Here is a 72,089-nt window from a genome sequence, read left to right as displayed (position 1 = left end):
CCTTTCTGTTTTGTCTTCCTGTCTTTGGCTCTTTTGTGTGTACTCTCTTCTTTGTTATCTAGACTCTTATTCATGGAGTTCAATGGAGAAAACTCCTCTACCATTTTGTCTCTATCATCTAACCTTGATTTTATCTTGTGAACAAAAAAGAGATTTGAAGAGTTACAGCAAATAACTAGGGACACATAACAAAGATGAAAGAAAGACAGAATTCAAATTCACTTCTGCTAGCCTTCTTAGACTATGTTCCCTCTAGTGTCAGCACTGTACAAGCACAGCATAGGAAAGAGTGGGTTATAGTCAAGATAATGCTGGCTTTAGCACTCTCAGTTTTATCTTATTTGTAGCTGGAAAACCCTGTAATGTGGCAATTATATACCTTATGGATGCTTTTTACACTTTTAGCAAATGGCCTGGTACATAGTCAATTGCCTTGAAGAGGATAATTATTTCTCTATGCCTAGGATAGTTTCATAATTCTCTCCTCATTCTCTCTCTCTCTCTCATTCTCACTTTTTATTCCTTTTTTGATAGAATAATTTCATTCTTGGACAGGTCTATAAACCACTGTTAGTCAATCACAGCATTAGACTCTCTAGTAATTTTTGGTTATTGCAAATAGTTGATGGTTGTGTTTCTATAAGAGACTTGTCAAAGGACCACATTCTGTCTATAAATAGAATCCATTTAGAATTGGGGAGGTGAACAAATTCATTTGAGAAAAGAAAAAAGAAAAGAAGGTCAAATAAATAAATCTACACATTAGTGAGCTCATATTTCCGCTATAATTAGAGATGTGAAAAAATAAGCTTGGTTCTTCTAGGAAATCATTCAGCAGAGCATGTTTACTTGACTCTGAAGCCAGAAAATTAGAGCCAAGAAAAGGACTAAGAAAGTATGGACACCAATGACTTAATGTGATTTCTTGTATCGAACCATGGCAAAAACTAAGCTCTCTTATAATTTCAGGTTGGGTTGTCTACACTAACAACTTAAAAGCTCCTATCTAATATTTCTCTCTAATAAATGTTCTCCCTGCTCCACTGTACTTCACAACTGTTGATGACTTTCCAGACTTTTCTTGTCTGTGGTAGCAAAGGTTTATATCTTGTCTCCTTAGAGTTATCCTAGGAAAACAGGTCCTAAAGCATTGAAGAAGCTACTTTCATGACATGTTATATGAATCAACTAGATCTAAGTGATGTAATCATTGGACCATATCACTTGAGAGACTCTATCAGCAAACATAGTAAAGAGAGTAAATGAAAAATTAGAAAAAAATTTACTTCCCATATCACTTGTCAAATAATATTTTCTCTGCTGGTTATAAGAATGCCATTGAAATAAATATTTCTATATCTACAAATTGAAATTCAAAGTTACATTTGTTCTCCCATCAATGACATCATATCTGTTCATGTTGGGCTTAGAATGCTTACATGCTGTTATATGTATCTCCTTTGTAAATAAGGCTATCTCTGCCATATCTGCTTCTGCTGTATTCTTTGCCTCACTTATCCTTCCTTAGGATGCAAGAACACTTGTCTTATTGGTCAGATTCTGCAATGCAATATCTGTATTTTCTAGCAGGGCAATTTTCTTTGTGTTAATTAGTCACATACATGAATTTGGTCTTTCATTTGCTATTACTTCCAAATCCATTGCCAAGTCAAGATCCACTCAAAACTCAAACGATTTACTTTTTTTTTGTTTCTCTTCACAAATAAATAGTGTAATGATTAGAGGCTATATATAGTTATCCAATTAAAAGGGATATTGAAATATATCAGAAGCATTGTGCTAAAAGTTACCACCTGCTGCTGTGTACTGTGATCCACAGATGCTCTTCACAGAAACTTGCCAGTGGCCTGGAGTAACTGGAGGAGCTTTTCCTCATTTATACATGATGTCTGTCTGAGTACAGCAAAAAGACTCAGCCAGATGGTTTTTGGACAAATCATCCTACAGAATGATGCCCCATTCATCCAGGTTATCATCTCTGGCCCCAGAATTGTGACTTCATTGGCCATTCCATTATTTTATTAGGTCATTTGCTTGTATTGATTATAGTCATAAAACTAATATTAAATTTCCGTCATGAAAATGGGCCCTGGTCCAATGAAATATTGTGTTGGATCCTACTTCTATGAGTCAGCCATTCTGTAAAGCTTCTAACAGACACTGATAGTTTGATATCTGAGGTCCTACAGGCATGGAAGGAAACCTTATGACTAGAGTATTTATAAATTCCAATCAAGATCAATATCTGATACATGTAAGGTAGTAGGGATCCAATGTAGTGAACTTGCTACCAAGTGAATGAAGTAAATGTTTGGTATGTCTTCCTTCAAAACTGTGCCATATCATGAGCACAGTGTTAGTGTGTGTTTCTTCTAAGCTTGACTTTAAGCAGCAACAGTAGCTAGCCCAGATTTGAGCAGAGTCCATGCTGTTGTGGCCACACATAGCCTCCATCACTGTCATCATGAATATACTTCTATTAGACATTTGAGCCACAAATGATTTCCCATAAAGTCATAAATATGAACTGAAAAAGAATTATCAGTGCAATTGCTGGTACCGTATGGATCTGATTCACCTGTTCTCTAAGCTTAGTGTATCCTCTGACCTTGCCAATGCCTGCCTCAATGTGTGTATTCATCTCTTGATTACTCAGGGGACACAATGTCATTTCCATCCGGTGATGGAATATTGCACGACTAGGAGAATTAGACCACATCTTGTTCAATCTGGGTAAGTAGCATGGTAACTTGGTTAAACATTCATTCTGTATCAAGTCCCAATAACAACCCAAAATTAGGTTTTGAAAAGAAGGATAAGTATTCACAGAAGATGGCATGACTTTCTCAAAATGCTAAATCCCTGTACTGTGATTCACCTATAAGGAACTGAAAAAGTATACATACAGCATGCCTATTTGCCACTGCAACTCATGCAACATCAATTCTGCTGGATCATGAGGTTCACATGGCATAAATATGCTTGACATATTTATGAAGTTTGTACCTGAGGGAGACTCTCTTATTCAAGGCAGCACAAATAGGAGAGTCAAATTGTGGTATTCATGGCACCAGATAAAAAGGGGCCCAATGGGTGGTGTAGCACTTTCTTAGTAGTAGGAGGGACCATATATAGTAACTTGTACTTCAGTTTTCAAGTGATTTTAACATCTTGCAGAGCAAAATATCTGTAGAAATTTCACTGAAGTGACAAGTCCTTTAATTTTACTTATTCTCCACCCTTTGGTTAATATGTATCTTTACAAATGTGCTAAATTTCTTGCCACTTCCTGCTCACAAGGTCTTACTCAGTATACAATCATCAATCAAATGGAATAGGGTGATGTTCTGATGAAGAGAAAGGCAATCAGTTCTCCTAAGATTAGATTATGACATAATACTGGAGTTGATGTGCACCTGTGGTAGGGTGGGGCAATTCATTGCTGTGTTGACCTTTCCACCTGTATGCTAGCTGCTACTCATGGTATTTAAAAATAACAGATGCAGATTTAAAGACATTCATATAGAGCTTCCAGTAGGATGTATTGACTTTTTCCTGCCGCAAAGCCAAAATTTGAGCATGAGACTCAAGGGAAGCCAACACCTGATTAAGTTTATGACAATTTACTGTCACCCTGAAGGATTTACTGGTTTTCTGTGTAGGCCACTTTAGCAAGCTGAATGCAGAAATGAATGGAAGAATCACATCTATGTCTTTCATGTACTTGATAGTGATATTAACTCTCTGCAATTTCTCCCTGAGTGCGATATATTTGATGCACTATTTTTTATTACAAGTAGTTCTATTGGCTTACACTTGACTTTTCCTGTCATAATTGTTAGCACTTCAGAGTGCTAACAGAAACAACTTTGCAAAGAAGAGGTTTCAAGATATTGTCAAAATAAAACACATTTGAGAAAAATTCTAGAGCCATATAGAAATGTTAAAATTGATTCAAACATTCCCACAATGAAATATATTATTTATTTGATCTCATGAATAATAACATTATCTTTTATATACATATTGCTAATTTTTAAAGACTCAAAGACACAATATTCAAAGGCAAAATAATAGTTACCTGCAATCACCATTTTAATATTTTCTTAATTTGTAAGCTGAAATATAGCTTACATATAATTTTGAATAACATTTATTATTGTTTATAAATTAAAGATCTCTGGGTAAACAGGCTGATAGACTTCAATAGTAATCATCTTTTCTGCAATTTTTATTATCTACTAGTTTTCCTCCAGATAAAAGTGTAAGCTCAGTTAAATTTATTTTGGCTAATAAAGATTAATTATAAATATTAATCAGGCCCATTGTGATATTTCAATGCATTAATATAGCATGTACTAAATAGGTTACTCTGACTTGTCTTTCAAAATGTGTGTTTGTGTATACATGTAATTGTGTGTTTTAAAAGAATAATCTCTATTATTAAAATTCATAACTGTACTTAATACCTAAATCTGTGTTTTAAAACTGAGCAACCACACAGTGAGAGAATGTTTTAGTGGATATAATTAATATACTGATTATGGTATTTAAAACAATAAATAAATGTATGAATGAACTCATGACTCAATTACCCATCTGTCTACATCACAAAGTAACAAATCAACTAACATCAATTGTATGTTAGATATTTAGATGACATTGAAAAACTAAGGATAATTATACAGGAATTGACAAATAATACATTTTAAATCAATTTATTCTTCTACAGTTTACTGCAACACTCTATCAATGTCTCTACTATGTATTAAATTATCCATTATGACTCAATTGAAAAATAAAGAATTCAAAATACAAATTTAGCACTACCTACTGACTGTAATAAAAGTTTGGTAAATCTCTAACACTTATATTTCTTCATGTAAATGTTTAAAGGATTGGAATAGAAATATCAATTCTGAATTTACTCAAGTCTTTTCTTTAAAAATGATGTTTAAATAAAGAAAAATAACAATGAAGGATTAGAGGACACACACATGCACATCTGGATACACATATATACATATATCTATATACATACATACATACATATATGTACATATATATATAGAATTATTTCAAATTTTATCAATAATTTATTTTTGTATAACAGGATAAGGTAGGGAAATAATGGGGGAGAAATATTCTGCTACATCCCACACAAGAAATACAATACATCTGTATATGTTTAAGGAGAGTAAAATGAAAAATGTCTCAATGAAAAAGTACTTTTACTGTGCCAGTATACACATAAGAATGCTAATAATAAAATGTAGAAAATATATTAAAATTGCATATTACAACTTTGGTATTCTAAACATTTATTATAAAAATAATGAGCCTCAAAGAGTTTCACTTTTTAAAAAAAGTTGCCATTTTACTTACCATATCTTTGAAAGCTATTTTCACTTGCTTGTTCCTTAGAGTGTAGATGAAGGGGTTCAACACAGGGGCAATGGAGGTGTTTAAAACAGCCACCCTCTTACTAAAATTTTCTGCATCCTTGACAGAAGGATTTATATATATGAAGATACAGCTTCCATAAGAAAGTAAGACCACAATCATGTGAGAGGAACATGTAGAAAAGGGTTTTTTTCTCTGTTGAATGGAAGGGATTCTCAGAATGGTCCTGATAATGCAGGTGTAGGAAAGAATCACCAGAAACAAGGTGAGGATTAGGGTCACTGCAGCAAGGACAAAATGAATCCTTTCTACAAAATGTGTGTCTACACAGGACAAATGCAATAATATAGTCTAATCACAGCAATAATGATTGATGACATTGGATGCACAGAAAGGCAGCTGATATATATGTGACACAATAACAATTACAAAACCAGAGAGCCAGGAACTTAGGACAAGTTGAATGCAAAGTCTCTTGCTCATTACAGCTGTGTAATGCAGAGGTCTACAAATGGCAACATAGTGATCATAAGACATGGCAGCTAAAAGGTAAAATTTGGTTGCTCCCAGAAGGATTGCAAAAAAATACTGAGTGAAGCAACCAGCAAAAGAGACAGTCTTGTCTCCAGTTCCAATATTGACTAGAGTTTGGGGAACAAAGACAGAGGTAAAAGATATTTCCAAAATTGCAAAATTTTGGAGGAAGAAATACATAGGTGTCTGGAGGTGATGATCCAGTAGGGTCAAAATGATGATGGTCAGATTTCCCATGATACTCAAGAAATATGTTAGAAGCAGAAAAAGGAAAAGCACAGCTTGAAGCATGACATTATCTGTCAGTCCAAGAAGAATGAATTCTGTCACTGATGTTAGGTTTCCCATCATTAACTTCAGGAAAGTCAAGGTAGAGAACAGCAATAATAATAATAAAGATTGAAATAAATTTGAAGGTTCTAAATGTTTATTGAACTATAAATCCACCAAAAAATTAAAAGCAAACTTTTAAAGTCTAAATTTTTCAACATACTTTATTTTGAAAAACAAAAATGCCAACATTATTTTCCTTTAAGAGTAACAAAAGTTCTGCTTCTTAGGGACAAGTTTAATAATTTCTCCTAAACTATATTGGTACTTATTTTTCACCATTTTCACTTGTCTGTATTTTCTTTTCTTATTCTTTGTATTCTTACTTTTCTCTCTTAAGTTATTGGCTCCTGTCATATTTTACAGAAAAGTCTAAAATAAATTTAAATAAATTTTTGTAACTTACTGTAAAAATATCCTCTTCACACGCAATTTATTAGTCAACAACACAAACATAAACAAAAGTATGAACTATAAGAATAAGAATTAAATTGATTTCAATTGTTTTCTTCTTTTTATTGATTTGTATTTTTTGTTTTTTCCCATTTCACTAGTGAATACTAATAACTGTACCTACTGCAGTCCAAAGCCTGCATAGAGTTCTTTCTTAGTTTTTGACAATACTCAGTATTCATGGTAAGTACTGTTCTTCACTGATGACAAGGACTCAGTAAATGTCCTGACCACTTAATGAAGGCATATAGATCAATTAGCTCTCAGTGAATAGTTGAGTCAAAGGAATATCACTGATTGTGCTGTCATACTACATACATGATCTGCCCATCAACATACTACATTTTATTAAAACATCAATTCAAGTTCAGCTCTTGAACTTGTTTGTTCCTAACAAACCCAATCAATATTAGCTGTTTCTCCATCTTCTTGAGAAAAATTTACTACAACATAACACTGGATCATCAAGTCAAATTAGTTTCTAGTTATTTGAACTAGGAATAGTATTTAACTTTACCTATTCCTCTCTTTAACTTCAAATAAATGAGTTACCCACAAGAATAGGCTCCTGTTGTTTTCTAGAAATTTGTACAGATTTGGTCAAAATATACTCTAATTAAGTTATGAATATAATTCTTCAAGATTTTCATTTTAATATATCCCTTCAGCAGATATGAAGAGATATTAATCAGATAATGCTTTTTTGACTCAAAAATTATGATTCTTTTCATTTATCTACATATATTGTTATTTTCTCATCTTATAATATGCAACTAGTTAATCATAGTCACAAATATTTTGTCCTTATCAAGGTAAGATTTCCAAAATTATTTAACATGGACAAAGGAGAATTTTTGACAAGTTAAGAAAAGTGATTGTGTAGTAGAATATATTAGAGAGGTATCAAGTTGTCCTAATATTATAACATGAACAATTTATACTTTTGGAGTAAATAGTCCTTAGTTTAAAATTTCATAAGTTAATTGTAAGAATTAGTACATTGCTATTTTAATAGTTGTAATATGCTCCACAGTTATAGAGTTTTAAGTTAGCATGCCAGAGGAATTAATACAGAAACCTTAAAGTGACAGAGATCAACACTAGAAAGGGTTCAAGAACCAGTGTTAAGATCAGTTAGAGATGAATCAACCTTGGTTTTAACACATGTGTTCATGTAAGCAATGCTAGGAATCTCTCTGTATAGCTGTCCTTATCTCAACTAGCAAAAATGCTATCTATGTCTTTCTTATTATTGCTTATTTCTACTCTTCAACGGAAGAGAAAAGTGCAGAATAGGTTCTGCCTGGAAGGGAGGGCAGTGGGGAGAGGGTGGGGATGGGGGCAGGAGGGACAAATGACCCAAACAATGTATGCACATGTGAATAAATGAATAATTTTAAAAATTCTGTTATAGAATAATCTGAGTCACTATAAATAATATAAATTTAACTGTTAATTGAAATTGTGGTTGTTCATGTCTGAATAGATTATCTAGCACAAATGATAATAAGTATACAAGCTGAATGTGAATGTGAAAAATTAAAAATTATGTAGAGATAACAATTTTTGTTAACAGGTTTTATATTCAGAGAAATAATACTAAAGTACTTACAATCGTCCAACAGTGTGGTAAGACATACCAAAAGCATCTGAGGAAAATAACGAACTCACTATGAGCTGTTTGCTCAGACTCAGTAGCTACACTATTAGACACTTATTCTTTCTATCGTTGTTCCAAATTAGTAAACTTCAATTCTGTGATTTCTTATTGTTTCATGGAGACATAGTTGTTTCCATGGCTGGAGGAAAATGCAAAAGAATCCTAGAACTTCTTGTAGTGCGAGAAAGAAAGGAAGTGATTTTAAAACAGTTTGTCATTGCAGCAGTAACAGCAAAAACACAGAGAAGCTAATTTTAAGGAGCTCAGTGTCCAAAGTAGGACCTATTTGAGCAACAAAATACACAATGACATCAAATCAAACAAATAAGCCCGAATTGTTTATTAGTGACTGAATAAAGAAATGAGGAGAAACATAACCTCTTATAGTAAAATTACAAATTAATTATAGGTAAATAGAAAACAACCATGAGGCGAAAAACACACAAAATTCTTTGTAGATAAAATCTAAAATTTGTGAACAGAAATTTGAGGAGGAGCAGAATTTACATTGCTGCAAACTCTCGATTAAGTATTTAGCAACTGCAAAAGGAGATATAATGTCACAGTGTAGTAAACTGACTGACATTACCCTACCCAAGAGAGCAAAATTCAAATCACTAGTACAAAGACATCATGAACACTTCAGTGCAAGGCACTTAGAAAAGAACACATTTCTGTGGAAATTGTGACAATGTATAACATCATTCCAATCATGTAAAAAGATGAAGCAAACAGAACTGAAATATTTCTACAAAATAACTAATATTCTTCAAAAAGGAAAAGGGGACCAGGAACTAGAGAAAAGGTTAGCTCAAAAAGAATTAACCTAGAAGGTAACACACACGCACAGGAAATCAATGTGAGTCAACTCCCTATATAGCTATCCTTACCTCAACTAGCAAAAACCCTTGTTCCTTCATATTATTGCTTATGTTCTCTCTTCAACAAAATTAGAGATAAGGGCAAAATAGTTTCTGCTGGGTATTGAGGGGGTGGGGAGAGGGAGGGGGAAGAGTGGGTGGTAAGGGAGGTGGTGGGGGCAGGGAGGAGAAATGACCCAAGTGTTGTATGCACATATGAATAATAAAACAATAAAAAAAATTCTCAGTCATAAAATGCAACTAAAGGAAAGAATTGAGAAGAGACTAGAGAAGAGTAAGGAGAAAAAACAACTGATTATAAAATGCAATCCTGGAATACAAAATGGATTCTGGTTGTAAAACAAGTAAAATCTGAGTAAGATCTTTAATCTAGTTAATAGCAGTTTTCTAATGTCAGTTTCTTGATTTTGAATACATTATTATCATATTAATCATATTCTACCATTAGGGAAATAGAGTGAAATGTTTAGGAACTACCTGAACTAATTACAAATTAGTTCAAAAATCTCCTTTTAATTCTCATAAAATACAAATAAGAAAAGGCAAAAATCATAATCTGTCTGATCATCCAAGTTCGTCCCTAAATCAAAGCTTCAGCAGTTCCTGTTGTTAAACAGAGTTTGGCCTAAAGTTGCCTCTGTACATAATAAATATAATCTAATTTAATATGAAAAGAAACTGCAACCTAACATAACAGTTCCTATACGCTTGTAACAACTAGTCAGTCTTAAGCATCATGGCAACCAAAGCATTAGCTAATCAGGAGCAGGAAGCTGTCAAAGAAGGCAAGCTCTGGACTGCAGCCCATCAGGTATTTCTGAAGGTCATTTCTACTTCTTTGGCTACAAGTAGAGTTTGTTAAAATGTTGAATGAAACATTATGAACCACTTTACCATTCAGTGCCGTGCAATTCAGAAATTTTTCTCCTATTCAATTGAACTTGTTTTGGTGCTTTTCTGGCTCTCTGGGGTGTCTTTTCTTCAGTCATCACATGACTAGTTTCCTCATGCTACTCAGATCTCAAAGTGTGCAAGCCTCAATGAGGTTTTCCCAATTGTACCATGAAAATAGCTGCAGCTCACCTTAGCTTGCTAAATCTGTTGTGCTTACCAGCTTTTTTGTCTACATTTTCCAAAATTATATTATCTTAAATGATGTTATCTGTTTGTATGTCTTCTATCATCTTTACTAAACTGTAATCTTCACTAAATGAAGGACTGCATTTAACATTTTATCTCTAGGGCTTAAGGGTGAATAGCACATAAGCTACTTCAGCAAGTCATTTTGCCTTAAGTTTTTTGAAAGGATCAAAAGTCTTTGAATGATCGAATTTCTGAAAACAACCCAATATACTTGTGAAGCTTAAACTTTGAATAAATGTTTGGCTTATGTCAAATTTTTCAAATGTAAATCAGAAAAGACCTCATCAATGTTCAGTTAAGGAAATAGATTTCACTTTAACATTCTCCATTCAATAGTAAACATTAAAGGAGATTTGTAATCTCTGCTTCAAAAATGATTCTAATTACTATTTTTCATTAATCCATGTGGCTATCCATGCAAAAAACCCAAATAGCTATTTTTTAGAAAGAAAGTATTTCTACTTTAGGACTATTATAAATAAAGTTACTACGAATATTTTTTATGTCTTATGGTATAGAAATGCTTTCATTTCTCTTGGGCAAATACCTTAAACTGGAGTTGCTGTGCTGTATAGTAGAGTCTTTGAAATGTCACACAAAGACTCTTGTGTTAAAGGTTTCGCTGCCAGCTTTTGGGAAGTGGTTGAACCGTGAGGGCTCTAACCCAGCGGTGGATTAATTTGTTGATATATTCATAAATTCATGGCATTATTTCCAAGTGGTAGAAATTAAGAGGTGAGACACTTTGCTCCACCACAGCTCCCTGCCATGATGTTCATCTTTGCCACACAGGAACCCAGAAGCAATGGAGACAAGTGATGGTGGATTGTAATCTCTGACACCATGAGCCAATATAAATCTTTCCCCCCTTAAGTTGTTTATCTCAGGAATTTTGTCACAGTGATGAAAACCTAATACAAACTGTATGCTTAACTTTGTAAAGAAATTACCAAACTGTTTTCCAATGTGTTCACAACATTTTACATCTCTTATAAGTATGTGAGCAAGTTTCATTTTCCCTACAACCTCACTAACACTGGGTATAGACAGAAAATCTCTCTTTAGTTTCTCTCAGCATATTTTCCTTTAGCTTTCATTGAAAAAGTATTGCAAACATTTTGTCAAATATATCTTTAAGCAATTTACTTTTTTATTATTGGATATGGTATTTTTATAATTTTATTGTACATAAAGAGGAATGCAATTTACAGTAATGGTTATCTCATGTTCACTTTTTATCCTACAACTTTTCTAAGTTCACCTATTAGTTTTAAAAGCTGTTTGTAAATTTCTGGGGACTTTTGTGTACAAATGATCATAGTTTTTGTGGACAAAGAGTTTTCCTTCTTTCACCAAAAAGTGGATACCTACTTAAAAATTTTTATTACTTTTTCAAGCTAACTTATACCTTAAGCATAATGCCAACCTAAAGAAATGAAGAAACTCTTTCACCATTAAGTGTAATATTTGTAGGATTTGTTTGTTTTAGTTTTGTGCTTTTGTGTTGTTCTATTTACCAGCTTGCAGAAATTTTATTCTACTTCTATTCATCTGAGAATTTTGAATCAGTAATACTGGTTGATTTATTTAAATGCTTTGCTTCATCTTCTATGATGAGCAAAGTTTTCTTTGTTATTCTGTGCATATGATGACTTCCATTATTAAATTTCCAATAGAAAAGCAAAATATCTATTTTTAAGAGGGGACTGCTTTGGTCATAATACATTTTTCCTTTTATATATTGTTAGGTTTAATGTGGCAACAATTTCAAAATGCATCTATGCTCATGAAGAATGTTTTACTCTAGTTTTCTTTTCTACTCAAGTTTTCTGGTTTTAGTCTAAGAATTGCAGGCCTCAAGAATGACTTGGCAATTGTTAATTTGGTATTACTTCTTATTTAGATGGAAGTATTCATCAATGAAGCTGTGTAGGATGGGAGTTGGGAAAGTTTGAAAGGGGAGTAATACAATCTCATCTAAGTATGACGTTTAGGTTGCATATTTCATCTTCGGTGAGTCCTACTAATTTATGGGTTTTAAGAAACATAGCCATCTCAATGAAGTTCTCAATTTTTTTGGAACTGCTGTTCACAAATACTTCCTTACCATTCTTTAAATGTCTGTAAAGCTACATAATCTGTAGTCCTCTCTTATTGTTCAAACTCATGGGTGTGCCTTTTTCCTATTATTTTTCCTTATTACTTTGGGTAGCAGTTGATCAAATATTGATTTTGACTGAAACTACTTTTGGTTAAATTGACATTCTCTTTCTGTGCTGTTTTATTTTCTATGTCATATACTTCTGCTCTTGTCATTTTTCCCTTTGCATACTATATATTTTTTTCATTCTGATTTACTGTTTTCTAAAAGTCTAAGTTTAGGTTATTGATTGATATGTTTTGTTGTTTTTGTTTGTTTGTGGCACTGGGGTTTGAACTCAAGGCTTAACACTTGCAAACTTGCAAGGCAGGAGCTCTACCATTTGAGTCATGCTTCCAGCCATTTTTTTTCTGGTTATTTTGAAGATAGGGTCTTGATTTTTTCCCAGACTGGCCTGGAATGGTGATCCACCTATTTTACACTTCCTGCCATTCCTGTGAGGACAGGCACACACCACCCCACATAGCTTTTTTCCTTTGAAATAGGGTCTCCCCAACTTTTTTTGTCAGGGCTTGGCTTGAACTGTGCTCCTTCCAATCTCTGACTCTCAAGTGGCTTGGAATGACAGGTGTGTACTAATGACCCCCACATATTGGTTGAGATGGCATCTTGCAAACTTTTGCCTGGGCTAGCCTCAAACTGTCATCTTCTGATCTCAGCCTCCCAAGTAGCCAGGATTACAGGCATGAGTCACCAGTGCTTCCAGCCTTATTTATTTTTCAATGCAGGTGGTTAGTGCACTAAATTTCTTCCTAAGCCCTGGCTTAGTAGCTGTTTTTGCTACTCTTACTCTGTTAGTTTATAAAGTCAATGAATTGGCTGATAGTTCAGGATAAACTCAACATAAGACTCAGATCCAGAAAATAAGTGGAAATCTAAAGTGATGAGCCAGAAAAAAAGATTTCATTCAAGTATAACCTAGAAAAATTTTGGAAGCTTGAATGTGGAATTTAGATTTACAGAGACAAACAAGTGAAGATAGGAAGATTTCAGTAAGACAAGTACTCTAAATTTCACTTAGAGAGGAAGGAATAAGTTCAATATTGACATTGTTCAGTGCAATATATTTAATAGCAATGTGTTATATACTTAAAAATTGCCAGAAAAGTAGATTTTGAGTATTCTCACAAAAAAATCACAAGTAAGTGAGCTAATGCATATATTAATTAGCTCAGTTTGTCATTCTGCTTTGTAAACATATTGGCATAGCTGTAATTCCAGTGCTCAGGAGGCTGAGGCAGGAGGATTGAGTCCAAGATCAGCATGAGTTAAATAGAGCCTGTCTCTGAACAAACAAATATTGAATACATATTTTAAGACATGTACCCCATAAATATATATAAATTTTAGTTGCTTGTCAAAATAAAAATGATATTAATAATGATAATCTTTCCATACTCTGAAAGGTTGATGAAAAAAACTGTAGGCCTAGACACAAAACAGTAGAGATTTCATCACCACCATTCTCCAAGTTCTCCAGAGAGAACCATTTCTCAGAACTTAATGACTATGAAATAATTCTTCAAAAGCTCAACAAAATTATGCTCAAAATATTTATGGAAATGTTCTGTGGCATTGATTGAGAGTTGTGGCACCAGATTCCTTATTTAGTTCTCATGTAAAAGAAAATAAAAATATTTAACTTCAAGTGGAAATTATTTGAACTGGTAAGAAATTAATGAACCAATGCCTTATTTATTTCACAGAATAAAAAGGAAATACATATACCAGACCTGTGTAGCTTTTCTGCATCATGCAGAGAAGTGAGAAAAATTTCTGTTAAAGATTCAGGATGAATCTAACAAATGCAGTTGTTAACATCATTACTAAAGTAGACTAAGCATCACTTATCCTTAAACATTCTGTGTAACAAATCTCACTTCACCTCACTGCCTTAAAACAACAATTCTGATTCTCTCCATATCGTTAAGAGTCAGCTGGCTGTAAGATGGTTTAAAATGGACTCTATGGGATTAATCAGGTCAGCTTCTAAAGGATTTTCCTCTTCCAATGAGCTTACTCTTTCTTGTTCTCATGTAGGTGTCAGAGGGAGGAAGAGAAAGAGGGAGAGAGAAGGTGGAGAGAAGAGACGGGGGAGAAGAAGAAGGAGGGCAAGAAGATGAAGAAGAAGGAGGAGGAGGAGGTTGGGGAGGGGATGGGAAAGGCAGGGGAAGAAGGAGGGGAGGTAAGGGAAGGGAAGAGAAGGAGGAGAAAGAGGGGGAGAAAAAGAGGGAGGATGCATGACCACAGCAGGTGGTCCAGCACTCCTCTTTTTATCCTCACTTTGCAAAACCAAGCCACATTTCTAGACTAGATTCAAGGGATGGGAAAAAATACATCCTCCTGATGTGAAGACCTGGCTAGCCTTATTACAAAGGGCATACCATGTTTCTATCCATCTACCTCATGGCTCATGAAGAATCACCTAATCACTACAGGGAGACTTAAAACAATAGAAATGTATTCTTTCATAGTTCAGAAATCCAGAGATCTGGTATTAGATGTCAACAGAGTTTCTTCGCAAGACTCCACAAGAAAATATTCCATCCCTCTCTTCAATCATCTTGTTGTGGTCAATAATCCTTGGTGTTCTCAGAATACAGCTGCAACACTCTAACTTCTAAATCTCTTAAATTATATAAGGATACCAGTTACTGAGTTTATTACCTATCTTAGTCTAATTCAAACTCATCTTAAATTGACTTCTTGTCTTCCAGTAGTATGTTCCCATGTCAAACAGAAAGCATGCTTCTTTTTCAGCTAAACTCATTTTGCAAATTTGTCTGAATTTTTGTGATCCATTTCCTAACTATTTTGGTGTTATTAATCCAAGTTATTTGTTGTCAAAATTTAGATTTTTATATTTTTAGAGTTTTCTCCTTTATAGATGGTCAAAGTGATCCCCAAGTAGTTTCTATCCAGACCACTGTTAGAAACATAGTGAAAAATTGGGGAAAACATCTGAGTTTTTTCACAACAAAAAATAAATATTTTTCCTCTAACAAACAGTGACTTTTACAAAATGTGCTCATGGTTTCATATAAAGGAAACAAATCCAACTTATCTAAATTGAAAATACCATTATAATACTTATTGTTCTTTATTATATTGTTATAATTTTCAAATACCTCCTGAAAAATGTTTCTGTCCTCTTTCCAGATGTCCCTAAAACAAACACAGTGAAGAGTATTCAAGTCCAGTTTATGATGAAGATAGATGTGGTCTTATCTTTACATATCATGATAATGTGTGTTTGTGTGTGTGTGAACTCATATATTTAAATTATATTTGCCTTTATGCTCAGAATTAACCTTCTATAAGACTTCTGAATGAGACTTTTTTAATTGAACTTACAAATTACCTGTACATCTTGATATTTGGATTTGAGTCCATCAACATTCTTCACTGTCAAAAAACTGAAATTGACTCTTGCTGACTTACACAGGAAAAAATGGTTGATAGGATAGGGAGGAGTTCATAGAGCAGAAAATGGGAAGGGAAATATGGCAGAACTAGCAGCATCCAGGCCCACAGTGAAACATCCCAAACCATATTCCAGAATCTGTGGTGAGAAAAAGGGCTGTGACACCACTTAGGCTGACCCTCCCAGTCCTAGACTTTGAGAATCACCACCGCTGTCTCTGCTGCTCGAGGATGCTGGGAAACACTGGCATTATGTGAGTCTTAACTGACTCACTTTCTCGCATTCTTACATCACAATTCAAATATTAACAGATGAGCTTAGGTTATGTGCTCACAAATTGCCTGTAAGGATCTGGTAAAATGTATATGCATCCTTCACATCTTTTCCATGGGAAATGCCTCGGTCTTGCACTAATAAGACATTCAGAGGCTAAACAGTTCCCAGATGATCACCAAACTCTCTTTTCTGAATATATTCAACTATCACAGTACAATGAAAACTTACATGACTTTATAAAAAGTTACTGCAAAAATAGTTACTCATGGATGATAAAGAACCTATTGTCACATTGTTACCTTGTGTTTTATTCTGAATTCAAACACAAACTCTGTGGGTTACATTCCACTGTGAAAAGTTATTATAATTTAGTTTCTATAACTTGTATTCTTTCTATTATCTGAAAATGTACAACAGTCTCTGTCAGTATAAATTTATAATACAGGTTTATAAGTTTACATAACTTTGTAACATTGATTGTTGCAAGTGAAAAATTTGCCTTATTACTTCATTTATAATTATATTTTTTCTAATTGTACTTAAGTTTTCTTTCCTAACCAAATTTCAGACTCCTTTAGGAAAGTTTTATTTAGTGCATCTTAAAGTATAAGTATAAACCAAGGTTATGCTTATATGTATGTCAGATCATATTTACTAATTTTACCCTAGTAACATTAAAGCAAATTGAAGACAGAAATTTTAAGCTACATTGAAATAGCAACAGTATTGATTGCCATTTTTCCTGGCATTTCTATCAATTTTAATGAAACTATTTGAAGCAAAATTATCAATTCCCTTTCACAAGCATTCGAATGCAAAGCATATAGGAGATGTACTAGGTACAAAACCTGTAAACCTTTTTGGCTTGTACTTGGTAGGAAGAAATTAGTTTTACACTTCAATCAATACATGATATATACATAACTCAAATCATACCATTTTAATTAGGAGTATCTATTTTATATTTTCTAAATTATATTGAGAATAATAATAAATACCCAGACAGTGTTTGCTGTGTGCTAAGAGCACACAGAGTATTCACATATTGCTCATTATTCTATTCTGTGTTTTACTGTGCTAGGTATTAAACTTGCACATGCATAAACAAATTGAGATTGAGTTTACAATCCCACAATCTACTCATGAGTTATACACAACTAATAGAAAACCATTGTGATAGCATCTTCCCAGATGTTCACTGACTTAGTAACATTCCTTCAAGAATATTTGAATTAGTCTTTAAAAAATAAAAGTCAGTTAAAGGATAAAGATTTAAAGGAAGAAATATTCCATAAATTCTCATTACACTTCATAAATATGAGCCTCAGCAAATCACAACTAAACTAAAAACAATGATCACAAGTTTAAAATTTGTAGTGGCTTTTACAGGTTCTGAAAAACTGGCAAAGAATGATAGATTGTGGTTACTGGTTGAAGGAAAAGATGTGCAATTTACAGAAGCAATGCCTAACAAAACTGTAGAGAAAGACATTTATGCCCAAGTTGCAGATCTAAGCCAATATATGCTTGTACTGATTACCCAAAATTAAATTTTGCTCATATCATGTTATTTTCTCTGTTTTTTCTTAGCCAAATTCTCATGTAGATGGTGGCTTTATCAAGATAAAAATATGACTAGAGATTTTTAAGAGATCAATATATTGGATCTCAGATTTAGACAGACTGGATTCAAATTATTGTGGCCACCTCTCATTAACTCTAGTTTGTCAAATTACATACATTCTCTGATTCTCATGTGTCTTTTATGTAAATTACATATTTAATAGGATCTTTCCCTTGAGTTGTTACAGGAGTATGTGTTAGAACCAGTGTCTCAGTATACCATATTTGCCATTATTATCACTTTTTTGATTTACTATGCTGTTAGGCAAGTGTTTGTTGTTTGAATTATAAGAACAGCTGCTTATACCACTCTTGGGGATATACCCAAAAGACTGTGACACAAGTTACTCCAGAGGCACCTGCACACTCATGTTTATTGCGGCACTATTCACAATAGCCAAGTTATGGAAAAAGCCAAGATGCCCCACCACTGACGAATGGATTAAGAAAATGTGGAATCTATACACAATGGAATTATGTGCAGCCAGGAAGAATGAAATGTTATCATTCGCTGGTAAATGGATGGAATTGGAGAACATCATTCTGTGTGAGGTTAGCCTGGCCCAAAAGACCAAAAATCGTATGTTCTCCCACATATATGGACATTAGATCAAGAGCAAACACAGCAATTGGATTGGACTTTGAGCACATGATAAAAGTGAGAGAACACAAGGGAGGGGTGAGGATAGGTAAGACACCTAAAAAACTAGCTAGGATTTGTTGCCCTTAACGCAGAGAAACTAAAGCAGATACCTTAAAGCAACTGAGGCCAATAGGAAAAGGGGAACAGGTACTAGAGAAAAGGTTAGATAAAAAAGAATTAACCTAGAAGGTAACACCCACGCACAGGAAATCAATGTGAGTCAATGCCCTGTATAGCTATCCTTATATCCACCAGCAAAACCCCTTGTTCCTTCCTATTATTGCTTGTACTCTCTCTACAACAAAATTAGAAATAAGGGCAAAATAGCTTCTGCTGGGTATTGAGGGGGTAGTGGGGAGAGGGAGGGGGCAGAGTGGGTGGTAAGGGAGGGGGTGGGGGCAGGGGGGAGAAATGACCCAAGCCTTGTATGCACATAAGAATAATAAAATAAAAAAAGAAATAACAATAATAAACAGTCATGTTTCAAAAACAAAAAAGAACAGCTGATATAGCCAATGACCAAACATGCACCTCCATATATTCTGCTCAGTCTTTCCATGAGCTAAGATACTTGCTGATTATGTTGCATTGATCTCCTAAGCAAGGGGGTTCCTTAGCAACAATGATGTAATCACTACCAAGAAATTATGCTGATGTCTCTTTTTAACTTAAAAATTGTTAAGTTGCCATGATTACTACATATCTCTAAAGAATGTGCTATTTTATTTGTTGCATGGCAACAAATTAACTGCACTAACTTTGTCGATTAGGTCCTAATGAGGCTAAAAAAAGTATTCAGTCCCATCAAGCAACTCAACTTTGACCTTTTCCTAGCAAATAGACTTTTACTTCTCATTCTAGTTAGATCTCTTGCAAATATGTATATTGTCAGTAGAATAATTATGTTTTAATTACATTTCATAATCAGTATTTAGGATATATGTGAAGCTAAGATCAATATTAAATTTGTCTGATTTAATTTATTGAATGGAATAGTGCTTTCAATACTCTCAATGTAAATGTGTAAGTAACCCGGTATTTGAATTAAGATGACCTATGTGATAATAATCCACAGCATTTCTTAATTGAGTAACTATAATTTTCTTAATGCACTATTCTTTACCATTCTATAGCTTTCCAGATAATACAAAAGCCCTATTATTTTTTTGTCTTTTATTTTCATAAATCATAAAGCTATTCCATTTTCATAATTAACCAAGTTTCTTTACTTATTTTTCTTACAATGGTTTTATAATGAATAGAAGCAAAATTAAAATTATGTGTTAAAAAACTGGAATATCCATGTTTGTATTATCTCCAGCATTGAACATTTTGCTCAAAAAAATAGGCATGAATATAAAAGAGGGACTGTTTGGAGGGAGAACCAGCAGAAATGGAGAAGTTGAAAGGAGAGGGTGATGGGTGGGTGAACATGATCAAAGTACTTTATATGCATGTATGAAAATAGAACAATAAAAATGTAAAAAGGGGGGAAGAGAATTATAAACTGTATAGAGGGGATGAATTTGATCAAAGCAATTACATGCATGTATGGGAATATCACAATGAAACCCCTTTGTACCATTAATATACACTAATAAAAATAATAAAAAATTGAAAATAAAGAAGAAAAATGTATATCTTAAAGAAATCTCTGGACATATCTTACCAAATAAAATCCCAAATTTCTTCTCTAACTAGAAGTCTGATAATTTTTTGAAAAGGTCTGTGATACTTTCTGAGAAATGGAAATGATCTTGAAACTTATCAATAGTTCAAATCTTTAGAATGAAGCACCTTGCTTTGCTTTGCAGTACATGGTTAATATATTTTAGTAATAGTATTTAAAATTGTGCCTCTGGGAAATGATTCCTGGGACATTAAAAAGGACTAGAGTTAATTAAAAAGTTTTTATCTCATAGGGAGAATGTAGAATGCTCATAGAATTACCCGTTTTTCTTGAAGTCATCTCAGGAATTCAATCTGTATTAAACAATGCTAGTTCTTTGTGGTGGGCTACTGAACACACTGAGTCTTTGGCGATTACAAGTATGAAAGTGACAAGACTGTGTAAAGAGTATAGATTGTCATTTTTCCTATAAGATTTTCACACATTTGTAGGAAAAAATCTGGCTCAGTTATGTTAGAAATTTATAGCATGCACTTAAATCTCACACAATTTAAAATTTTTATTTTTAATTTATTTTAAAAATATTATTTTAAATATTTTTGTAATATAATTTTCATAAAGTGATAAGCTATATCTAGCAAAGTTCATAATGGGCATGATTTTACTCTTTTTTTATTTTAAAGAATATGGCTATTAGTTTATTTTACAATGAGAACATTGCCAGGATAATATTAAATGAAAGCAGTACCTTATAATACCATAAAGTAGCAGGAAATTTTTCTTTGGCTTTTTAACCATTAGAATTATTATCATTGGCATGTCTGAAGTCATTTATGCTTGAGAAATATTAAACTTTGAACTATAATAACAAAAATCTGGAAATAACTCTTTTTATTTCATTATAAATATATTTGTTGCAAACTCAAATATTTTAATTAAATATAAACTTAAAATGGTCACAAATTAGTGCAATACGATGATCACAAATTAGAACAAATTCCAATGATATTTTTAGGAGGTGGGAAAGCTTTGCAATGGTCCCAGGAGTTTAAGGTCAACTATGCATGAAAAAGAACATTAACAAACAGCTAGGTAGGAAGGCTGGCCATAAGTGACCAACCCCACTCCCACTCCCAGAAGCAACAGCATCCCCCTACCCTCACCCCCTCCAGTGGTATTGACCTTTCCATCTTCTCTGAAGGAATTAACTCTGCATTGTCTGAGGAAGCAATAATGGCCTCTCTTGAGATGGGTACCAAGCAAGACAATGCTGATTCTCCTCAAAACTTATCCCTACTGTTTCTCTTTGCTTCTAGACATATAACTAGACTGAAATCCCAGCAGTTTTCTAAAGAGGAGATGACCCAGAAGAAGGTACACCTACCTCAAAATAATTTCTTAGGTTATAAATATATTATATATATATATATATATATATGTATATATATATATATACATATATACACACATAGGTTATATATTTATATATATTATGTATATATATATATATATATATATATATATACATATATATACAGAGAACATTCATGGGAATAGATATTAAGGCTTTGTTATAGTGAAATAATGAGCTTGAGTTTGGATCTGGTCAAGTTAATTTATATGGGCCTACTAAGCAGAGTTCTGCATTTAATGTAGTAGCATGAGGAGTTAGGAAAGTTTGGAATTATTTGGTTGATTGTCTGAGACATGGATCAAAAGATGCGCCAACTGGCTAAACCAGAGATTTCCCATCTCAAATGGTATACAGTTGATGAGGGAATTGGAAAACTTAGAGAGGCTGAAAAGCAGGAGTGCATTTCTCATGTATTCATCCACACTAAGAGGGTCCAGAGACATACTTTTCATAAATACTTGGAGAAACAGATATGTGATGTGAACCCAGGGTGATTACTTTTCTCTGTGGACCATACTTTACAGCAGAAAACATGGTCACTCAATTGAGAAAGTTAAATGCATTGGGAATAATTGGATCCACTATGGCAGGGGCCAAGTGGTAGTGCTCAGTCATGAAAGGCAAGGTGACTGTAGTTACAATGGAGAGCAAAGGCAAAGCAACAATAAGAGTAGTCTGATTTATGTAGATCTATGGCATTGACTAGTTAACCATTGTGTTCCTAGAAGTGAAATGGTAAGTCTACTAAATTCTTGATGTATGTAAGCAAAAACCTTTAGGTCAAGTGAACAAAGAGTAACTTGAATCATATAAACAAGAAGCACAGTCCCTCTTTCAATTCCCATGCTTGAACAACAACAGGGACACTTAAGAATTAAGATCCTTATAGGAAATACCATGTTGGGAATGAGAATGTCATAGCCCAAAGAACTTGGCACCAGGAGAAAGACTAAACTCCCAGAAGAAAGACTGTCAGTTCCCCTAACTGGGAACCGCATCTCAATCTACACATCCATGTTTCCTGGCTTTTGTTTCATCTTTTCTAGATTGCTATGGGGGAGATGATTAAAAATTTTCCTTTTTCCATTCTTGGCCAATACTGTAAATTCATTTTCCTTTCTTATGTATAGTATATATTTTCTCTTAACATGGGCAAGTGTTCAAACTGAGGTCAAACTTCATGTCAGGGACTTCTGGTACCAAGGTAGTTCACACAATCAGAACCCTTTGAATGAAGGAGAGTCAAGGTCCCTTCCAGGAAGGATCCTGTTACCTACCAAAATTTGGTACTGTTTGTCTTTCTTCCATCCTTACCCAAAGGGATCTAGAGCCTTTTACCAAGGTAATTGTTCATTGGGAAAATGGAAATAATCAGAATCTGGGGAGTCTACTGGATGCTGGCTCTGACCTGATGTTGAATCCAGGAGACCAAATACATCACTTGGCCTTCTAGTTGTAGTAGGGCATTATGGAACCCAGGTGATCAATGAGGTTTTATCTCAGGTCCTACTTACAGTGGGTCTTCAAACCCATCCTATAGTCATTCCCCAGGTCTATAAAGCAAAATTAGAAAAGAAATTATTTGAAGCTGACAGAATTCCCATATTCATTCTTTAAGCTATGGAGAGATGGCTATTACTGTGGGAAAGGCCAAATGGAAGCCATTGGAGCTGCCTCTACCTCAGAAAATAATAATTAAAAAACCATATCGCACCAACAGCCAACATGCCTAAAGGGCTTATTTGAAGATTGGAAGCAACACATTACTCATTTTGATCTGTTATCTAGTCTACCAAATAACTTGAAAAGCTGTTAACTTGAATGGGCCCAGAATAGAGATAGCTCTGTGACAGGGCCAGGCCGCTGTGAAAGTTCTGTTACTTGGGCCATAAAAACTTGAGGTTTTAAATGACAGGCAGAGATTCTATTTAGAACCTTTGACAGGTCTCAAAGGGAATTGTAGTGAGGGCCCAGAGCATTTTGACCAAAGCCATACAATGTTCACAGGTAAATACTCTCCATTTGAGATACACTTTTTGTCTAGATAATGGGCTTAGTAGAAATTAAATGCTTCACTATAGGCTACCAAGTTCTGATATGACCTGAGACGTCTATCATGAACTGAGTGGTATCTGACCCATCAAGTCATAAAGCTGGCATGTATGGCAGGATTCCATCATCAAGTGGAAGTGGTATGTACATGATTGGGCTGAGCAGGTGCCAAAGTCACAGGTAATTTATATGAAGAAGTGGCTCAAATGTCCATGGTTCCTACTTCTGCTACACTGCTTCTCCCAGTCTGTACCTAAGGCTTCATGATCAATTGATAGAGGAAGAGAAGACTAGGATCTGGCTTACAGATGCTTCTGCAGATACCATCCAAAAGTGGACAACTGCATCACTACAGCCCTTATCTAAGACAGCAATTAAAGGAAATCCTCTCAATGGGCAGAATTTGGGCAGCTCATGTCATTGTACAATTTTCCTTTAAGGAGAAATGGCCAGATTTCAAATTGCATACTGATTCAGGGGCTATAGTCAATAATTTGGCTGGATGATCAAGGACCTAGATAAAAACTGTTTAGAAAACTAGTGACAAGGAAATTTGGGGGAATAGTATATGAATGTCTTCTGAATGGGCAAAAAATGTGAAGATATTTGTATTCCATGTGAGTTATCATCAAAGAGTGATATTAGCAAAAGACTTTAACAATCAGGTGGATAGAATGGCCCAATTTTTTGGATAGTAGTCAGCTTCTTTGTCCCATATCCCCTGTTATTTCCCAATGAGTTCTTGATCAAAGTTTCTATAGTGGCAGGGATGGAAGTTATGCTTGGGCTCAGCAACATGGACTTCCAGTCATCAAGGCTGACCTTGCCAAACCCACTGCTGAGCTTCTAATCTGCCAGAAACAGAGACTCACAATTAACTCACATCATGGCATGATTCCCAGTGGTGATCAGCCAGCTACATAATGGCAGGTTGATTACATTATGCAAATTCCATCATGGACAGGACAGTGTTTTATCTTCATTGGAATGGTGCTTACTTTAAATATGAATTTTCCTTCCCTGTACACAATGCTTTTGTCCAACCTGGTATCTGCAGGCTCCAAGAATGATTTATCTATCATCATGATTCCATACAGCATTGCTTCGGACCAAGGAACTCATTTCACAACCAAAGAAATGCAGCAACAGGGTCTTTTTCATGTAATTGACTGGTCTTATCATGTGGAAGCAGATGTCTTTACAGAACACTGAAATCACTCTTTGAAATTGCTGTGAGAACTCTAAGTATGTTATAATACTTTGCAGGACTGAAGAAAAGTTTTCAAGAAGTCTTTATATATTTTGAAACAATATTTAATAAATAACTCTATTTTATCCACAGCCAGGATTTCCCACTTCAGTAATGAGGAGGTAAAAATAATTTACCATTACCCTTAGTAGCCTAATAGAAAAAAATTGCATTTCCTATTTACACAACTTTATTCTTTTCTGGAATGCAGGAGCTTCTTTTATGCATCACTCAGTATTACCATGCTTAATAATTAAGATCAACAAAAAATTACAAGCAACCCAATCCAGACAAGATTATGACTGGCCCAGCTTCTTCACGAATGAAGGTTTGTATCACCTTGACAGGTAAGAACCACCACTAAATGATGTCACTGATGAAGGCAAAGAGAATACAGAATGAATAATAGATGACCATAGACATAAATGCCAACTATGACCACATGATTATTCACAGAAAGGAAAACTGTAGTTGTCACAAGTGTTTCTTCCCTATTTTGTTAAGAATACACACCCACATCTGTATGTACACAGACATATTTTTTTTAAAATTGTTTTCTTTCCATTCTCATTCATGTAACATGCAAAGTAAGGTTATTGACTTTATATCAGTATTTAAGCATTGCTAAATTTAGATGAGAGTATCAAAGTCATTGGATATCAAGAAAAAAGTAAATATCACCCAGGAAATTTGTCTCCACTCCATGGAAGGATTCAGAGTGCTTTTGGTTGTTTAAAGGATACCTGCATTATTTTAGGTAGCACTATTGCTTATTATTGTCTTTAAGATTATGGTTTAATGAGATGTAGGTGTCAAGTTGATACCAGGTAGACCTGTGATAGTTAATCCTAGATATTAACTTCACTAAGTTAAGAACCACCTAGAAACCTGGTACATCATTGTTTTCAGGTGTATCTGTGATGTTGTTTCCACAGGAGATTAGTGTGTGAATCTGGGGGACTTAAGCCAGCAGCCCCTCAGATTTTCAGGTTTTCAGTTTCAGACAGAGTTATAAAGTCATATCCAAGGACTTCAGATTGGAACTGATATACACCACCACCATCCCAGTATCTCCATCTTGTATATGGTCTGTCATGGAACATCTCAGCTTCCATAACTAAGTGAGGCAATGCACTAACAAATCTCATAAATTCATCTCAAATCTCATCTTATCTCATTTCTCTCTCTCTCTCTCTCTCTCTCTCTCTCTCTCTCTCTCTCTACCCTCTTTCTCCCTCTCTCTTCCTCTCCCTTTCCCTCTCTACCTTTTTCCCTCCCCTCTCTCTTCCTCCTCATGATTCAGTTGCTCTGGAGAACTCTGAGTACTATGAACTCTCATATTTGGTTGCACATGGTAATTCTAGAATTTTAAAAAAACAGCTCTGTAAGCTCTCTATAAAACAATAGCTTAAAACATGGTCTCTCAACCTTCCTGTTTGTCCACTCACTACATATGCCACAAATTTAGAATATTGACCCTAGCAAGAAAAAGAAAATGAGTTTTGATTGAAGAACACATTTTTTTATTTCTTAAGGATAGTAGAAGAAAAATTTTTTCAGTTTTAATAAACTTTATCTAGTTCTAACAGAAATTTTCTATTTCCTCACCATGAAGATTCTTTTATGCTGTTAATAATCAAATAACAAGTAATGAATGAAGTGAATGTATCTGTGGGATTTGTGGAGCCTGCATGTGTCCTGTACTGTGCCCACCTGTATTACATAGACTACAGTGCTGATGTCCAGTGGAGCTTATAAAAGATTACTATGTGAACATTTGCAAAGTTCAATAATTATTTCAGTTGCATAATGAGCACCAATTAGAAACTTTTAGGATTATTGAGGTTTGAGGATAGACCAGGCAAGAAGTTAACAAGACCCCCAACTTAACAAAGAAGCTGAGTACACTGGTGCATACATGTAATCCAGTTATATATAATGATATATATATATATCATGATATATATGGGCTGAGGTCAGTCCCAGGAAAAAAGGAAGAGCCTACCTGAAAAATAAACTAAAAGCAAAAAGGCTGGAGGTGAAGCTCAAGTGACATAATGTCTGCCTGGCAAGCACAAGGCTTTGAATTCAAACCCCAGTACTGACAAAAATAAAAGACAGAAAATTACAAGGTTATGTGTGAGTATACACACAAATATTATAGAACTTTTTTACTATTTATTAAATATGGTAGTTTCCTCCCTAAAATTCTTTATTGAAAGCCAGTATATTAAACTTACCATTATAGTCAAGTTATCCCTCAGGTCCTAAGCTTCAGGATAGCAAGCATCAGAACCTGGAATGTTTTTTTTTAATTTTTATTTTATTCATATATGCATACAACACTTGGGTCAGTTCTTCCCCTTTCCCCCCACCCCCTCCCTTACCTCACCCCCCACTCCCTACCTTACACCACCTTACCCCTCACTACCCTGCAGAAACTATTTTGAACTTTATCAATACAATTACAATAAGAAAGGATAGACATGGTTATTTTTTCTCTTTCTTTTTTTTTTATTATCATGCTATTGTTATACTTGGGGTACATTATAACATTTGCAAAAGTTCTTAGAATATATCATAGTTGAATTCACTCCCCTCTATCATGCCTTTTATCTCCCCTTCCACCATTCCTGGACTAATTTCATAGTCCCATTTTTCCATTTTCATACATGAGTACATAATATCCATACCATATTCACCCTTCTACACCCTTTCTTTGTATTCCCCCAACACACTGGTACCAACCTCCCACACGGGACCTGTTTTATTTTCCTGTTCTCTGTTTTTGCAAAAAGGCATTTTTGTTTGCTTAAGATAGCTATACAGGGAATATCGCAACATTTCCATAGTGATTTTAAATGAAGAATCTAAACATGGCTAAAATTAGAAACTGAACGAAAACATCCATTTCCTCTGAACAATAACATGAATATGTGCTCTCTCTTCTGGGAAAGAAATGTGTGTTTGTGATCCTATGAGGTAGCAAGTCACCTATCAAAAAATTATGCTAAAATAACTGAACATATATATGAATAAAAAGGATGTAGTCACAGACCTTAAGTCTTTCACATTTAACCCAAAATGGATTATAAACCTAGATATAAAATAAAAATGCAAGATTCCTGGAAGGTGACATAGGAGGAACCATGCTTGCTTATGGTGATGAGTCTTTACACTAAGATCAAAGATACAATTTATGCAAGAAGTAATTGATAATTGGGAGTTCATTAAATTTAAAACTTCTGCTTTGCAAAAGACAATGTAAAGAGAAATGGAAGATAAGCCACTGACTGGTAGAAAACTCCTACAAAAACCTACATTTTTATAAGGCCTAATATCCAAATCTACAAAGAACTCTAAAAATTCAATAGTAAGAAAAAAACAATTTGATTACAATATTAGCCAAACACCCTAACAGACCAAAGGAAAATCTCTATTCCTCTTTTCAATTTTGCTGTGAACATAAAACTGGTATAATAAAATCTTTTCAGAAAGATGATAAATTTCCACCAAATTGAAAAATTTGAAAAATGTGATAAAACATCTGTATCTGAAAGAATGTAAGTTTAGAGACAATGGAAAAGAAAGCCAGCAGAAAGGAGTGTTGGGTGTAGACTAGCAGAGGAATCTCAGCAATGCAGAGTTGGCCATTCTCTACAAAAGAAGTAGTCTGAACATGAACAGTGCTGCAAAAAAATGATCCACAGTCTCCCTGGGACACTGAACACCTTCAGTGGAATAGCATTTGATAATATCAGTTATAGAGCCACGTCATTAACTATATCTTGTCATTCCCTTGGTCTTACCCAGTAAAGTAACTTGCTCTTTTCCTCTCCTTCATCTCAGGGGTACCAATTCACTGGAGAAAATGAGGTCTAGAAGCTGTAAGGTATTGCCTTAGTTATGAATTAAATGAGAGTAAACATTTTTAAAGTTTCAATTACCATAATTTTAAATGCTGATACATACGTGAGAGTCACAGAGATTGACAGAAAATTAAAGGATAAAAATGGGGGAACCAAAAGAGCCAGGTTAAACAGTGAATGGAGAACAAGTAAAGCCATTCCATAATTTTGTTTCTAAATATATGAGAATTTTCTTACAAATGTTTTATCATTTGACAGGTAGTTACACTCTAAATATTTGTTATATGCTGGCATAAGCAGAGAATTGAATGATTACACTGTCTATCCTTAAGTCTGAGAATTTACCAAATCAATGAGAGCCTCATTAGTTAATAATTTGTATTCACCCTTTTAACTAATATACTGATCCATAAATTCATAAAATGTAATGTACATAGAATCTATTCACTGTATCATTAGAGTTCTTTTCTTTTCAATACTCTTTAAAATTTCCCAACTATTTTAGTAAAAAAATTTCAAGTGTAATAATATACAACAGCAAAACTTTCTTCTTGCTGTTTATTTACTGTTTTTCTTTTCTGCAGTGTTAAGTATTGAACCCAGAGCTTCACATTACTGGGAAAGTGCTCTATCACTTGAGCCAAGCCTCCAATCCTTTTGTTTTTATTTTATTTTATTTTATTTTTAGATAGGGCCTCACTAGCTTTGCCACAAGTGGGCTTGAATTCATAATCCTGATGCCTCAGCCTCCAGAGTTCCTGGGGTTGCAGGGGCACTACACTAAGTTTGAATAAAACTTCTCTTTTACAGAGGAGAATGTTTCCATTCTAAGGAAACAGATGTATTAGAAAATACTTTCATTTCAGAGGATGAAACGAGTGTGAAAGAAGAATCAGCATTAGAATGCATTTGAAATTGTAAAAATATGTCTTTTCCTATAAAATTTATCAGCAAAATGTTTCTTATAAAGCTCCTGGAGAGATTAAGACCATTTAAAATTATTTTATCCTAAAAAACAAAAACAAACTCTGTCATTTGGTTCCATAAGAACCTAAAGACACATTCCTGTGTTTGGCTCTAATATTACATATATTCCAATGACATTGGCAGTACTCCTCTAGTGCATCTTGATTTCAATACTCTAACCACAAGTATCCCACAGTATGAATCTGAAATAGTAAATCCAGCTTCTAATTAATACCTCATTTGGAAGTTTAAATCATCTCAGAATAGACATGAGCAATTAAACCTGTAAGTGGACCCTATCCTGAAAAACATGTCAAAATTATCTAGTTTATCTTAGCATAAATTATTCTACCATACATTTTGTTATGGAAGACAGAAATCAGAATTATTTTTGCAGCACATCTCTGTCACATATAGTCAATATTTCATAAAATAATGATAATTTTATGACTGAAAGTGATGAAAATCCATATATTTCTTTTTATTTCCTTTGGCATAGTCCAAACTTATCATTTTTGACTCTTTAATTAAATATCCTATGACTATGATGGATATTGATCAATCTTTTCTAGAATGTAGTCATGGCGACAGTTTCAAAATACAAAGTTCATTCCATCATCAACATGTTTAAGTTCATGTAACACTTGAAGGGTTAAAGACCTATGACTGAAAAGGCCTCTGTGATCTGTCTTAAGGAATAAGATAAAATGAAAAGGAGAATAAAAAAGAAGGATGCATATCTAGCATCTATGAATACTAGATATGTGATGTTATTGTACCTAACGTCACTCCCAATCAACTAAATAGATATTTAATAATTTAAAAGACATTTTAACTAAAATCTGAAATCTTAGGCAGTTGTTTTTTTTAATTCCATCTTCAGGAAAGTTATTATGAGATTCTTTTTCTATTGGAGATATTTTTAAATGATTATAATGTTCAGTGATTTATTTTACAAATTAAAAAAAATGGTATTTCCATTATTTAATCAAACAAATATAGTACATATCCTTTAAGAGTAACCCAGGAATGATGCAACTTTTCAACAAATAATTCTCATATACTGTGAAATAAAAAACCCAGAATTGTCCATTTATTTGGCAGTGTTTTTAAAGATTTTAGTTTTTATTTTGTCAGCTTTTTCTACTTTCCTGAACAGGAAAACCTACAAAAATAAACTTCAGGACAAGATCACCTGAACTGAAGAAAAATTGTGAAAATACCCAAACCAATATGTATATATTACTGTCTGGATCCTCTTTTTAAATGTTCCCCCTCCCCCTTTTTTCTTTTTGTAGTGCTGGGGATTAAACCCAGGACCCTTCTCATGCTAAATCTGTGGAACACCACTGAGCTATACCCCAGCCTGGACTCTTATTAAGATAGAGATACATGCAGTCAATTAAGTGTTATTTTTGAAGTTTTTAAATAATACCTAAATAACGTCTTCTCAGTTTCTACATCAGTTGCCACTACTTAAGAGATATTATCAAATAGATGTTAGTGGTTTGTTTTACTGTGAGGGTCAGATGATTGACTTGTCTAAGAAATGCTCACTAGCAGTGCCATCTGCTGGACAGAACTCATCCACTTATATTTGAAGGCAAGACTAAACAATTTTACACTTTAAAAATTAATCTGACATTTTGTGAGATGTAGCTCTCAAGATACTGTGCTAAATGCAATTTCATGTAAAGTATTAAAGAGCATCATTCCCTCCTGTGTAACTGCACTCAGTTTTATGTGTACACCAATCGAAGATCATGTCATATAGGGCTCATTTTTAGTCATCTAACTCTATTTTTGTCTAAAGCATTTGAAACTCCCTGGCATGTCTCTCTCCAATAACTTATAATCTGCTTGAAAGAAGTTACAGTTTCTGTCATTGCTATCAATAATTTCCACCATAGTCAATGAAGAAGGATCTTCTTCATTAAAGGAGGACCTTGACAGCATTAAAAAAAATTTAAGGAAATGAATAAATAATTATTGTATTAAATTCTAATGTTACTGCATTTTAAAGGCACAGATAACACAACAGGGTAAGTTTACAAGGGTGGCCAGCATTTTTATGTTTGGCCATAACAGGCAAGATTTAATGGAAGTCATTATGAAGGTTAAATATTTACAAGAAGACTGAAATCATTGCCATTGCATGTTTAAAGGACTCATATAAGAGTTTGACTAATTTTAAAAAACATATGGGTAGAATTTAAAATGCTAGAAATCACAGGGAAGCACCTTTCTGCTCAATATAAGAAAAATTTTTCTAAGAAGCAGAGTTTTTTTAAATGAAGCAGACTCACTTCAAAAACATGAAATTCTCCATTGCTGAAGCTATTTGAGAGTATCCTAATGATTCTTGACTTAGGAAACACACAGATAGGGTGCATTTTGAATGTAATTATTAAACTCATGTCTATGGCATTAAAAAGTATACCTTTGCATTTGAAAGTATTAAATACTGAAAGAGAATATCTAAAATCTAAATTTTTGTTTTCTTCTTCCTCCTGGGTTCTTATATTTTATTTTGAGGTAGAACATGTTTTGAGGTAGAGTGTAGTTTCCAGTGTTTTGATGTATTATTTATTTACATGGATGCTGTAACATAAATAACTAAAATTAAACCTTTCTTTTAAGAATATGTGGCACCACAATAATCTAATAATCTGTTATCAAAACTGATTTTCTTATTTAACTAAAAATGACAACAGGATATCCACTTGGGGAAATATATTTAGATTTTAAAACACTATCTCTTGCAATACAAACTCCCCTATGTGTTATGAGAATCTAGGAAATGTAAAAGAAAAAAACTTGAATTATAGCTTAATCTGGAATTAGCCTTCATTAGAAAATATAAAATCTTTTGTTTTTACTCAACAGTTAACACAGAGCCTTGCTTTCCTTTTCAACTACTCTGGAAAGATAAGTAGAAACACCACAGTGCACTGCTTTAGGTTGATTACAGCTGTACAACATTCTTTACATTTTACCTCTTCTTTCATTTTTTACCAATTTTGGTTATCACAGTCAGGGAATTATTCCCCTATTAATCTTCCCAGTTGTCCATGCTGTGGCAAGAAGATAAACGATTAAAGTTGGTTGAATATAATATGTCTTTGAGAAGACTTAGACGAGAATATGTTTTGACAGCCACCCTGTGTATACTCAGTTGTTATTGTAGGTTGTTTGTGATATGATTTTGATATTTAGTTATTTCAAGTCTAAGAAGCATTAATGGTAAAAAGTAACTCATAATTCTGTGTGTGGCTACTGTGGTTAAAAGTACTAGCTGAGAACATTGTTTCGTATCATGTAGAACCAAATGTAGTTCTAAACAGAGCTACTCTAAAAACAAACAACACCTCTGAGGCTATAGAATGCATGCATCTGCTGTGGGCTGAAAAAGAGTGTATTACTTGAGTGAAGTAATGGTTGTAATGTGCTCATTTGGCTAACTAATACAAATGCCTTTTTTGAAATCTCCCAATAAATTTAGTAGTACCTCACTAGACATCGTTTAACTTGAATCGTATCATTTAAACTGAACTTTTTAAAAGGAAAAATATTAATATTAAAGATTTAAAGATGCCAAGAATTAGGTAAAATATCATTTTATGTGATGGTAGTAGGAGCAAGAGACTGTGTAGTTCATATATGTCTATATAGAAGGGAAACAGTTTTAGAAAAATATTTTTATTTTTCCCACTTATCTTAGGTTATATCTCTTACAGCTAATGAATGAAAGCCTTTCCAATGAAGAAATAATAAATGTAAATCAATTCTAAATTAATTTGCAAGAATTAAAGGATGCAAAATGGTGTCAACCAGAAGCTATAAATTAACCATGCGAGTAAATTAAAAACGTGGTTAAGGCAGATGTAAGTTTCTGTGGAAGGAGAGAATCAAAAATGTGTTTGCACATACAACAAAGCTACTTTTTAACATATAAACTCTTTGGAAATTAATCTAATAGCACTGACATCCACCCAAGAGATTCTTACATTGCATATGTGTAAATAAGACAAGTATGAAAACTTAAACACTTTGTCTCTCACTCTAGCTTTTGACAAATAATGTACCACTTAAAATTATGTCAAGTTTGAGCTGTACTAAAATAAGCTATCCAGGGATTTCTTAGTGATAGTTCTAATTTGGATCTTTACTAAATTCATTTTTTAATGGGGCCCAATGAGACTGATTAAAATTGGAAATATTTTATAAGGACTTTATTTAAGGTAATGCACTGCAGGATAGAAAAGTTTCATTCTACCCTTTGGGAATCATGTGGTTGCCCTGGTGCAACTTGTAACTAATTGTGGCAAAACCAGATCAATTTGTAAGTGAAGTAAAGGTTGACAAATTAACTTCCCTACATCACAATTCTACCTTGAGACCAGCGGGATCTCATCTCACATTAAACCTTCTCAAAAACACAAATTTACCTCTCAGATCTCTCTAGCCAATGCAGTTAACTGTGGAAATGGACAATTAGTTTAAGCATCCAATGGAAATCACACAATTTGGAACTATTATCTTCAATGCAGCAAACCTGGAAACAAATCAGAAAGTTACAAGCACTCTTCCATTGTTGCCATTAATTATCTTTATCCAAGGAGAATATTTACACAGATATTTTAATTAAAGATGACATCATTCTCAAGGTATGATTAGAACTAGATACCAAATTCTAATGGTTATAGACTCCAGAAAGCTCTGTACACATTTCTTCAGTAAAAAAGATCTCTTAAGGGATTTTTCTCATTTCCCATTATTAAGATGAGTCTCCCTTCCAAAGAATGCTAATCATAAAATGCTCTCATCAATTTCCAAAATTCTCAGGATTAAAGCAGGGATAGAATAGTCAGTAATAAATATCACTAAAATAAAATATTAACTAAACATGTACAAAATGTGAAAAATCTCATAGAATTTGGAATAGGGGAGTGGGGTTGTAGTGGTGAATTTGTGACTGATAAAAATCTGGATATGGGCTAATCATTTCCCATTTATGAATTTCTCATGTTTAAATCTCAAGAACTCTAGCCTTATATCAGACTTTTTTGCAGAGTAAATTAAAGAATTGATGCAAACTAATGCATACTGTATTTATTATTCTATTCCCCAGTTGAGCTATATTGTACTAAAATCCAAGAAGCTATCATGTTTTAGAGAAGAAAACATGTATCCAAAATAAGCTTTCTTGATCCCTTTAAATTTCTCATTATAGCTCACAATTCTGCCTGACAAAACAAGTTATCATGATTAAATGGATCTTCAGAATTTATCATTTTGAAGATAAGTGTTAAATTTACCTTCTTCTTTACATTATTTATTCTTTCAGTTCATAGTAAGAAATAATCACAAAAGTTTATCATTATGAACAATATGGCAGTATATTTACTAATTTATTTTAAAATTTTAAGATGAAATAGACTAATAAAAATTATATTGGATAATATCTACTTATGCCTCTCTTTGGAAGGTAAGTGGAAAAATTTAATGAGGAACTCTAGGAAATAATAAACTTCAGTAAGTCTTTGTTACTTAAGTATTTACCACTGTACCAAATAAAACTTTCTTCAGAGTATCCATAAAAAAGTAGTAATTTGACCAGATATTAAGTTAAAAATATTTCTTATAAGATAGAAGTATTGGGTAAAGATGAAATTTCCTTAAAAAATTATAAGAAAACAGGAAAATAATCACAAGGAAAATAATTCAAGGGTGAAAAAAGAAAAAATCACAATAAACTTGAAAATAAAGGCAAACAAAATCTTTAGATGACCTAAATCCAGTAGAAATAAAATTTCTAATAAAATTTAAATTAGAAAATAATTTTTAAAGTATTAGGTATATTATAAAGTGTGAAGATTTTTCTCTTTACTTTTCTATTGTGCTGAGTGTGAGTACATAGTAGCACTTCTAAACATTGTTACAATGTATCAAATACATCATGCTTGAATTCCCCTCCTCCACTGCTCTCGCCCATCTTCCCTCCCCTGATTCCTGGAATGGTTTCAACAGGTATAATTTTTGCATTTACATACATGTGTACACATTATTTGCACCCTATTCATCCTCCTACCCCTTTCCTTGTCACTTTCCTTCCTCCCATAAATGCCAACATCCCCTCCCCCTATACTCCACAAAACATAGTAAGCTCTCCTGTTATCCAATTTGGTAAAAGGAAAAACACAAAAAATAAAATAAGAAACATGATGTTTTTGCTGATTTGAGATAAAGATAGCTACACAGGGGTTTTCCTTGTGTTGTTTCCATGCATATATATATTACAGCCCCAATTGATTGACCTCTTCAGTCCTTTTCACTCCTCACTAGTCTGCTCCCCATGGTGACCCTGGCCAGTTTAAAATGTCTATATTCATTCCTGTACAGTGAGCACATCAACCACATTCAGGTTTTTAGTTTCCTTCCCTAGCCCTGTCCCTCCCTTGCACAGCCTCCGCTTAGTGTGACTGGTGCCGCATAACATTGCAGCACTTGTTTTAGGTCTACAATACTCATATGAGGGAGAACAGGTGGCTTTTGGCCTTCTGAGCCTGGCTAACTTCACTTAAGATGATGTTCTACAATTCCATCCATTTATCTGCAAATGACAAATTTTCATTCTTCTTTGTGGCTGAGTAAAATTCCATTGTGTATAAATACTATATTTTCTTAATCCATTCATTGGTAGTGGATATCTTGGCTGTTTCCATAGCTTGGCTACTGAGAATAGTGCTACAATAGACATGGGTATGCAGGTGTCTTTGTAGTAACCTGATTTACATTCTTTTGGGTATATGCCTTGGAGTGATAGTGCTGGATTGTATGGCAGATCTATTTTTGGTTTTCTAAGAAGCCTCCATATTGTTTTCCATAGTGGTTGCACTAGCTTACATTCCCACCAGCACTGTATGAGAGTTTCTTCCCCCTCCCCCACTAGCATCCTTGCAAACATTAGTTGCTGGTATTCTTGATGGTAGCAATTCCAACAGGAGTGAGTTGGAATCTTAGTGTGGTTTATATTTCCTTTATGGCCAGGGATGGTGAGCATTTTTCATGTGTTTTTTACCATTTGTACTTCTTTCTCTGAAAAAGTTCTGTACGGTTCATTTGCCCATTTCTTTAGTGGGACATTGATTTTAGGGGGAGTTTAGTTTCTTGAGCTCCCTGTATATTCTGGTTATCAGTCCCTTGTCTGATGTAGAGTTAGCAAAAAAATTCTCCCATTCTGTGGGCAACCTCTTCAATTTAGAGATCAGTCTTTGGTTGTGCAGAAGCTACTTAATTTCATGTAGTCACACTTGTCAATGCTTTCTCTTAGTTGCTTAGCTACTTGTGTTCTACTGAGGAAGTCCAGGACTAATATAAAGGTCCTTAATCCACTTTGAGTTGATACTTGTACAGGATGACAAGAATGGACCTAGTTTCAGTTTTCTATAGGCAGATAACTAGTTTTCCCAGAAACATTGTTGAAGAGGCTGTCTTTTCTCCATCATATATTTTGGTAACTTTTTCAAAACTTAGGTGGACATAGCTGTGTGGATTCATATCCATGTCCTCTATTCTGCTCCACTGGTCATCATATCCCTTTTTGTGTCAGTACCATGCTGATTTTATTGGTATGGCTCTGTCATATAGTTTGAAGTCAGGTATTGTAATACCTCCAGCATTGCTCTTGTTGTTCAGTATTGCCTTGGCTATTTGCAGTCTTTTGTGTTTCCAGATGAAATTTAGGGTTGATTTTTTAATCTCTGTGATGAATAATATCCCTGGGATTTTTATGGGAATTGTGTTGAACATACAGAATGATTTTTGTAGTATAGCCATTTTTACTATTTTGATTCTGACAATCCATGAGCATGGGATATCATTCCACTTTCTGTAGCCTTCTTCAATTTCTATCTTCAATGGTTTGTAGCTCTCTTTGTAGAGACCACTTACATCCTTTATTAAGGTTATTCCTAGGTATTTGATTTTTTGAGGCTATTGTAAATGGAATTGTTTTCCTATATTCTTTCTCAATCTGTTCATTGTTGGTGTATAGAACCAATTTTTATAAATTGGTTTTGTATCCTATGACATTTCAGAAGCTGTTTATGGTGTCTAGGAGTATTTTGGTGGAGTTTTTCAGGTCTTTATATATAAGATCATGCCAGGTATCAATCTCCCATTTCTCAGTCTCAGGACAGGCAGACAGGCAAATGTTCCTAAGCAGCTCACACACAGCTTGAGGAGACAGGGAAGGCAAAGAGGTCTCTGTCCTCCAAGTGTCCAGAATCTGCACTCTACTAACTAAAAGCTGTTGCTGATCACAGAGGAGCAGACCAAGAGGCTTGTCCACTGTCACTGCACTTCCTCTTATGTTTCAAGCCTCTCCAGTCTGCTTGAAATGACTCCCAGTGGGCATTAGAGGACAGCGGTCTTTCCTTGCCACCTCCCTTCATTTTTCTCTATTTCCCTTTTTGGAAGCCAAACCTGGAAGATAAGGACATTAAAAATAGCCAATTCTGTTGGGGAATTAGAAAGTTACCACACACTCAGGGAAAGTCACCAGCCTGCAAAGACCCAAGGAAACCTTAGGTTTAGACTTGAGCTTAATTCTTAGCACAGAGATAGCATAAAACAAACAAAATGGAAAAAGACAGGACAGGTGTGATAGCACACACCTGTAATCCTAGCTAGTTGAGATGGGAAGGTTTGCTGGTAAAGACCATCTTGAACATAAACTAAAAAGTTAGTGAGACCCCATCTCAACCAATAAACCTGGTATTGTGGCATACATCTATGGTCCCACACACATGGGAGACATATAGGAAGCCCCTAGGCAAAAGCTTGAGACCCTATTGAAAAAATAACTAAAATATAAAAGTAATGGAGGCATTAATCAAATGGTAGAGCATCTGCCTAACAAGCATAAGGCCCTGAGTTCAAATACCAGTAACAAAAACAAAAAACAAAATAGCAAATACTGTTAAAAAAAAAAAAACAAAGAGTTCATTTAGGGCTGGTGGTGTGACGCAAGTAGTATAGTACCAGCATAGCAAGTATGAGTCCCTGAGTTCAAATGCTAGTCCTGCAAAAAAATGAAATAAAATAAAAAGAGTTAATTTCCAGAGTTAGCAGATTATTAGATTCAATGACCGATTTTCAACAACAACAAAAACAACATACGCACAACACAATGTATAAAACAAATAGGAGTCAGCTGTGGTGGCTCATATCTGGAATCTCAGTTACTCAGGAGGCAGAGATTGGGATGATAAGTGTTCAACGCCAGCTGAGAAAAAAAGTTAGCAAGACCTCATCTCAATTAAAAAGCTGAAAAGGAAAATAACTAAAATAAAAAATTCATTGCAGAGATTCAAAGTTGGATTTGAGCAGGTAGAGAGGAAAAAAACAAACCAGTGAACTTAAAGGTAGAAGTATGAACATGATCAAATATGAGGAAAAGAAAGAAAAAGACTGAAGGAAATTCAACAGAATCTAGAGGTTGGTGACTCATTCCTGTAATTCTAGCTACTCAGACAGATCACACTTAAAGCTTGTCTAGGCAAAAAAGCTTATGATACCCCATCTCAACCAATAAAGGATAGGCATGATGGCATTTGCCTGTCATCCCAGATACTGTGAAAAGCATAAATAGGAGAATAGTGGTCCAGGAAGGCTCTGGCAAAAGCCAAGACCTTGTATCAAAAATAAGCAAAGCAAAAATGGCTGGAAGTATGACTCAAGGGGTAGAGTACCTGCCTAGCAAGCATGAGTTCAAACCCCAATACCACACACAAAGAAAAAGAGAGGAAATTTGAACTGAGCCTAAGAACATTATCAAGTAGATGAACAAGTGCATAATGGGAATCCCAGAAAGAGAAAATAGAAAGGAACAAAAGAATATTTGAAAAAAATAGACAAAGCACCACAACTTTGGCAAAAGTTAAAAATAAACATCCAACAATCTTACCAAACTGCAAGTTTCATGAACTCATAAACCCACACTGAGACATTATAATCAAAGCATTGTAAGACAAAGATAGAGAATTTTGAAAGCAAGAAAAGAGACTTGTCTCATACAGGGGATCCTCATTTAAATTATTATGTTTCCCATCAAAAAATCAATGATGCAATGAAGAGATGGGCAAATGAAGTGAACAGAACTTTTTGAAAAGAAGAAGATACATGGCTAAAAATCACATGAAGAAATACTTAACCTCCCTGGCTATAAAGAAAATGCAAATCAAAGCCACATTAAATATTCTACTTCACTTCTGTTAGAATGGCTACTGTCAAGAACACAAACAACAACTTTTGCCGAGGCTGTGGGGAAAAGGAACCCACAGGCATTGCTGGTGGGAATTCAAATTTGTACAACCATTATAGAAAACAGTATGGAGGCTTCTCAATAAAACTAAAGTAGAACTTCCATATGATCCAGCAATTCTACTCCTCTGGATATAACTAAATGAATGTAAGTCAGGTTACAATAAAGACACCTGCACAGTAATGTTCATTGCAGCATTATTCATAATAGCTAAGCTACAAAATAGCTAAGATGCCCAACTACTGATGAATGGATTACAAAAAATGTGATATTTATTCACAATGGAATTTTATGCAACCACAAAGAAAATGGAAACTTTTCATTTGCAGGTGAATAGAACTGGAGAACATTGTCTTAAGAGAAGTTAGCCAAGTTTAGAAGGGGAAAAGCTGCATGTTGTCTCACATATGTGGAATATAGACCTAAAACAAATGCAACAATATTATGAAAAACAGGTCATGCTAAGGCAAGTCACATAAGAGGGAGAAGATAAATAAGAAACTTAAGAAGGAGAATATGGTTGATGTACTCTTGATATAAGATGAATATAGAATTTTTAAGCCTGTTGAATCCAGCATAAAAAGGGGACTAAGAAAGAATAAAAATAGAGTAGATGAACCAATTTGAGTTATAATACATGTATACATGGAAATGTTACAAGGAAATTCCCTATCTATCTGAAATAAATAAAAATATCATTTTCTCATTTACAAAATTGGAGAACAGGAAGACAGAACAGGTTCTGTCTGAGGGGTTGGTACCAGTTGGTGGTGGAAGCATGTGGAGAAAGAGTGTAGGAGGGGAATACAGTACAAATACTGTGTACACATGTATGTAAATGGAAAAGTGTTATGTGTTGAAACTAGTCCAGGAGTAGAGGTAGGAGAGATAAAGGAGAATGGTGGAGGGATTGAATTCAAGAATGATATATTTGGGATATTGTAAAAGCTTTTGTAGATGTCACAATGTACCCCCAGCACAATAAAAAACAAACTCTTCCCATAATATATTTTCCCAGATAATATCTCCTGTCAGTTCTTGCAAAATTTCAAAGAGGAGATAATTTCAAAGTTATACAATCTTCTCTTCAGAATAAAAAAGAAAAAAATTCTCTATCTTTTAGTAATGAAACATTAGCTTGAGTTCAAAATGCATCATGGTTAGAATGGGAAAACATGCCTTGATACTGATCATTTGCAAAATTTTAATAAAATTTAATAAGATTGTAAAAATGCATCTCAAGATAAGATATATTCAGACTCAATGTAATCAGCAAATATTTTCCGTATTTCATTTATCCTTTTTGTGAAACAGGGATGACATCTTATAGGAATTATTTTTGGTGAGGTAAAAGAACAAAGCAAGGAGAGAAGAAACAAGGTGACGATGCTAGAAAACTTTATCTTGGTAAAGAGAGAAGTTCACAGGATCACTGGTATTTTCAACCAAATTCCCTTGCCCAGGACAATATGATGGGAGGAAAGCCAACCAACTAGGAAATAGTTTGTATTCTTTTGTTTGTTTGTTTGTTTATTCACATGTGCATACATTATTTGGGTCATTTCTCCACCCTGCCCTCCTCCCCCACTCTTCCCCCCCCCGCTCAGTTCCAAGCAGGTCCCTTTCTGCCCTTATCACTGATTTTGTTGAAGAAAGGACATATGCATAATAAGAAAGACAAAGCGTTTTTGCTAGTTGAGTTATGGATAGCTATACAGAAAGATTCCTACTATTGCTGTCATGTACCCATGTGTTATGACCATGTTGATTCAACTCTAACTGATCTTTACATTGGTTCCTGATTCCCTGCTAGTGATAACCTGTCATTTTAAGGTTTCTGTATTAGTTCCTCTGGAGTGAGGACATCAAATGCTTCATGTTTTGGGTTTTCTACCTATTCCTATATCTCCCCTAAAGGAAGGAGCAGGAAACACTCTGGAACAAATAGGTATAGGCAAAGACTTCCTCAATAGAACCCCAGCAGTCCAGCAACTAAGAGAAAGGATGGACAAATGGGACTTCATAAAATTAAAAAGCTTCTGCACAACAAAAGAAATGGTCTCTAAACTGAAAAGTTTGTATTCTTGACATTCATCTAAATTATCCATTTTGTCCAAAATAAATTGTCTTAGTTGATACCACCAGATGGCAGCAAACTGCTTGTAAATTTTAGGGTTTTCTTCAAGAGCACAGCCCTACAGAAATCCAGAGAGAAACATTTCTCAGAACTTGATGCCTTTGAAATAACTTAGTGAAAGCTCAGCAAAATTATTCTCAGAATAGTTATGGAAATGTTCTGTGGCACTGATTGAAAATTGTGGCACCAGATACCCTATTTAGTTCTCATGGAAAAGAAAATAAAAATATTTGACTTAAAGTGGAAATCATTTGAACTGGTAATAAATTAATAAACCAATGCCTTATTTGTTTCACAGAATTAAAAGGAAAAACAAGTTCCAGGTCTGTTTTAGCTTCTCTGCACCACGTAGAGAATGGAAACAATTTCGTTTAAGATTCAGGATAAGTCTAACAAATGCAATTGTTAATGTCATTACTAAAGTAGACTAAGCATCATTTATCATTAGTCATTCTGTGTAACAGATCTCACCTCACCTCACTGCCTTAAAACAACAAACATTCATCATTGCCCATGACTCAAGTGTCAGCTAGGCAATTTTGATTATTAGACAGAGTACTCCACATCTTTGAGAATCAGCTGTCTGTAAACTGGTCTAAAATGGACTCCATTGGGATTAATCAGGTCAGCTTCAGAAGGATTTTCTTTTTCCAATGAGCTTACTCTGTCTTGTTCTCATGAGAGTCACATAAGTGTCAGAGTGAAGAGAAAGAAAGAGAGGGAGAGAGCATGGGAGAAGAAGAGAAGGAGAAAGAGGAGGAGGAGAAGAAGGAGCAGAAGAAGGAGGAGAAAAAGGAGGAGGCATGGCTTCTTGACTTCATACTAGGTTATGTAGAACTCCTCTTTTTACACCCACTTTGTAAAATCAAGTCATATTTCTAGACTAGATTCAAGGGATGGAAAAATAGACATCATCCTGATGTAAAGACTTGCCAAGTCTCATTACAAATGGTATGCTATGTTTCTATCCATCTACCCCACAGCACATGAAGGAACACCTAATCACTAATTACCTTACAGGGAGACTTAAAACAACAGAAATGTGTTCTCTCGTAGTTCAGAAATCCAGAGGTGCAGTATCAGATGTCAACAGAGTTTCTTCACGAGACCCCACAAGAAAATATTCCATCCCTCTCTTCAACATTCCAATAATCCTTGGTGTTCTCAGAGTACAGCTGCAACACTCCAACTTATGCCACCATCTCCACATGGTAGTCTTCCCTGTGTTTGTGTCACTTTCACACTAAATCTCTTATTTTATATAAGGATACCAGTTTTACTGGGTTTAACACCTTCTCTAGTCTAATTTAACCTCAACTTAATTAACTACTTGTCTTCCAGTAGTGTGTTCCCATGTCAAATAGAAAGTGTGCTTCTTTTTCAGCTAAACCCTTTTTGCAAATTTGTCATTAATTTTTATAATCCGTTTCCCAACTATTTTGATGTTAATAATCTATATTATTGTTTGTTGTCAAAATTTAGTTTTTTATGGTTTAGGGTCTTCTCCTTTATAGATGGTCAAAGTGACTCTGAAGTAGTTTCTGATCTGACCACTGCTAGAAAGATAGTGAAGAAGAGATACAGGAAAAGCATCTAAGTTTTTTTTATAACACTTTTACACAATATGCTCATGGTTACATATAAAGGTAACAAATCCAACTTCTCTAAAATGAAAATACCATTATAATAGTTTTATATTATTTATTTATTATGTATTCTTTATTATAATATTCAAATCCCTCCTGAAAAATGCTGTGCTCTCTCCAGATAACCCCAAAAAAGCACAGAGAAGAGTGTTCATGTCTAGTTTACGATGAAGATACATATGGTCTTGTCTTTACATACCACAATGGTGTATGTGTGTGTCTGTTCATCAATTTTAATTATATTGGCCTTTACACTCAGTTCACCTTCCATAAGACTTCTGAATGAGCCATTTTTTAAATTAAACTTACAAATGACATATACATCTTGATGTTTGGTTTTCTGTTCATCAAGATTCTTCACTGTCAAAAAACCTGAAATTGACTCTTGTTGACTTACACAGGAAAAAAATCATTGATAGGATAGTGAGGAGTTCACAGAGCAGAAAATGGGAAGGGAAATATGGCAGAACTAGCAGCATCCAAGCCCACAGTGAAATGTCCAAAACCCTACTGCAGAATCTGTTGTGAGAAACACAGCTATGGCACTGCTTAGGCTCGCCCTCCCTGTCATGGACTTTGAGAACCACCACCACTCTCTCTGCTGCTCCAGGATGCTGGGAAGCACTGGTATTATGTGAGTCTTTACTGACTCACTTCCTTGCATTTTCACATCACAATTCAAATATTAACAGTTGAGCTTAGGTTATGTGCTCACAAATTACCTGTAAGCATCTGGTAAAATGTATAGGCATCCTTCACATCTTCTCCATGGGAAATGCCTGAGTCTTGCACTAATAAGATAAGACATTCAGAGGCTAAACAGGTCTCATATGATCACCAAACTCTCTTCTGAATATATTCAACTATCACGGTATAAAGAAAACTAAAGAGTCTACTATTGTTACCTTGTGTTTGATTCTGAATTCAAATTCAAACTCTGTGGGTTACATTCCACAGTGAAAGGCTATTATAATTTAATTTATGTAACTTCTATCATCTCTACTATCTGAAAATGTACAACACTCCCTGTCATTATTAATTTATAATACAAGTTTATAAGTTTAAATGACTTTGTAGCATTTATTGTAGCAAGTGAAAATTTTACCTTGTTACTTCATTTACAATTTTATTTTTTCTACTTGTACTTAAATTTTGTTTCCTAACCAAACTTCAGAGTCATTCAGGACTGTTTTATTAACTGCATCTTAAAATATAAGTATAAACCAAGGTTATGCTTATACATAAGATTATATTCACTAATTTTACCCTAATTACATTGAAATAAATTGAAGACAGAATTTTTAAGATACACTGAAATTGTAACAGTATTGATTGCCTTTTCTTCTGGGATTTCTATCAATTTTAATGAAACTATTTGAAGCATAATTATCAATTCCCTTTTTTTTAAAAAAAAAGCATATATGGGAATCATGTATTTTTTTATTGTTGTGCTGGGTGGGGGTACATTGTATCATTTGTAAAGGTTCTTACAATGTGTCAAATATATTATACTTGTATTCACCCCCTCCACTGCTCTCTTATATCCCCCCTCCCCAGATTCCTGGAACAGTTTCAATAGGTATCATTTTTGCATTTACAAACATGTGTATACATTATTTGCACCATATTTATCCTCCCGCACCTATGCCTTCCACCTCCTCCTCCCACCATTGCTAAGCCCACCCCCACCTCCTTACCCCCTGGGCAGAACCTGTTCTGCCCTCTTGTTCTTTAATTTTGTAGAAGAAAAAACATAAAAGATAATAATAGAAGCATGACATTGTTGCTAGTTTGAGATAAAGATAGTTATACAGGGAGATTCCTTGTGTGGTTTCCATGCGTATATGTATTATAACCCAAAATGGCTTATCTCTAACAATACCCTTTACTCCTCCCTAGTCCTCTTCCCATCGTGGCCTTGGCCAGTTTAAGATTTCTATATTCATTACTGTACCATGAGCACATCAATGACATTCAAATTTTTTATTTCCTTCCCCTTAGTGAGCAGCCTCACCTTAGTGTGCATGTGTCCCATTATATTGCTACATTCATTTTAGTTCTATAATCTGCATATGAAGGAGAACATGTAGCCTTTGCCCTTCTGAGGCTAACTTCACTTAATATGATGTTCTCCAGTTCTATACAGTTACCTGCAAATAACAAAATTTTATTCTTTGTGGATGAGTAAAATTCCATTGTATATAATCCATTCATCATTAGTGGGGCATCTTGGCTGTTTCCATAGCTTGGGTATTGTGAATAGTGCTGCAACAAACATGGGCTTTGTAGTAACCTGAGTCACATTCCTTTAGGTATATCCCTAGGAGTGGTATTGCTGGATCATATGACAGATCTATTTCTAGTTTTTAAAGGAGCCTCTGTATTGCTTTCCATAGTGGTTGTACTAGCTTACATTCCTACCAGCAGTGTATGAGAGCTTGTTTTTCCCTGCATCCTCACCAACATTTGTTGTTAGTGGTGTTCTTGATGATAACTACTCTAACAGGCATGAGATAGAATCTTAGTGTAGCTTTTATTTGCATTTCCTCTATGGCCAGGGATGGTGAGCATTTTTTCATGTGTTTGTTAGCTATTTGGACTTCTTTCTTTGAAAAGTTCTGTTCAGTTAAGTTGCCCATTTCTTTATTGGGTCATTGATTTTTAGAGAGTTTAGTTTTTTTAGCTCCATATATATTCTGGTTATCAGTCCCTTGCTATGTATAGCAGCAAAGAGTTTTCTCCCATTCTGTGGGTGGCTTCTTCAATTTAGAGACCATGTCTTGGGTTGTGCAGAAGCTATTTAATTTCATGTAGTCACATTTGTCAATGGTTTCTCTCAGTTGATGAGACACTTGTATTCCACTGAGGAAGTCCATGCCTATGCCTATCGCTTCCAGTGTATTCCCTGCTCTTTCCTATTCTAGCTTCAAGGTTTCAGGTCTGATATTAAGGTCCTTAATCGACTTTTGAGTTGATACTTGTACAGGGTGACAAAAATGGATCTAGTTTCAGTTTTCTACAGGCAGATATCCAGTTTTCCCAGCAACATTGTTGAAGATGTTATCTTTTCTCCGTCGCATGTTTTTGGCAACTTGGTAAAAAATTTGGTGGACTAGCTGTGTAGATTCATATCTGCCTCTTCTATTCTGTTGCACTGGTCTTCATATCTATTTTTGTGCCAGTACCATGCTGTTTTTATTGCTATTGCTTTGTAATATAGTTGGAAGTCGGGTATTGTGATACCTCTAGCATTGCTCTTTTGGCTGAGTATTGCCTTGGCTATTCATGGTCTCTTGTGTTTCCAAATGAACTTTAGGGTTGAGTTTTTGATCTCTGTGATGAAACTCATTGGGATTTTGATGGGAATTGCATTGAACATGTAGATTGCTTTTGGTAGTATTGCCATTTTTACTAGGTTGATTCTGCCAATCCATGAGCATGGGAGATCTTTCCATCTTCTGTAGTCTTCCTCGAAATCTTTCTTCAGTGATTTGTAGTTCTCTTTGTAGAGGTTGTTCACATCTTTGTTAAGTTTATTCCTAGGTATTTGATTTTTTTGAAGCTATTGTAAATGGAATTGTTTTCCTATATTCTTTCTCACTCTGTTCATTGTTGGTGTATAGAAAGGCTACTGGTTTTTATAAATTGATTTATTATCCTTTCATTTTGCTGAAGCTGTTTATGGTGTCTAAGAATTTTTGGGTACAGTTTTTCATGTCTTCTAGGTATAACATTCATATCATCTGTAAATAGAAATAGTGTGACTACTTCTTTATCTATTTGTATCCACTTTATTTCTTCTTGCTGGCTTTTTGCTGTGGTTAGGAATTCCAAGACTATGATAAATAAGAGTGGGGAGAGTGGGCACTCTTATCACATTCCTGACTCTAGAGTAAATGGATCAATTCCCTTTTAAAAGCATAAGAATATAAATTACACAGGAGATGCACTGGGCTCAAACCTGTAAACCTTTTTGGCTCACATCTGGCAGAGGAAATTAGTTTTACATTTCAATTGGTACAGGACATATGCATAACTGAAATCGTATCATTTCAATTCAGAGTATCCACTCTATATATTCTAATTTGGGTTCAGTATAACAAATACCCAGACAATGTTCACTGGGTGTCAAGAGCACACATAGTTTTCACATATTACTCATGATTCTATTCTATGTATTACTGTACTATTTTTAAATTTATACAGGTATTCCAAATTGAGATTAAGTTTACAATCCAACAATCTACTCATGAGTCATATAAACCTAGTAGAAAACCATTGTGGTAGAATCTTTGCAAGTGTTCACTGAGCTTAATAGCATTCCTTTAAGTATTGGAGTTAGTCTTTAAAAATTGAAACGGAGCTAAAGGAGAAATATTTAAAGGAACATATATTTTGTGCCTCAAACACTCATTACACTTCATAAAGATGAGCCTCAGCAAATGGCAACTAAAGTAAAAACAATGGTCACAATTTGAAAATTTGTAGTGGCTTTTATATTCCTGAGAAAGTGACAAAGAATGATGGATGGTGGTAACTTGTTGAAGGAAAAGATGTACAATTCACAGAAGCATTGGCTAACAAAGAGGTAGAGGAAGACACATTTATGCCCAAGTTGCAAATCAAAGTCAATGTATGCTTTAACTGATTATCCAAAATTAAATTTTGCTCATATCATTTTATTTTCTCTGCTATTTTCAAAGTGAAACTCTCCTGTAGGTGGTGGCTTTATCAAGATAAAAATATGACTAGAGATTTTTAAGAGATTAATATATTGAATTTCATACTAAGACATACTGGATTTAAAATTATCATGGCCACCTCTCAATAACTCTGGTTTGTCAAGTTGCACACATTCTTTGGTACTAATGTGTCTTTTATGTAAATTACACATTTAATAGGATCTTTCCCTTGAGATTTTACAGGAGTATGTGTTAGAACCAGTGTTTCAGTACATCATGTTTGCCATTATTATTACTCCTTTGATTTACTATGCTGTTAGGCTAGTGTTTGTTGTTTGAATTATAAGAACAGGTACTTGTTAAATAGTTAATGATTGATATAACCAATGACCAAACATGCTCAGATTCATGTCACCAAATATAAACACTAAGATAATTTTATTAAATAACTCATTTAAATATATAAACAATGAAAAGAATTTTCATCATGAATTGGCATTTATACATCATTTTATACATTAAAAATCACTTTAAAACATTACAAGATTCACTGCTACATCACATTAGCTGCAAAATGTAGAGTGGTGGACATTTACATTTTCCCTTCATATTTTTCTTACCCTTTTCCACACTGCAGTCTTCCCCAGAAGGGTAGCCTTTATGTATTGAATTAAGGAATATTTTCCCCCTGTATCTCATATTTCATTTGTCCAAGGACAGAGGTCAACACTAGATTTGGGAGGTAAAACAGAATAAGGCTGGAATGACTTCCTTTCTCTACTAAAGAACAGAGCTGCTACTATATGTTTTTCTTATATAGATAGTCCCCAATTTATGATGGTTTGACTTACTATTATTCACCTTTGTAACAATGCAAATGTGATATGTAATCAATAGAAAACATACTTCATATGCTTAAGACTTTTATCCAAACCAAGTTTAAAACTCCTTTGGGGCAGTGCACTGTGAATCTGGGCAGTGCAGTGAGCTGCTGCTCACAGCTAGCCATGGGATTATGAAGGTAAACAACCAGTATTCTGCAGTGTACTTATGGCTTGTCTGATGCTCACAAGGTTGGGTGCATTTTCATTATATGGTATTTTCAACTTACTGTATTACTACTTATTTCCATCACAAATTGAGGTGCATCTTTTAGTTGTACATTTGAAAAGTTAATAACTACTCCTACTTGGAGTCAGACCAAAAGGTATGGAATTGCTTTGTGTGACCTGACTGGCAATTACTTAACCTTACCTACAATTTTAAACAGTCTTTCCATAAAGTTTTCTCTGTCACAAAACTTGAAATTTTCATCCCTTTCTTTCTAAGACTGAATGATTCACTGGGAGGCATCCACCACACTAAGTGGCACTAAGGGAACAAGAGCAGCTCTTCTACACCTTCTTTTTAAGCTACCTGAGTGGGTTTTATGGCTCCTGCTTTGTTTGGAAACCTTCTATGCATATGACTTAAACTTGTCCAACTTCAGCAAGATGTTTCTAATGACTGTTCTTTTTTGACAGCTCCTTTTACTTCATTATTCCTTAGACTATAGATGATGGGGTTTAACATAGGTGTAATGACAGTGTAGGACAAAGACAGTAGCTTCTTGCTCTCTGGAGACTGACTGGATTTGGGCTGTAAATAGATCAGACTGCTTGTTCCATAGAAGAGGGATACCACAATGAGGTGTGATAAACAAGTAGAAAATGCCTTCTGGTGACCAGTAGCAGATGGCATCCTCAGAATGGTCACAATAATGCAGGTGTAGGAAACCAAGGTAAGGGAAAAGGGAAGCATGATAAACAACAGTGTGGATGTAAGTGCTTGCATTTCATACATAGTTGTATCCTCAGTTACTAATTTCAAGACTGGAGGACCATCACAAAAAAAATGGTCTATAGCATTTGGTCCACAGAAAGGAAGGGTCATCATCCAAGCAGTCTGTAGCATAGACACAGGGACACCAAACATCCAAGAGTCTAGGACCATCCACAAGCAGAGGGACCTGTTCATTATGACTGAATAATGGAGAGGGTTACAAATGGCCACAAAGCAGTCATAAGCCATCATAGAGAGAAGAATGCATTCAGAGCAACCAAAGAAGAAGAAGTACATCTGGGTACCACAGCCCACAAAATTGATGATTTTCCTTGATGACACTAGATCTACATCATCTTTGGCACCATGACCAGGGTGAAACAAACTTCAATGACAGGTTTAAGAGAAAGAAGTATATGGGTGTTTGGAGAATTGGATCCACACTGGTAACTATGACAATAAGAAAGTTCCCCAACAAAGTAACTGTGTAGATGGCCAGGAACAAAATGAAGAGGAAAATTTGCATTCCAGGGTCGTTTGTAAATCCAAGAAGAATAAATTCAGTAACTCTTGTGTGGTTTTCACAAATCATAGCTTAGACATGTTTTTCTTTAAGAACCAAGGTGTGTCCATCAAAAGGCTTTCTATCAATACAGATATAATTTCAAAAATAACAAAATCCACAAAACCTCTCTGTTCCCTTTCATCTTACCCTTCTTTTTCCATAAACCACATGTCCTTTACAATTAGAAACAACTAAAGAGAAATATCTTGAATGTATCTTACTTAATTGTCACTTAGGTACAGTTTTCTTCTCATCAGCAGAAATGTTGTAAGTTCTTTTCATCAATAGAGACATGCTGTTTTGAGTGAGTAGAAGATTTTAGATGAATTAAAGTTAAAGTAGAATTATTTAGTAATTTTGTAATGATTTAAGGTTTTAATGAAGATAAATAATGAGTTAGACTTTTCTATCTTTGGCAATATACATCATGTTTCTACAGAATGTACTTTTTTCACACACACACACACACATATATATATATACATAATATTTATTTTTGTACTAACACACATACATGTATATAAAGGAGAAGTTTGGTAAATACACATATGCTTAAAATTTTCATTCTTTTCCAGTCTCCATGGGACTCTAAATAATGACATTTTTGATCTTTTATCTTGAAAAATTCAATTTAATATGCTCCCATTTTTATTATACACATAATTAGTCATATTGTTTATTTTAGCCCTAAATCTCCTTTGAGCAAGTATAACTTCCAACACAGAAGTCAAGATCCCAACAGTCACAACAGGTCCTACTCATTGACATAGGTCTGCTCATGATTATGCATCTTCCCCAAAAGTACATAATGAGAAGTGGGAATTCATCACTTCTATGATATGCATGCTAATATATATACTTACTATTGTATGTCTGCTCATAAAAGTACTAATTCACTCGTTATGATACCAAACACTGTATCTCACTTTGAATAAAATATTTTGACTTAGAAGAGTATACAAAATTCTAATGTGCACATAGTTCCTAATAACATATCAAATATTATAACATCATTTGGTGAATAACTTCATAATGATGCAGTGAGTTGAATGATGGGTTTTTTTAATATTGAGTTAGGTAAATGTTAAATTAATTTTATATTATACTTTTTAAATTTAATTCAGAAAAACCCTTATGGACAAAATATTATTTAAAAATCAATTTCTCCTCCAAAAGTAAGAAGTTAAAAACCAATAGCTTACAGATTCATACTGAAACAAGTAGCTCATTTAAAGAATACTGTGTTTTAATTCTACTCTAAAGATAGGCAATTTGGGAACATCATACCTATTTGTGTATTGTAAGAGTATTGTAAGTTCCCAAGCCAGCATCCTCAGCATAAGGAAAGGAAGAACTTTGGCACCCTCAGGCTCCTCACCCCTGAAATTTCCAGAACATAGATGTGACAATATACTACATGTGACATTGATTTCAACCACAATTCTCCTAACAATCTCATCAAACATATTTCCCTACTGTTCTCATCATCATTCACAGCAGCAGCAGCAGCAGCAATAGTCTTAGGATATAACAAAACTTATGAAAGGCTTCATAGGCACTGTTGTGCTCACCTGCATGTTGGAAAATACTAAGCTTGTTATGGTTCTAAAAATAGTCTTGTCATTTGTTTTGTAAAAACGTGGAGTGATGGACATATCAAGACTTTGTGGCATGATATTTAGTGTATCTTGTAATGCCTTAAACCGTTACTGTGTCTCCAAATCCTGGTGGCTGAAACCAATACTAGGATGAATGTCTCGTCTTTGAGTAATATCGTGTACAGTGTACCACTTCATGTGAAGTAGGAAGTGTCAGTCTTTTGATAATTACTAGTGCACATTTTCTACCTTGCTTGATCACATTTAAATTTATAAGTTTTGAGAACTAGAGCTTTATAGTGTCATGGAATGCACCTCCATATATCCTACTCAGTCTTCCCATGAGCTAAGATACTTGGAGATTATGTTGCATAAATCCCCTAAGCAAAGGGTTTCCTTAGCAACAATGATGTAATCACTACCAAAAAATCATGCTGATGTCTCTTTTTAACTTAAAACCTGTTGTTAAGTTGCCATGATTACTACATATCTCTAAAGAATGTCCTATTTTACTTATTGCATGACATTTTAACAATTTAATAGTCATTAACTGCACTAACTTTGTTGATTAGGTCCTAATGAGGCAAAAAAGTATATTCAGTCCCATTAAGCAACTCAACTTCGACCTTTTTCTACTAAATAGATTTTTACCGCACATTCTAGTTATATCTCTTGAAAATATGTATATTGTCATTAGAATAATTATATTTTAATGATTTTTGGTAATCACTAAAATATCAGGATACATGTGAAGGTAAGAACAATATTAAATTTGTCTGATTTAATTTATTAAATGGAATAGCACTTTCAAAACCTTCAGTGTAAGTAGGTAAGTAAATTCAATATCTGAATTGAAAAGGCCTTTATTGTAATAATCCACAGCATTCCTTAGCTACAAAACTATCTTTTTCTTGATGCACTATTCTTTAGCATTCTATAGATTTCTGGATAATACAACAGCCCCCATTATTCTTTGGGTTTTTTTTTTATTTTAATAAAGCATAAAGCTGTTCCACTTCCATAATTAAACAAGGTTTCTTTATTTTTCTTACAATGGTTTTATAATAAACAGAGGTAAAAATAAAATGATGTGTTAAAAAGTGAAGCATCCAAGTCTTGTACTATCTCCAGCATTGAAAATTTTGCTCAAAAAAATAGGCATGAACATAAAAGAGGGACTGTTTGGTGGGGAAACCAGCAGTAATGGGGAGGTAGAAAGGAGACAGTGATGGATTGAGTGAATATGATCAAAGTACTTTACATGAGTGTATGAAAATAAAACAACAAAATGCATTAAAAATGTGAAAAGGGGGGAAGGGAATCATAAACAGTATAGATGGGATGAATTTGATCAAAGCAATTATATGCATGTATGGGAATATCACAACAAAACCCCTTTGTACCATTAATATGCACTAATAAAAATAATAAAAAATTAAAAATAAAGAAGAAAAATGAAAATCTTAAAGAAATCTCTGGACATATCTTAACAAATAAAATCCCACATTTCTTCCTTAACTAGAAGTTTGGTCATTTTTTGAAAAGTTGTGTGATACTTTCTGAGAAATGATAAATGATCTTGAAATTTATCGATAGTTGACATCTTCAGAATGAAGCATGTTGCTTTTCTTTGGCACTATGTGATTGATATACTTTAGTAATAATATTTAAAAATGTGACTAGCCTTGGGGAAATGATCTCTGGGACATTAAAAAGGAGTAGAGTTAATTAAATAACTCTTATCTCATAGGGGAGAAGGTAGAATACTTATGGAATTATCTATATTTTCTTGAAGTCATCTTTGCAATTCAATCTGTATTAAACAATACCAGTTCTTTGTGCTGGACTACTGAACACACTGAGTCCTTTAGGAATTACAACTATTCAATGTGCCAAGACTATAGGAACAGTATAGATTTTAATTTTTCCTACACACTTTTGTAGGAAAAATTCTGGCTTAATTGTGATGGAAATTTATAGCATGCACTTAAAACTTACACAATTTTACATTTTTGTATTTAATTTATTTTTAAAAGTATTACTTTAAACATTTTTATAAAACTCTTTGAAAAGTGATAAGCTATATCTAGTTAAGTTAAAATTTGACATATTTTATTTTTACTGTTTTTTATACCTTAAAGAATTTGGCTTAGTTTGTTTCACTTTGAGAACATTCCTAGGATATTATTACATAGAAATAGTATTTTATAACACTAACATGGTTAATTACTTGAAGTAGTAAAAATTTTTTTCTTTTGAATTTTAATCTTTGGAATGTTTATCAACATTTATGAAGTCATATAATCAAGAGAAATATTAACTTGAAGTATAATAAACAAGAACCTGGAAATAATTCCTTGTATTTCATTATAAATACATTTGTTGCAAATTCAAATATTTTAATTAAATATAAATTTAAAACAGTCACATATTAGTATAGTGGGAATACTTTTTTAGAACAAATTCTATTGAAATCTTTAGTGGGTGGAAAAGTTTTGCAATGGTCCCAGGAGTTTAAGGTCAACTATGTATGAACAGGAGTATTAACAAACAGCTAGGTTGGAAGGCTGAACATAAGTGACCATCCCCACCCCCACTCCCAGAAGTAACAGCATCCCCCTGCTCTCACCCCCACCAGTGGTATTGACCTTTCCATCTTCTCTGAAGGAATTAACTCTGCATTGTCTGAGGAAGCAATAATGGCCTCTCCTGAGATGGGTACCAAGCAAGGCAATGCAGATTCTCCTCAAAACCTATCCAAACTGTTTCTCTTTGCTTATAGACATATAACTAGACTCAAGTCCCAGCACCTTTCTAAAGAGGAGATGACCCAGAAGAAGGTAAACCTACCTCAAAATAACTTCTTATGTTATACATATATTATGTATATATATATATATATATAGAGAGAGAGAGAGAGAGAGAGAGAGAGAGAGAGAGGCTTTGTTATAGTGAAATAATGAACTTGAGTTTGGATCTGGTCAAGTTAATTTATATGGGCCTACTAAGCAGAGTTCTGCATTTAATGTTACAGCATGAGGAGTTAGGAAAGTTTGGAATTATTTGGTTGATTGAGACATGGATCAAAAGATGCGCCAACTGGCTAAACCAGAGATGTCCCATCTCCCATGGTTTACAGTTGATGATGGAATTGGAAAACATAGAGAGGTTGAAAAGCAGGAGTGTATTTCTCTTCTATTCACCCAAACTAAGAGGGTCCAGAGACATACTTTTCATCAATACTTGGAGAAACAGATTTGTGATGTGAACCCAGGGCAATTACTCTTCTCTGTGGAGCATACCTCACAAGAGAAAACATGGTCACTCAATTGAGAAAGTTAAATGCATTGGGAATAATTGGATCCAGTGTGGTAGGGGCCAAGTGGTGGTGCTCAGTCATCAATTCAAGGTGATTGTAGTTATAATGGAGAGTAAAGGCAAAGCAACAATAAGAGTAGTCTGATTTGTATAGATCTATGGCATTGACTAGTTAACCATTGTGTTCCTAGAAGTGAAATGGTAAGTCTACTAAATTCTTGATGTATGTAAGCAAAAACCTTTAGGTCAAGTGAACAAAGAGTAACTTGAATCATATAAACAGAAGCACAGATTCTGTTCCCATGCTTGAACTATAACAAGAACTCTAAGAATTAGCATCCCTACAGAAAATGCCATGTTTTTGGCCTACCCCAAAGCCTCTGGCACCACGAAAAAGACTTATCTCCCAAAAGAAAGACTGTCTGTCAGTTCCCCTAACTGGGGATCACATCTAAGTCTACACACCCATATTTCCTGACCTTTTTTTCATCTAATCTAGAGGTTGTAATATTGTTATGGTAGATATTATTAAAATTTTTTCTTTTTCCAAGCACCATTGGTTCACAACTATAATCCTAGCTAATCAGGAGGCAGAGATCACAAGGATCACGGTTTGGAGACTGCACAGGAAAATACTTCGTGAGACCCTATCTTGAAAAACCTTATCACAAAAAAATTGGACTGGTGGAGTGGCTCAATGTAAAAACCCTGAGTCCAAACCCCTGCATGGAAAAAAAATTAATTTTTTTTCTTTTTCCATTCTTGGCCCAAACTATAAATTCATTTTCATTTCTTACACATAGTATATATTTTCTCTTCATATGTGCAAGTGTTCAAACTAAGGCCAAACTTCATGTCAAGGACTTCTAGTACCAAGGCAGTTCACAGAATCATAACCCCTTGAATGAAGGGGAGGCAAGGTCTGTTTCCAGTAAGGATTCTTTTACACTACCAAAATTTGATACTATTTGTCTTTCTTCCATCCTTCCTTAAAGGGACCTAGAGCCTTTTACCAAGGTAATTGTTCATTGTGAAAATGGAAACAATCAGAATCTGGGGAGTCTACTGGATGCTGGGTCTGACCTGACATTGAATCCATGAAACCAAATATGTCACTTGGTCTTCTAGTTGTAGTAGGGCATTATGGAACCCAGGTGAACAATGAAGTTTTATCTCAGGTCCAACTTACAGTGGGTCCTCAAACCCATCATGTAGTTATTTCCCCAGGTCTACAAGGCAAAATTAGAAGAGAAATGCTTTGAAGCTGGCAGCATCTCCATATTCATTCTTTAAGCTGTGGAGATTTGATTATTATCATGGGAAAGGCCAAATAGAAGACATTGAAGCTGCCTCTAGCTCAGAAAATAGTCATTAAAAAACAATATTGTACCAACAGCCAACATGCCTAAGGTTTCCTCATTTTGATGTGTTACTTTAGTCTACCAAATAACTTGAAAAGCTGTTAACTTGAATGGGCCCAGAATAGACAGCTCTGTGACAAGGCCAGGCCACTGTGAAAGTTGATCTGTTACTTGGGCCATAAAAACTTAAGGTTTTAAATGGCAGGCAGAGATTCTATTTAGAACCTTTGACAGGTCTCAAAGGTGAATAGTAGTAAGGGCCCAGAGCATTTTGACCAAAGCCATACAATGTTCACAGGTAAATACTGTCCATTTGAGATACACTTTTTGTCTAGATAATGGGCTTAGTAGAAATTAAATGCTTCACTATAGGCTACCAAGTTGTGATGTGACCTGAGACGTCTATCATGAACTGAGTGGTATCTGACCCATCAAGTCATAAAGCTGGCATGTATGGCAGGATTCCATCATCAAGTGGAAGTGGTATGTACATGATTGGGCTGAGCAGGTCCCAGAGTCACAGGTAATTTATATGAAGAAGTGGCTCAAATGTCCATGGTTCCTATCCCTCTCTCCTTGTCTCTCTCTCCCTTTTCCCCTCTCTCTTTCTGTTCGTGAATTGTTTGCTCTAGAGAATTCTAACTACTATGAACTCTCATATTTGCTTGCACAAAGTAATTGTGGAATTAAAAAAAAACAGCTTTGTAAGTTATATATAAAACAATAGCTTAAAAACAGGTCTCTCAACCTTCCTATATACTCCACTTACTACCTATGCCAACAAATTTAGAATAGTGAACCTGGCAGTGAAAAGAAAATGTGTTTTGATTAAGGAACATGTTTTTCATTTCTTGAAATTAAATTTTAGTTTTAATAAACCTTAATTACATCCATCAGAAATTTTATATTTCCTCACCATGTTGATTTTTTATGCTTCTAATAATCAAATAAAAGTAATGAATGAAGTGAATGTGTCTGTGGGATTTATGGAGCCTACATGTATCCTGTACTGTGCCCACTTGTATTACAAAGACTTCAGTGGTTATTGTCCAGTGGAGCTTACGAACGATTAGTATGTAAATATTTACAAAATTCAGTAATTATTGAAGCTATATATGAGTATCAGTTAGAAATTTTACAGTATTGAAGCTTTACTGATGTAACTGACAGCAACACCTTATTTCTTGCAATATATCCATAAATACAAAACCAAATTGCACATGGAGCATTCATTGTTGTTTTTGAATGTATTTCTCATGAGATTAATATAATTATGTCATGTAGTGGATGTAATCCCTGTGGTGTCTAGCCAGAATACAAATACTGCCTACTCCAATTTCATGCTATAGTTTGGAATCACATGAAGTCTGGAAGCCCAACAAGAAGAACAAAGTTTACCTTTAATGCTATGTATATCCTCCCACTCACAATTTCCTGAAAAATTATACTATAGTAGTGGAGAGAAGATTCTATTGGTTTTGGTTTCCTTGGAGCTTGTTACCAAATCATTTACTTATCCTGTTTAAATGAAAATGATAAAAGTATTTATATAAACCTATAGATAAGTGACTGAAATATTACTTCTTATCAGGTCCTTAAGTGTAGCTTTAAGGAAGGTTGTGGAGTTAAGAAGATCAGAGTATAATGCTTTTATATTTTATTCTATATATTAGGTTTTATAGGACCCTTTATAATTATAATGTTTTCATCTGTTAATCATATAACAGATTTGCATATAATTAGAATATCTGAAATTAAATTGTTCTCTATAAATTTCCATGAAAATAAAACAAGATCCACAACTCAATTGAGGAAACACTATGAATCTATTTTAATTGGGTTGTTTTTTAGATTTAACAGAGAATCCAGGTGTCTAGTGTCTCATCTCAGACCACTGAGTCTAGGAGAGCTGTGCTGCTGAAGTTTGATAGACACCTCTGTGAGATGACTGGATTCTAGGTACTATCCACCTTCTCTGTTGCCTTCACAAATGCCTGGCCCTGAGCCCACAGTGAGTGGAAACCAGTCCCTTTGCACTAAGTTCACATTTGTGGCTTTTTCCTCTCTAGCAGAGCTCCAACTCATACTCTTCACTGTGTTCTTAATCATCTACTTATTTACTGTGGGAGGAATCCTCATCATCATCTGTGTCATCCGGGTCACCTCTTCCCTGCACACTCCCATGTATTTCTTCCTGGTGAATCTCTCCTTTTTGGAGATGTGCTATATCACCAGTGTGGTGCCTCAGATGCTGGTGCACCTTCTTGTGGAGCCCAAGACTATAAGTGTGGAAGGCTGTGCAGCACAGATGTATGTATTTGCCATCCTGGGACTGACAGAACGCTGCCTGTAGGCAGCCATAGCTTATGACAGGTTCATAGCTGTTTGCTACCTACTACATTACACTCTCCTGATGGGCCCTCAGGTTTGTTTGTCATTGGCTGCAGCATCGTGGATGACTGGAGTGGTGGTGGAGTCTGCAAAAGTCACCTGGATCTTCACTCTGCCCTTTTGTGGAACAGGAAAAATTCAGCACTTTTTTTGTGACATCATGCCTGTCATGAAACTGGCTTTGTTCTGATACGTCCCACAATGAGATTTTGTTGTTTGCTGTTTCCCTGACCTTCATCATGAGTCCCTGTCTCCTGATTCTGTGCTCTTATATACGCATTTTTGCCACCATCTGGAGAATCCCTTCAGCAGCTGGCAGATACAAAGCTTTTTCCAGGTGTTCCCCTCATGTCCTGGTTGTTTCTTTCTTCTATGTCACAGCCTTGTTCACTTATCTCAAACCCAAGCATGTACACACTCCAGACACAGACAAAGTAACTGCACTCATGTACACAGTAGTCACACCAGCTCTAAAACCTGTTATCTGTACTTTGAGGAACAAGGAAGTGAAGGAAGCATTTCAAAAGGTAACACACAGGGGACTTCAGCGACAAGTAGCCTAATTTAACTGTGGTAGCTGAATCTTTCACCACCACACAAAGAGGTCATCCAAAACTTTGTAATTCTTCTATTAATATATATAAATATATCTGTCTGTATATATATATATATATATATATATATATATATATATATATATATACACATATTTATAGATAGATGACAGATTGATTGATAGATAGATAGATATTGTGTCATTGATGCATTTATAGCTTGGCAACCAGACAACACTTATATTAAGTCTCCACTTTCAATGCCAGCAAGCAAAGAGTAATGTGTGTTAGCATCATGAAATTGTTTAACTATTCATTCACTCAACTATATTTACTGACCATGTTCTGTGTTTTGATTAAGGAACACATTTCTTGAAATGAAATTTTCAGTTTTAATAAACGTTAAATACTTCCATCAGAAATTTGGTATTTCCTCACCATGATGATTTTTTATGTTTCTAATAATTGAATAAAAATAATGAATGAAGTGAATGTGCCTGTGGGATTTATGGAGACTGCATGTATCCTGTACTGTGCCAACTTGTGTTACAAAGACTTCAGTGGTTACTGTCCAGTGGAGCTTACAAAAGATTACTATGTAAACATTTGCAACTTTTGTATTTTTTTTAATTTGTTGAAAACTTTAAAATTTAATCTTGGAGGGGAATAGTATAAATTACAACATTAAGACTTATTGCCCTCTATATATAGATAGATAAGGAGTATATACGTCTTTTGTCACAAAGCATTGCCTAAGAGTTGGTGAAGGGAAGGCTAACTCTGACACTACTTCCTGTTACTGACTGTAGCCAAATAATTGAAATGCCCTCAGATACAGTGAATTGAAATTTTGGCTACTGGAAAGCATATGGTTTTAAACCTTGGAAATTGTAAGTAAGGTTGAATGGACTTTTCATACATGGAGGTGACATTTTCAATACAATCTAGGAGTTCACAATATGGAAATATTTTGAACACCTGTATTTATAATCATTGACAGCAGGTGAAATACAGAAGTTTGTGATAAAGAATTAGTTTGAATATAGAGTAAGTATTCTTAGCTCAATAATCATTTTCCTCTCTTTTTCTTTCTCAGGGAAGTAGAATGTCAATTCCCAAAATTCAGAGCTAGATGTCTATATTACAAAGAATTTTACAAGAGAAAAATAGAATCATGTCAGCATTTGGATAATTTCTTATCATTTAACTTTCTCTTGAAACACTGATTTATTTTGTAAATGTCTAAGTCTATTTTTTTAAAATACCCTTAAGAAATACAAATATAACATTTAAAAATCATCAGCTTGCTTTATTTAAGTTATCATTGGAGTCAAATTATCCTTCAGGTCCTGAGCTTCAGGATAGTGAACAGCAGAACCTTGAGTGTTTATCAATACAATTACAATAAAAAGAGATAGGCATGGTGACTTTTTCTGTTTATTATTATCATGCTGTTGCTATACTTGAAGTACATTGTGACATTTTCAAAAGTTCTTACAATCTGTCATAGATGAATTCATCCCCTCCATCATTCTCCTTTATCTCCTCTTCCCATTTCCAGAATAGTTTCAACAGGTCTCATTTTTTTTTCCATTTTCATACATGAGTGAATAATATTTCCACCATTTTCACCCTCTTACACCCTTTCCTTATATCTCCCCACACACCAACCCCCTAGACAGGACCTGTTTTATTTTCCTGTTCTCAGGTTTTGATAAAGATATTTTTGTTTAAGATAGCTACACAGGCAATATTGCAACATTTCCATAATGATTTTAAATGCATAGTCTAAACATGGCTGAAGTTAGAAACTCTTCTGGGGAAAAAGTGAGTGTTTATGATCCTCTGTGAGGTAGAAAGTCACCAATTTAAGATGAGGGAAAGTTCAGAATAGTGGCATGTGTAAAGGCTAATAGGTGCTTCCTGTGTGATAGCAACAACTTCACCAACTCCAGATTGTTTCTGACATGTACACATGTATGTTCATGTACATGGACTCCACTCCAAATCCTACCTTCCATCATGGGGCATATGATACTTTATATTGTTTTCCTCTCGGTTTTAAATACCTACTGCTTGGCTATACTACTTAGAGAAGTTTTGCTGTTTACTTACTAAATCAATAGGGAATCCATATGTGGGTCACAAGTAATGTGTCTAAATATTCTCAAATCTCACTCCACTGGGATTTGAGAATGACACCACATTCTCAAGAAAGAAATGAAAGAGATATCTTTACCAAACATGTGTCACATTGATTGCTTTGTTGTCAAAGCAGTTATTCTCTGAGTTAAAATTTTAAAGAACAATTTTTGTACATATCAAAAGAGGCAAATCAATATCACCTGTTCATTTAAAAAATTGTGGAGAAAAACAAGCTTGAGGATCCAAAATGGCAACTGGAGGGCAGAAGCACACAGCGTGAGCTCCATAAATCAAAAACGTGCTGAGATTCTGGAGCCATACTTGGCAGAAATAAAACACCAAGAAGAATCAAAACTCCAACACCCTGAATCCTCAGCTCATACAAAGCTTCTCCACACCATGTTACACTGAGAAAATAGGTGGGCTTCTATGCCACCAGGTGCCAGCTCCAAACCAGCTTGGGAGATGTAGACCAACAGGTGAGCAAATAATTGTCATGTGGTACTCCCACAGCTACACCTGGGATAACCAGCATAGCCCCTGGACAGACTGACCCCCCCACCCCACAAAAAAATAATAATAAACAAGGAACTGAAAATGAACATACAGCAGAGGGGGCATGGTGTTCTGAGCACAGTGGAGAATTGGGGAGAGGGCAAGAAGCTGACCTCCCCATGAACTTCCAAAAAACAAAGACTGGAAAGGCAGAAGGACCGACAGTGAGCAGGTGATAAGTCGCTGCCTGAAATAAGGCAGATAGCAGTCCACAACTTTCATCTCCTGAGCCAGTGAGCAATATCCAAAGTCAAACAACGTTAGAAAATTGAAAAACAGTCAACAAACAAGCATAACATGCTGACAATAGAGAGCCGGCTGAGTGATCTCTGACCTTGCCCCAGAAAAAGGGTGCAAGGCAAAGAAACAAGCCACTGATAAACCAAACAGTGAAAACCCAACTCCAAAACAGGACGGCTAGTGGGCCACAGACCTGATCTCTGGAACCTGAGGACAAGCCACACCTCACTGAGGGAGGAGCTGACTAAACCACCTGACAAGACTAAGACAGAGTTTTTGCTTAAATAACCACACCAGGACTGGATGCTGAAAGAGTAACACCAGAACTACTAAGACTGAAATTCTATTGTTCCTGAACCTGGAATTTTTTTTATGTGTTTTTTGTTTTGCTACCTGTTTATTTGTCCACTGCCTCTCCCTGTGGATTTATTTGCTTCTCTTTTTTTTTCTCTCCTTCTTTTCTTTCTTTCTTTCTTTGTTTAGTTAGTTTTACTATTGTAAGTTAGCTAATACTAAATTACACACAGACCAGGGACAGAAACAGTGCCAAGTGGAGCAATGGGAAAATGAAGAAAGGATGGAAACTATTCTCCCCCAAAAAATAAATTAATACAGGATTCGGAGGGAAATGCAGAAAATAGATACCCAGTTCCAGACTCCCAAACAAAACAAAGATAAACTATGCCAAGGAACCCAATGAAGCCCACAAGAACACCCTGAAAAAAGAAATCCTGCAAATAATCACTGAGACTATCATGGAGATGTTACTAGACACGGTCAACCAAAATGTACAGGAGGCACTCAAGAAATTACAAGAAAAGAAAAATAAAGAATATGAGAAGACACAAAAACAAATAAATGAACTCATAGGAGCCCTAAATAAATACCAAGTGAAACAGAGAACACCATAAATAGATATACAAATGAATTAAAGATGAAAATTGACAACATTAAAGAGAAAGTGAACTTTGATAAGGAAAGTTTCATCCCAGGGATGCAGGGGTGGTTCAACATATGCAAATCTATAAATGTAATGCAGTACATTAATAGAAGAGAAGACAAAAACCACTTGATCATCTCAATAGATGCAGAAAAAGCCTTTGACAAAATCCAATTCCACTTCATGATAAAAGCTCTAAGAAAACTAGGAATAGAAGGCGTGTACCTCAACATTGTAAAGGCTATATAGGGCAAACCTACAACCAACATCATAATTAATGGTGAAAAACTGATACCATTCCCCCTAAAATCAGGAATGAGACAAGGATGCCCACTGTCCCCATTCCTATTCAACATAGTCCTGGAACTCCTAGCCAGAGCAATAAGGCAAGAAGAAGAAATAAAAGGAATACAAATAGGTAAAGAAACTGTCAAAATATCCCTATTGCAGACAATATGATCCTATACCTTAAAGACCCAAAAAACTCTACTGAAAAACTCCTAGACACCATAAACACTTATAGAAAGGTAGCAAGATACAAAATCAACTCAAAAAAATCATTAGCTTTTCTATACACCAATGAACAAACTGAAAATGAATATATGGAAACAATTTCATTTACAATATCCTCAAAAAAATCAAATTCCTAGGAGTAAACTTAACAAAGGATTTGAATGATGACCTCTACAAGGAGAACTACCAACCTCTGAAGAAAGAGATTGCAGAAGACTGCAGAAGGTGGAAAGATCTCCCATGCCCATGGATTGGTAGAATCAACATAGCAAAAATGGCTATACTACCAAAAGCAATCTACATGTTTAATGCAATTCCCATCCAAATCCCACAGAGATTGAATAATCTACCCTAAAGTTCATTTGGAAACACAAGAAACCATGAATAGCCAAGGCAATATTCAGCAAAAAGAGCAATGCTTATGTATCACAATACCTGACTTCAAACTATATTACAAAGCAATAGTAATAAAAACAGCATGGTACTGGCACAAAAACAGATATGAAGACCAGTGGAATAGAATAGAGGAACGGGATATGAATCCACACACCTATGACCACCTTATTTTTGACAGAGGAGCTGAAAACACATTATGAAGAAAAGACAACCTCTTCAACAAGTGTTGCTGGGAAAACTGGTTATCTGCTGCAAAAAACTGAAACTAGACCCATGTTTATCACCCTGTACTAGTATCAACTTAAAATGGATCAAGGACCTTAATATCAGACCCAAAACTCTGAAGTTAGTAAAAGAAAGAGCAGGGAATACTCTGGAAGTAAAAGGTACAGGCAAGGATTTCCTCAATAGAACACCAGCACAGCAACTAAGAGAAAGGATGGACAAATGGGACTTAATAAAACTAAAACCTTCTGCACAACAAAAGAAATGGTCTCTAAGATAAAGAGACCACTCACAGAGTGGGAGAAAATATTTTCCAGCTATACATGAGACAAAGGATTTATAACCAGAATATACAGACAGGGAGATCAAAAAACTAAATTCTCCCAAAATTAAAGAAACGGGCAACTGAACTAAACAGAATTTTCTCAAAAGAAGAAATTCAAATGGCCAAAAAACAAATGAAAAATTGCTCACCATCTCTAGCCATAAAGGAAATGCAAATCAAAACCACACTAAGATTCCACCTCACCCCTGTTAGAACAGCCATCATTAGCAACACCAACAGTAACAGGTGTTGGGGAGGATGTGGGGAAAAAGGAACTCTCTTACACTGCTGGTGGGATGCAAGCTAGTGCAATCACTCTGGAAAAAATATGGAGGCTTCTTAAAAATCTAAACATAGATCTGCCATATGAATCCACCAATTCCACTCCTGGGGATGTACCCAAATGAATGCAACACAGGTTACTCCAGAAGCACCTGCACACCCTTGTTTATTGCAGCACTATTCACAATAGTCAAGTTATGGAAACAGCCAAGATGTCCCACTACTGACGAATGGATTAAGAAAATGTGGTACTTATACACAATGGAGTTTTACTTAGCCATGGAGAAAAATGAAATCTTATTATTCTCAAGTAAATGGATGGAACCGGAGAACATCATTTTGAGCGAGGTTAGCAAGGTCCAAAGGCCAAAAATCGTATGTTCCCCCTCATATGTGGACTTTAGATCTAGGGCAAATACAGCAATCTTGTTGGACTTGGATCACATGCTAATGGGAGAGCACATACAGGAGGTATGGGGATAGGTAGGAAACCCAAAACTTGAAAAGTGTTTGATGTCCTCACTGCAGAGGAGCTAATACACAAACCTTAAAGCAACAAAGGTCAGTTTGGGAAGGTGTTCAGGAACTATTGTTCTGAGTGAAAGTGATGAAAATCCATCCACTTCTTTTTATTTCTTTTGGCATAGTCCAAGCATAATTTTTGACACTTTAATTAAATTCCCTATGACCATGTGGACAGTGATCAATCTTTTCCAGCATGTAGTCATGGTGACAGTTTCAAAGCACAAAGTTCTTTCTATCATCAACATGTTTAAGTACATATAACATTTGAAGGGATAAAGACCAGTGACTGAAAAGACCTCTATAATCTGTTTCCTATTCTCTCACCAATCCTGCCTCGTGCTATGTTCTCTTTGCTTTAAATTTGATGACTTTTGTTAAGTTAAAAAGGCAGGAAGTTTAAACTCTGAGAACAAAACTGGCTCAGGTTTTTTTTAAATTTCTTAAGCAGAAAGGAAAGACAATGAAAAGGAGAAGAAAAGAAAGAGAAGAAAAAGGATGCTAGATATGTGATGTTATTGTACATAATGTCACTCCCAAACAACTAATTTGTGTTTTGAATGTCAGAAATTTGATAGAAAATTAGAAATATGTAAAATACTCAAGTTTTATATTTGTAACACATTGCAGCTACCATGGATTAGAGGAAAGAAATCTATTCTGTTTACATTTCACTGTGCTTTGTTTCTATATCCTATGTAACTCCTAATGTATAAGGGGCACTTTAACTTTTGTCTCCTTACAGAATTGCATCTCTGATTTCTCAAATGACATGGTCACCATAGAACACGGGTATGTGTGATCAAGGCCTTGCAGAAAAGACTGGCTCAAAGTCTGAGACATGACTTTGCAAGTTCTAATCAAACTAACACTTTAATTTTTTTTGGAAGCAAGCGGAAGTGTATTAACTTACCTTTTAGATTTCATCTTAGAAAGATATAGGCCCAGAGCTTCTCAGGGCTGTGGCATAAAAAAAAGAAACTAGAGATTAATGTCAGTGGAGAAAAACATTCTGCAGAACTGTGTAAATCTTGAGTCATGATGACACAGAACCCTGTAAATAAAGCTGTATTAATACACTGGAATTTTCTGTTGCATGAGATAATTCTCTTTTTTTCCATCATTGTCTTGTATCATTCTAGAGGAGGTGATTCTGTATCAACTTCACATTACTACAGCAAAGCACTTGAAGTGAAGTACCTATGATGTATCAAGACATTTATTTTAGCTCACAGTAGTAGAACTTCAAGTTCAAGCCTGGGCAGCCCCATTGGTTTGGGCTCTATTGAGGATGGCACATTATGGTAGTGTGTTTGTGCTTACACTTTGATCTGGATGTTGAGAGACAGACAGAGAGAGGATGGGAGAAAAGAAGGGTAAGGTGGAGTGAGCGAGGAGACAAGAAGAGAGAGGGGAAAGGAGAGAGAAGAGGGTGTGTAAGTGTCCTATAGCCCATTTTGAGGTTGTACCTTCAATGACCTAAAAAACGTCCATAAAGTCCCAAATCTTACCACACCTCAGAAGTCACACCCTAGGAACCAAGATTTTAAATGTGGACCTTTGGGGGACACTCATTCAATCCTAGCATTATTTTATCCAAAACTAAAGATAGCCATCTAATAATTTAAAAGCCATTCTAACTGAAGTCTGGAGACTTAGGCAGTTAATTTTTTCTAATTCCATCTTTCCCCAGAAATGTTATTATGAAATTCTTGTTCTATTGGAGATATCTTTAAATGGTTATAATGTTCAGTGATTTATTTTACAAATTTTTAAAAATTTAATAAATCCATTATTTAATCAAACAAATATATTACACATATATCCTTTAAGAGTAATCTAGGAATGATGGACCTTATTCAACAAATAATGTTCATATACTGTGAGATAAACAATCCAGAATGGTCCATTTATTTGGCAGTATAACTAAAGATTTTATTTTTTATTTTGTGAGCTTTTACTGCTTTCCTGAGAAGGAAAGCCTACAAAAAATAACCTTCCTGACAAGGTCATCTGAACGGAAAAAAAATTGACAAAATACCTAAGCCAATATATATGACTAGAGTCTAGATCATTTTTTAAACTGTTCCCCCTCCACTTTTTTTCTCCTTTTTAGTGCTGGGGATTAATCCTAATTCACTACTCATGTTAAGCCTGAGCAACACAACTGAGCTATACCTCAGCCTGGACCCTTATTAAGATGAGATACATGCAGTCAATTAAGTGTTTTTATGAAATTTTTAAATAATACTTAAATAAGAATAAAAAATAATGTCACTTCAGTTTCCACATCAGTTACCGCTACTTAAGAGATATTATTGGATAGATGTTAATAATTACTGATTGACTTAATGTAGTAATAATAATAACCCAGAATAAGATTTCATACACATTATGCATGTTTTAAATTTAACACAATCAAGTAAAATTACTTATTTTCAAATAATGACTTATAATAAAGAAAATGACTGCATAACTATATTCATACCCTCCCAGTTAGTTATTGAAGTTCAAAGAAGTTTGTTTTAACTGTGCGGGTCAGATCATTGACTTGCTATGAAATGCTCCCTAGCAGTGTCATCTGCTGGACAGAAACCATAAGGCTTATATCTAAAAACAAGACATGCTAAACAATTTTACATGTTAAAAAAGACTGACATTTTGTGTGATGTAGCTCTCAGGATACTGTGCTGAATGCAATTTTATTAAAAGTATTATCTCATGCTTATTATATTAAAAAGCATCACTTCTTCCTGTGTCCCTTCACTCTGTTTTATGTGTATACAAATGAAGAACATGCCCTATATGACTCATTTTCAGTCGCCTAACTCTGTTTTTGTCTAGAACATTTGTAACTCCTTGCCATGTCTCTCTCCAACAATTCATAATATACTTGAGAGGAGGAGAAGAGTCTGTCATAACCATCAATGAGTTGGCTATAGTTAATGGAGAAGTCCATGGATTGATCCTTATCCTTAAAGGAGGACCTCAACAGTATTAAATAAAACTTCCTAAGGAAATGAACAAATGACTTGTACTAAATTCTAATATTGCTGCATTTTAAAGGCTCAGGTAACACAGGAGGTTATGTTTACAAGGGTGGCCAGAATTGTTATGTTTGGTTATAACAGGCAGGCAAGATTTGATGGAAGTCATTGTGAAGGTTAAGTATTTTCAAGAAGACTGAAATCATTGCCATTACATATTCAAGGAATTTAACTTATTCTGAAGGACATAAGGGTAGAATTTAAAGTGCTGAAAGTGACAGGAAATCACCTTTCTGCTCAATATGAGAAAAATTTTTCTACAAAGCAGAGTTTTTTAAAAATGAAGTGAACTCCCTTCAAAAATGTGAAATTCTCCATTGATGAAGCTTTTTGGTAGTATCCTAATGATTATTGATTTAGGAAACACAAGATAGGGTACACTTTGAATTTACATGTTAAACTCTTATATCTGTACCATAAGAAAGTACACCTTTTGCATTTGAACATATTAAATACTGAAAGAGAGTATCTAAAATCTAAATTTCTGTTTTCTTCTTTCTCCTTGTCTTTACTTTTTTTATTTTGAGGTGGAGTGTAGTTTCCAGCATTTGATGCATTTTTATATGCATGGATGCTATAACATAAATAACTAAAGTTAGACCTTTCTTTAAGAATTATTCATTTATGCAGCATAATCATCTGATATGTTATTATCAAGACTAATTTTCTAATTTAACTAAAAATGACAATAATATCGACTTTTGGAACATATTTGAATTTTAAAACACTATCTTTTGCAAGGCAAACTCCAGTGACTCCATACTTTATGAGAATCTGGAAAATGTTAAAATAAAAAAACCTGAATTATAGCTTAACTATTTAATATCTGGAATTAACCTTCATTGGGAAATATAAATTTTTTTGGTTTTAGTCAACAGTTAACACAGAGCCTTGCTTTCTTTTTACCTACTCTGGAGAGTAAGTAGAAACACCATGGTGCACTGCTTTAGGTAGATTACAGCTGTACAACATTCTTATCATTTTACCTCTTCTTTATTTTACCAATTTTGATTGTCAATGTCAAGGAATTATTCCCCCATTAATCTTCCCAGTTATCCATGCTGTGACAAGAAGATAAATTATTAAAGTTGGTTGAGTATAATATGTCTTTGAGAAGACTTAGACAAGAGTATGTTTTGACAGCCACCCTGTTTATACTCAGTTGTTATTATAGGTAGTTTGTGATGTAATTTTGATATTTATATAAAGTCTTAAGAAGCATAAACAGTGAAAACTAATTCAAAATTCTGTGTGTGGCTGCTGTGGCTAAAAGTACTAGCTGAGAACAGTGTGTTGTATCATGTAGAATCTAATGTAGTTCTGAACAGAAGTACTTCAATCAACAAACAATATCTGTGAGGATATAGAACATATATACCTGCTGTGTGCTGAGGGGAAGATAAATAATAAGAGCACATTAATTGAGTGAAGTAAAGGCTGAAATGTGCCATTTGGCTAACTAATGCAAATACCCTTTTTGAAATCTCCCAATAAGTATTAGTAGCATCTCAATAGAAATTGTTTATACGGCATCTTACCATTCAGACTGAATTTTTTAAATGAAAATATATTAAAGATGTCAAGGAATTGTGTAAAAATATAATTTTCTGTGATGATAGTAAAAGCAAGAGCATGTGTTATCCAAATATGTCTATGTAGAAGGGAAACAGTTTTTTAAAAAGAACATTTACTTTTTCCCACTTATCTTAGGTTATATCTCTTAAACCTAATGAATAAAAGCATTTCCACTGAAGAAATAATATATGTAAATCAATTCTAAACTAACTGCCAAGGATTAAAGAATGTAAAATGGTGTAAAGTTGAAGCTATAAATTAACCACTCAGGTAAATTAAAAAAGAGATAAACATGATTAAAGCAGATGTAATTGTCTATGGAAGGAAGGAATCAAAAATGGTTTTTCACATATAACAAGCCTACTTTTTAGCATATGAACTGTTTAAGAATTAATCTAATAATGTTGGCATCCACCCAAGAGATTGTTTACTGCATATGTGTCTATAAGACAAGTATGAAAACATAAACACTTGTCTCTGATTCTAGTTTTTGTCATTTAATGTACCGCTTAAAATTATTTCAAGTTTGAACTGTAATAAAATTATCTTTCCAGGTATTTCTTAGGGATAGTTGTAATTTTGTTCTTCACTAATTTTACTTTTTAATGGGGCCCAATAAGACTGATTAAAATTGGAGGATATTTTCTAAAGACTTTATTTGTAGAAATTGTTTATATTGCATCTTACCATTCAAACTGAAATTTTTTAAATGAAAAAATATTAAAGATGCCAAGGAATTGTACAAAATATTATTTGCTGTGATGCTAGTAGAAGCAAGAGCATGTGTCATCCAAATATGTCTATGTAGAAGGGAAACAGTTTTTAAACAGGATACAAAAGTTTCATTCCATCTTTTGGGAATTGTGTGGTCACCCTGGTGTCACAAGTAACTAATTATGGCAAAACCATAATATACCATTTTCAAAACATTAACATTAACCTTCTCAAAAACACAAACTTACCTGTTAGGTCTCTCTAGCTAATGCATTTAACTGTGGAAATGGAGAATTAGTTTAAGCATCCAGTGGGTATCACACAATTTGGAACCATCATAATAGAACTAGGTCTAAATATACCTCCTTGAGAGTGATGTAATCTTTAATTAAAATATCTGTTTAAACATTCTCCTGGGATAAAGATAATTAATGGCAACAATGGATGACTGCTTTGTAATTTTTTACAAACCCTGATT

The 72,089-nt window shown here is 34.5% G+C and overlaps 3 pseudogenes; 1 reads left to right on the top strand and 2 right to left on the bottom strand.

Moving 5' to 3' along the window:
* Nucleotides 1-5,373: 5,373 nt before the first annotated feature.
* On the bottom strand, nt 5,374-6,306 carry LOC109680477 (olfactory receptor 2AP1-like; annotated as a pseudogene).
* Nucleotides 6,307-49,980: 43,674 nt separating this feature from the next.
* Nucleotides 49,981-50,937, bottom strand: LOC141425940 (olfactory receptor 10A7-like; annotated as a pseudogene).
* Nucleotides 50,938-57,719: 6,782 nt separating this feature from the next.
* LOC109677989 (olfactory receptor 10A4-like) lies at nt 57,720-60,141 on the top strand (annotated as a pseudogene).
* The last annotated feature ends 11,948 nt before the right edge of the window (nt 60,142-72,089 follow it).

Source organism: Castor canadensis, chromosome 8 (assembly GCF_047511655.1).
Source record: "Castor canadensis chromosome 8, mCasCan1.hap1v2, whole genome shotgun sequence".
Classification (NCBI taxonomy): domain Eukaryota; kingdom Metazoa; phylum Chordata; class Mammalia; order Rodentia; family Castoridae; genus Castor; species Castor canadensis.
The sequence above is the reverse complement of the archived record's forward strand: the minus strand, read 5'-3'. Positions and strand labels throughout refer to the sequence as shown.